Below are 72089 nucleotides of genomic sequence, written 5' to 3'. Positions count from 1 at the left end.
CTTTTGGGGATCTTGTCACCTGAAGACAGTGTGAGGTGACGACTTTTGGTTCTAACCTTGGTGTAGCCTTGTGTCCACTGTTCTGCAAAGACATAAGGAGCTGCCACAACTCCGTAGGCTGATGGGCACAGCTTCTTCTTTTCTTTGTTAAATTAGTTAACTTGCTCTCTTCTCTGCCCCATCAGAGAATCTTCTATCGTTTGTCCTTTGGGGTGGATTTATTCCCTTATTCCTAGCCTGGGGATACTTAATGTCCAGGGACACAGTGTTATGGTTAGCTGGATGGAAAAGCATTTGGAAGGTCAGAATAAGTAGAGAGAGAGGCAAGAGACAAGGGTGGAGAAACACAGTCACAGAGAAGGAGGGAGAAAGTGGGGGAACATTAGATTTATCTGACATATATTCTCAATAATGAAGCAAAGAGATCAATGGACTTGTGAATAATGAAGCACAGATTTCCCAGTGAAAAACACCAAAAGTTTTTACAAAAATCGACCTCTCAAGACATACAAAATACACACTATACTCTTAATAACAATCATTACAACCAGAAGTCAATGACAATACTCATTAATCAAACAAATTATTTCTATTATTAGCATCATAAGTGAATTCTCCTTTGCAAAACTGTTATCCAGGAATAGAGATAAGATTTTCAAATTTTCAGGGGCGCCTGGGTGGCTCAGTCATTAAGCGTCTGCCTTCGGCTCAGGTCATGATCCCAGGGTCCTGGGGTCGAGCCCCGCATCGGGCTCCCTGCTCCACGGGAAGCCTGCTTCTCCCTCTCCCACTCCCCCTGCTTGTGTTCCCTCTCTCGCTGTGTCTCTCTCTGTCAAATAAATGAATAAAATCTTCAAAAAAAAAAAGATTTTCAAAAATTCAGTATTTCTAATCATACCTTTCTTCCCTGATCACTCTCACTCTGAGAAACCAAAGGGCAAAGCATCTGCAAGTTAAGAATATAATTTGAGTCTTGTTTCCAAGAGGAGGGTGATAAAAAGAAACATTGTGTCCTTAGAAGCCTGGACTGTGAATTTGTGGATTAGATTAAATATCCTGTGAACTGGGGAATAATGTGGCTGCTGAGATGAAGTGACAGTGGACGTTGTAACAGCCTTTACCTTCCAGTAAATTCTCCAACATGGCGGATGCTGCTGAGGACACATTTCTACTCAACAACATCGATTATGCGTAGAACGTCACAGCCTCCAGGCATTTTTGTCTTATTTGGTAAGAATTTTTAACTCTGGCATTCATATTCAATAAGTTGCCCAGTTGACCTGTAAAGAGACCGTATTTGCCATTTAACTGGAGCATAAACAGGAATTAGAAAAATGAAAAGTAATAGAAATATTTGATGGAGAGGTAGAAAATAGCATATGGAAAATGATGACATATACCCATATGTCTGGGGTAATAGCATTCTCTTGGGTTTGTGTAAATTTGCACATGGATGTCCACACGCACGTTTAGAATTACGCTGTGTCATCAGGTAGAAAACACGTGATTGTATGACACTTCTCTAGTGGGCAACTGAGATAGGCATTTTTCCTTTCCTTTTTTTCCCATCCATTCATTCATTCACTCATCCATTCATTCACTCATCCAGTCATTCACTCATTCATTCATTATTCCAGATACATGTTGATAGCACCATCCAAATATGAACTAGGAAACATGACTGATTATTCAAGGTTATAACTGAAATGAGAAATGGGGCATCCTTGAGCATCAAGGATGATTACTTCTCTTTGATTATGAACTATGTGTAGGTGAAGATGATCTACACACTATTTGGTTTTATGATATAATGATAATCATCGCAAAGCTAAAATTAAACTGGGTTGAAACTATAATACCTTCAATCAGAGCAAAAGTATATTATGGGATAAGTTCTGACTTTGAGAAGGCACACTAATGATATGTTATGGACAACAAAGTGTTTTTCAGGGTAGGCAAATTGCGCCAAATCCTCCATGCAAACAGACAGTGATTGGTGCCTTTTGGTGACAGTGCTTATTTTTCAGTCAGTTAAATGTTGAAGTAGAAACATCTCACACACCTGGAAAGTGAAATTGTTTCTTCCACTTATGAAAATTGACTTTGGGATCTAAACTTTTATAATGAAATTACAGTAAATGTTTAAACGAAGACATTTTAGAAAAATTCAGACGATTATGGGGCTCACTGTTGTAAAACTAATTTAACCTCCCATTTAGGGTCTCATGTTAAAAACATAACTTGAATAGATTTTGGCTGTGAAATGACAGAAATAGAACAACAAACACTCATTCTTTAGAGTGGCAAATTAGTATTAACCAAGTTAACTTTTCATATGTCTGAAATGGATCATAATAACTGTTAAAGAATTACTTCTAGGTGCTGCACAAGATAATGATCACAGATCGTTATGAGTATCTGCCTCTTGCACAAGTTTATGAGAATAACTTCAAGTTTACGTGAATAACCTTATGTGGTTCTTCCCGGTTTTCCTCCTAATATTTCTAAGTATTATCAGGGTGCTCAGATCTAACTGACAGATAAATTACAGTCTTGAACACTCCAAAAACACATACTATTAGAACGAAATATAACAGGGAGTACAAGAGCTTTTTTTGGGGGGGGGGCTAACCTAATGTAATCTTCATGTTTTCTGGAATCTACACACAGTGACCAGAACACAAGGTTTGGATGAACTTAAATTTCTGTCTTCACTCCAAACATGTTTATGAACCAGTTCCTCATCCTCCATAACCATTTCTTTATTTGCACAATGGGTATAAAAAGAGTGTCCATGCCTTAGGTAACCAAGACAGTTTGTGACAAAATGAAAGTGCTCAATACACAAGAATCGGTGTTGTTATTCTGGGGCAGTTTACTCTCTCACGTTTTAATTATTTTGGGAAGTCAGAAAAGCTTAAGCACTCCTGGAAAGGAGGGCTTCATTTATGTGGTGTCTGTCCTCCCAAAGTTGGGTGCACCCTGTTAAATCCATTTGTAAAAATACAGAGATATAAATGATAAACTCAAATATTGAGAGCTGGGGGGTACATAAATTAAAGCAGAGTATAGAGGAGAGAGGAGACCAAGAAGAAAAACTTTCTATCAGGATTTTACAAGTTTATAGGAAATTATGAGTAAGGGTAGTACCCAGTCCGAGAAATGCATTGTACTGACTTATCCAAAAATATACCAGTGTAGTTGTTATCCAAATAACTTGGAAACATGAGTTGGGGGGGATGTTTGCTGAGGGACAACTGAATGCCCTTTCAGACTTGTCACCAAAATATTTGCATTAGTCCACATATAAACTCTATGAAGCAAATATAACTTCCGCCATTTTACAGGCAAGAGCCCAGGACAAGAGAGCTGCTTAGCAGGTGTCAGACTGCCCTCAAGAGAAGAAGCAGAAGGACAACCTGATCTATGACTGACAGCAAAGGACACACCTTCTTTTTTGTGATAGTGGGGATGGAACTCAAGCCCCTCGATGGAATGTACGACTGACTTGTCATCTCATTTCTTCCCTTACACAGTTTTATCACCTGCCTCTCTCCCAGCAATCATTGCACGGTATCGCCTGGCTGAGCATCTACGCCGGCAAAAGCACGAGCATTACCTCTTGTGATGCTGGTAGGAGGTAGGTCTCTGCGGAGGTGATTGTGCTATGAGGGTGGAGCCCCAGGACGAAATTAGTGCCCTTCTGAGAAAAGACATTAGAGTTTGCTCCCTTTCTCTGCTCTCCCTAACCTGGGAAGATAGACTGAGAGGACAGCTGTCTATGAACCAGGAGGAACGCTCACACTAGAACCATGCCGGCACCCTGATATTGGACATCAAGCCTCCAGAACTGTGAGAAACAAATGCTTGTTGTTTAAGCCACCCAGTCCATGGGATTCTTTTAGAGTAGCCTGAACTAAGACACTATTGCATGACCGCAAATGCTACCTCTGTGTGGGCATCAAATACCGTCTCCATATTGGTGACTTCTAAACGTAAATCTTCAGTCTTGACCTCTTCTGTGAGTGCTGGACTACAGCATCAAGCTGTCCCTTGATGTCTTCCCACTGTGATGTCTTATGGCCGTAGGCATCAGTCGCATGAGATCAGAAGGAAACAACCATACAGAGAAGATTGATTATGTCACCTTACATGTGATAAAGTCATGCCCAGTAGGATGATTTGGGAAGCAAATCCACATAACTTGAGGATTCAGTTTGGTGGTGGGGACGTTGAGAATATGGGCTGAAGTAGCTCAGGAGCAGAGGTAAATATAAGCTAGTGAGAACTTGGGCATATTTGAAAAGCCTACAGCTCTCAGGACATCACAAAACCTAAAGGTTCAGAGCAACACCCTCAGTCATTAAGGAAGGGGTGCATTATGTTTGCTATTTTATTTAAGCAATTAACCTGGCAATGATTTTGGCACTGGTAATGCAAAAAGGTATGTTTTCACTATAATTAAAATGATCTTCGTATATAAAAATCAAGATAATATAAGTATTCCTGCTTTCGACCAACTTCTACTTAGCAACAAGTTTATTAATCATGCTTATTAGAAATTGAGTCATATTATCTCCTCTATCAGCTAGAATGGACAGGTATCTTTTTAAATCCGATGCTTACTAAATCCTCTTTTTGGAGGGTCTGAGTTTCTCTACCATTCCTCTCTCATTCCTTTTGGCTTTCCTATGATATTGTGACATAAAAGTGACAAATAAATGTAGTTTTTCTTACCCCCCTGAACCAAACCTAAGTAAATATTTAGTAGAAAGTTTATAGTAAAATATTTGGGTGTAACTTTGATAGGATCAGTTAATGCACATTTCTTTGGGAAGTATATGGAGAGTATAAACATATTAAATTGAGCCCTCAAATGTTCTCCAAGCACTTAGATGTAGCGGTAGCCTAGAAGAGCATAAAACTGTAACACCTCACTTTTGAATGCATGCACTAGTCACCATGAAATCTATAAAATAGTCACATGCTGCATATGCATAAGCTCCTGCCCCTTCCACACCAATCAGAAACACAGTAGGTGCCCGAGGGTATTACAAGCCTTGGGATACCAGATATCCATTCTAGCAAAGAAGAGGAATTTAGACTCAGTTAGTGGAATACGGACCCACAGGACTTCAAAACAATGACATTACACAAAGCGACATGCTGGGGAATGACTTTCTCGTTAGAAAGTGTCTCTAGTCTGACAGATGAGCCACTGTGACTCACCCAGTCAACTGGACTTCATGGATGGCCCAGGGCTGGTGGCTGAATGTGAAAGAATCAAAATGGGCTGAAAGACAAATGGGCTGTTCCTTCTCTCCCTCTGGATGTTCATGTACCTGGACTGTCCTTCAGTGCAGACCTGTCACCAGAACAAGGACTACCATCCCCTTGATCACAATGCCTGAGGCATTTTACACTTGGAGGGAAGGAGACTTGTGTCCAACCCGGGGATTTCAGGCATGACAGAATTCTATAAATCAGATTGTGAAGCGACATTCATTTTACTGGATTTGATTAATAAAATAGGATTTTTATTGGAAGTATAAGCAGAGCAGAGAACTGACACATTTATCCATTTTTTCCTATTGAAGATTGATATTTTTATGCCACTAACACAACCATACGTAGTGATGCTCCAAACAGCTTCAGAAAAAACATTTTATCTTAAAAATAGTTAACATTATCTCGAGTATGCTGGATAATTTTTATGGAATACAGACCATGTAAAGAAATGAGCATTCATCAGGAAAAGTTTCTAACTTCGGTGAATTGCCATTGGGACAGCAGTTACATTGGATGTCTGAAAAAACATTTATCAAAACAGTAATGTTCAAATAGCAACTCTACAGTCTTTAACAATGGAAGAGCAGCTTTCTAACTCCTAGAACATTAACATAAAATATCTTCAAAATATATGTTATTGTCATATATATATTTTGTTTGTTTTATTTTTGTTTTTGAGAGAGTGAGAACCAGTGAGCACCCATGCACGGTGCGGGGGGTGGTGGAGGGGAAGAGGCAGAGGGAGAGAGAGAATCTCAAGCAGGCTCCACTCTCAACAGGGAGCCTGACTCAGGGCTCGACTCATGACCCTGAGATCCTGACCTGAGCCAAAATCAAGAGTCCAACACTCAACCGACAAGCCACCCCTTGTCATATTTGTTTTAACATCATTAATGACTTGCTTAAAATGTGACACAGAAATTCAGTAGAAAATTCAGAAATCCCTTAATCTTAACTTCTGATTCTTTGTTGTTTTGCGACAGGTGCTATGATCTCTAAATATGGAACATTTCTAAGAAAATATCCTTTTAAAAGTACTTTTGTCTTTTTAATTTTATAAACAAGTTTACTAATAGGAAACTGGCTGCAACTAGTATATTAAACAAAGAGATATTTTTTATATGTAAATTTTAAGCTGGTGACTTACAGAGACTCAGGCCAGGAAATTAGAAGAATGGGGAAGTATTCTGGGTTTAAGAACAAACTCGCATAGACCATATGTATCTAGTGACCATGCCATGTACGTGATTACTTTATGCTGTTTGTGTTTATCACCATGTTTACTAAGTTCTTAACTGGAAGAATTAAATGATAGCTTACCAATTTAAGTAGAGAAAACATTTTATATTTAGAAGGATTTAAGAATAGCTCATACATCAGTGGAGAAAATATGGAATAAGACCAGGAACCATGGGAAGATCTAATGTATAAATAAGAGATATATTCAGATTTCAAAAGAATTCCATAAGCTCTCTCCAAAAATTAAGAATAGATCTACCATATGATCCAGCAATCCCATTTCTGGGTATATATCTGAAGGAAATGAAATACTACCTTGGAAAAATATCTGTACTCCCGTACTCATTGCAACATTATTTATAAAACCAAGACATGGAAATAACCTAAGTGAATGGATAAAGAAAATGTGGTATGTATATGTACATATATAGAGGTGTGTGTATGTGTGTGTGTGTGTGTGTGTGTGTGTAAACGGAAGTAATATTCAGCCATAAAAAAGAAGGAAATCTTGCCATTTGCAACAACATAGATAGGTCTTAAGGGCATTATGCTAAGCAAAATAAGCCAGATGGAGAAAAACAAATACTGTATGATCTCAGTTTATGTGGAATCTAAAAAAGCAAAATTCATAGAAACAGAGACTAGAATGATAAATATACCAGGGTGGGGGTTGGAGAAATGAGGAGATGTTGGTCAAAGGGTACAAACTTCCAGTTGTAAGATGAATAGGTTCTGGGGATCTAATGTTCAGCATGGTGTCTACAGTAAACAATTCTGTATACTTGAAAGTTGTTAAGAAAGTAGATCTCAAATGGTCTCACGGCATGCAAAAATGGTAATTATGTAACGTGATAGAGGTCTTAACCAACCCTATTATGGTAATCACTTTGCAGTATGTATGTGTATCAAATCATCACATTGTATACTTTAAACTTATACAATGTTATATATCAAATATGTATCAATAAAGCTGAAGAAAAAAAAAAAAAAGAGTGCTCCACACTTTCCCAGCTACTAAGTCAAATTTTTGAAATGAACACTTGAAAAATCTGTTCCCTCTCAGTGTTTGGCATTGTTTATCTATCTTACCTATCAACTGCTTCAGGGAGAGAGAGAATGAAAGAGAGAATAAGAGAGGAGACACCATCAAAAGGTGAAGGACATCACACAGGAACAAAAATAATTATCTTTTTCAGTGAAGATTTTTTCAGAACCTTTTTCAGAAAAGATTTCTTTTTCAGTGAAGAAAAAATTCTTATGCAATTATCACTAAAAGATCTTTTAAATGCCCACACAGATAAAATAATGACCTTTTCTTTGGATCATTTAATATGGATAATATCAGAGTTGAAATTTCATCTTTTCGTTGGGCCCTCACCCTTCAGATAGACCCTCTAAGGAGATATGAGCCACTTTGATATTTGTGTTACACAACTGAGAAGATAAAGCTGCAACAGAACACCAAAAAGCCAAATAACATGTAATTCACATGTGGATTTTTATATACATTTTCATAACAACAAATGTATTTACGTTGGTATACAAAATTTCCTTTTTGCTTCTTTTTGTTTGTTTGTTTTTGTTTCGAGCTATATCCTTTCCTGAAAAGACTTAAGGAACCTCTGTCATATTGTGAAATTGGCCAGAATTCTTCACATCTCTCTGTATCTGTGAACTGTCCACTGTAACTTTCCATACCCTTCTTCAGGAGGTGGACTACTCTACTCTTTAAATCTGCTCTGGTCTTACGGCATACTTTGGCGAATGGAATTTGGTAGAATGAAGGTGATTCAGTTCCAAACCCAGTCCTCAAGAGACCTTGTACACTCTACTCGTTCTCTTGGAATACGCCACTTCCATGTGAACAGCCTCTGACTGTTGGATGATAAGAACACATGCCCCAGTCACCCCTTATTGGCCAACCAACAGCCAGCTATCAAGTGTACAAATGAGATCACTTGGCCCAGCCAGTACTTAGCCAGCTCTGTAGCTCAAGACAGATGTGTGTGAGCCAGTCCAGCAAAGAGCAACAGAACCCCCAGAATGAGCCAAGTCTACATTGCTCACTCACAGAATCATGAGCCAAATCAATGATTGTTCTTGTTTTAAGTGGTTCTTACTATATATATGAATGTGTGTGTGTGTGTGTGTGTGTGTGTGTGGTTTGTAACACACAGGCAGCCAATCGATTCATCAGTTTACAAAGATACATGCAGTGCAATGAGATGAAATACTGTAAAAATAAGTAATAAAAATGAATGTTGAAGAAAAGCTTGGGTCAGTTTTTAATGAGGGGAGATTATCAGAATTACTTTAAAATGTGACCCAATATACAGTAACCAAGATTTCTCATCACCTGAATCACATACAAACACATCCTGCCTCTTATTCCTAGGTTTGCCTTTTGTGGTTGTACCGGTACAATGAATCTGAAATTATTCTGTGTACGTTGTAGAATTGAGCAATTGAGTAAATGGGATAGTGTTATTACAAGTCAGATTTCTCACTGTGGAAATAGAAAGGAAAAAATAGTTAAGTATAGAGTGGAAAAAACAGATAAGATCTCAACCAGATGGTCAAAATTCAGATTACCAGTGTGCGTGTGGACACTGCTTTGTGGGCATATCATCATGTCTGATCCAGCTGGTCATGCCTAAACTGAAGCAGGTCACAAGGACTTATCAAACAAACTGAAATGAGAAAAATTTTATATAATACCTGGCCTGCATTCCAAATATCAGCCAAGAGACAATAACAATCTGAAAAAGTAAAGGAGTCAAAAGAGAGATGACAAAAGCAATTTATAATTGTAGACTAGATCTGTACCAGAGAAAAACAGAATATTAAAAATGATATTTTGGGGACAAATGAAGGAATTAAAACATGGAATATAAATTTGATGAAATTAAGTCAATATGACCTTTTTTGAAGTTGATAACTCTACTGTGGTTATGGATGAGAACATTTGGTTCTTATAAAACACACACTGAAGTAGTCAGAGGGAAGGACATGATCTTAAAAATATATTTTCAAATGGTTCATAAAAGTAAAACACACATAGTAGTATAAATAAATTAATAAAAGATGAGGCAACACGAAAAATGAATGAGGGATAGCCTTTATAGATCTGTTCCAATTATCCATCACTACTGATGCACTAAGACTTCATAATAAAAATTAAACAAACTTTATATAGTAAGATGTGTATATTGTGCATAACTGAAGTTAATAAAAGAAAATGTTATCACTCACATAAAATTAACAAATTTCAGTCATTTGAACAGCTATGCTCAGCTTCTTAGGGAATACATTAATATTCTTAGTAACATTTTTTAATACACAGCAATATATAGATCTCTTTAACTTCTTTCTATTCTACATACTCTCTACAGCTCATAGCTTTGCATTTAACAGGTTCGAAAAATATTTTTGCTAAAGGTACAGCATTTTACTTTTTACCTGCTGTGGTAAAATACTTTCCAGTGATAATTAAATTTTACCTGGTTTAGCAAAGGAGTAAACAGTGACCAAATCACTGAGGCAGAAACCATCAACCCCCAACATTGCTGAGTTAATTTGCAAGGGATTATCTCAGAAGGCTTGCCATTATTTGACCTTAATTCTGCAAAATGTCTATATTTAGGAAGACACTTTTATCCCTTGGAACATTAAGTTGTTGAGAATTTTAAAGTTTTAATCTAATAAAAAATGAAGTCGAGGCCCTTTAAAAATCATGTCTGTCACAGGATATTAAATGCTCTAATTTAAAAGTTTTAAGGGATGACACTTTGATGAATAGTTTCCTCTAATCCTTGGGCTCCTTTGCTCTGTAAAATGTATGCTTGGAGAGAACATGTGTGAGGATGAGCCCGAAGCTCCGCAGACATATTTAATCCAGCAGGTGAACAGGGCCATGAGGCTTTTGCTGTGGTACAAGGAGAATCTCAACTAAGAGATATGAGTGAAGCAGTTATAAATACTTCTTTAGATCAGGGGACTCCACTGTAGGGGGTGCATGTAGTCTGGGTCCTCATGTCCACACTTTATATAGATCTGGTAGTATGAGGGCATACATCACAAAAGGGCCGGTTTCTAAGTCTTAGTTTTAATATTGTAAAAATAACAATCCCTTCTGTTTTGGATACTAGCTGCACTAGCAAGAAAAGATTCTGAAATTCTAAAATATGTAACAAAGTACATTCAACAAAATAATTGAGCTCATGAATTGTAGGACTTTCTTTAATCAGTGTTGACCTCTGGTGACTGGCTGGGGCATCTTCATGCCTGGGAGGCACTGATAAAGTGTTTTGACCAAGAGAAGAGGAACCTATTTGCTCCTCACCAAAGATATTTTAGAAAAAGGCAAATCTGGTGTTGTAGTTTAGGTGAAAGATTTTTGGATGTTGCTGAGTCCACAAACTTTGAGAAAGATTCATTCAACACGCTTTCATTAGGTGCTCACAATGCATCAGGCGCCATAACATGTTAACAGCAAGTGGTAGAGTCCCATACCTCAAATCATTTCAAGTCTATTAAAACGCATAAACTATTATTTATGCCTTGATGGGAAATGTACACAAATTGGGAGAAGGAAAGGCAAAGACTTATCTCTTCTCACAGTTGAGTGAAATTATAAATTCTCTGTAACATTAGCCTTTGATATACTACCTAATGCTAAATTTATAGTCATCTCTATATGATGCTCGGAATTCGCCAAGGAAGAGCCATTAGTTTATTTTCTCTTATTAAGCTAAAAAGAACTCTCTGCCACCACATTTCCCCTCTCACTTATGGAAGAATTTTCTTATAGATAAAACCACTCCTTCAATTTTGTTCATCTTCATTTATTGCCTATATCCATGTAAGAGACTCTAGTAAATAATCACTTTACAAGTAGATATACTTTATGCCATATATTCTGGTAAGAGAGTGAATTGAATCTTCGGGAAGGACAATTTAGCAACACATGTCAAAAGTTTCATTAATGGTAAGACTTTTTACTCAACAATTGTTCTTCCAGGATTTTATGTCAAAGACATAATTGGAACCAAAATGGTAGATAATTCGTGCTCGAGAGGACAAAATCCTAGAGAAAAAAGTGCTGAGGGATGAGCTGGCACTTATTGTATGCCCCCTTAAGCATTTGCAAAATTTTCACACTGCACAGGTGCAGTGCATGAGGAACTAGGTAGACAGAAGCCAAACATGAGGGTGTAGCTTTTGGTAGATTTCCAACGTACAGGAGGGAGATCGGAATTGGAGCTGAGCACCTGAGATGGGTTCGGCACTCTAGCAAATTTCAGAATTTCAACCCAAGTTTGAGTCAGCTCAGACCTACTGGAATGAAATGATTTGTTCCACTCCAGCTGTCTACTGCAGGATAGGCTGAAACTTCCCCAGGACCAGAGGACATCTAGAGCTTCCAAACTGGGAGCTGAGCCAAAAGGTCTGACTTACACGTACTTAGGATCCCAGAAGAGAAGGAGAAACTGAGACAGAAGTGTGATCATCAACCCAAACCCAAATCAATAAGGAAATCACTCTACAGATTTAAGAAGTTGAGTGAATAGAAGCAGCAGCTTAAATACAAAATGAGCACACCTAGACCATGTAGATGCCTGATTTTAACTGATGTGTCCATGTTTGTTTGTTTTTTTTAAAGATTTTATTTATTTATTTGACAGAGAGAGACAGAGAGAGGGAACACAAGCAGGGGGAGTGGGAGAGGGAGAAGCAGGCTTCCCGCTGAGCAGGGAGCCCGATGTGGGGCTCAATCCCTAGACCCCGGGACCATGACCTGAGCTGAAGGCAGACACTTAATGACTGAGCCACCCAGGCACCCATGTTCATCGTTGTTTCTAGTTTAGTTTAGGTAAATTGCTATGCCTTATTCATTTAGGATTGATGCAAATGTGTGCTCTTATATTTGTGTTTGGTGTGCAGTTCGATTCATGTAGTAGCTGAGGATAGATACTTTCTGTTTTCTGCTTATGTGCAACTCTGCAGCCCAGCAGCTTTCCATTCTGTGTCTAAAGGTCTTCAAAAAAGAGATGCAGGCTGGATAGATTTTAGTGTGGCATTCTTGTTTCCTTTAAATCCTTGGCCTAGTGAGAGGGTTGGGGTTTTTTTGTTTGTTTTTTACTGTGTGTTGAATGCAAGAATGGGCATGGAGTTCTAGGAAATGTTTTTCAATGCACCCTGAACTCTCGCCTGGCACTAACAACTACATGAATTGATACGACAATGAACACATCAGTTAAAATCAGCCATCTACATATACTATGTAAGAGTGACTCTATTTGTTACCTATGTGTGGATCACGGTTTATATACCAAATATTATATTAAATTCTGGAGAGGTAAATAGGAATATACAATAGTCCCTCAAAAGAAAATAACACAATAGCCTTGTTTGGGAGATAGATGCTAAACCAAATAATCACAGCAGGATACCCGGGGCGGGGTGGGGGGGGGGGGGTTGTTGAGCATGCAGTGAAAACACAGAGGGGCCTGTAAGCAATCCAGGAGGAGAATGTTAAAAATGGCTTGAAGAAAACATGCCATTTCATTTCTGCTATTTCTTGTGAAATGAGAGATATCTTTCAGCGTCCTTGTACTGAAATGACAATGAGTCTCCTTTGAACAATCACCCAAAGGAACGCAAACTTGAATTGACAGCACTGGAAAGATGAGCTGATCTCGTGGATTTCCTTAGTGCCATTTCATCCTCTGAAGGGCTTGCCTTTTTCCAGAGAGTAGTTACAGAGCACAGAAGTGTAATTAATGTCAAGTTTCTTCGTTCAATATGACAAGTGCCAAAGACAATGTTGGGTAAGAAGTCAGGGAATACGGCAAGTTATTGTCCAGCACTTAAAATCTATTTTCTCCTCCCTCCACACGAGAGTATATTGGTCTTGTCAGAAGACTGTTGGCTTTTGGTGAGGAGAAATATCTAAAGCATAGACACAACAAGCAGTAGTTTCCATGTAATATTAGGTTATATGAAGGCTCTGAGAACGTCATGAATTAAAGAATACAATCTATTTTATAAACTCTTTGGATAATTTTCAGAACTTCAAGCTTTACATACGAATTTGTGTCCTCATACTAACAAACATAATATATAGTTGGATAAACTTGTTTCAGAGTAATTTAAGACCCCTATGGCATGTTGGCTGTTTCTGGACTCATAGATTATGAAGAATGGAGGTGTTCGGGTGAGCCATGCAGGTGTTTGCCCTAGAGGTGTGTGTCAAGTCATTAGGGGGTAGAGGTTTGGATCAGCCTGGATGTGGGGCTTATCACAACAACTCAGACCAATACAGAAGAGTCCATGAGACTGTGAGCCATCAGCTGAAGACCCTGTTTAGATGTGAAAGTTGTGTCTCCCATGCGGCAGATATCAAGTCAATACTTGGTAACTGACTGACTGAATGATGCAATTCAGATTTAGAGCACTTGAAAAACTCATCTGGTGAAACAGAATTTGCCTATAGGCCAGACAATCCAAGAGCAGAATTCTTTGGATTTGACAGCTTCACTAAGATACATTTTCAAAGCGCTAAAATCTCAAACTAGATAGAGAAAACAACTCCCAGATTGTTTTCTCAGTTAATTTATGAAGAAAATATTGAGAAGAGTTATAGATTTTGAATGCCTCAAGGAAGCCACAGGCAGCTCAAAATCTTCAGAGAACCCAAGACTTACATAATAAACGAGACACAAACTTAATGTCATGCTATTTTCACTATAATGCATGAAAAACCATTTTGGACATGGGTTTCATGAGTTTCGAAGTGTTAATTTAACTTTCCTCTTGGTACAAAATACTCAATGGGATGGATAATGTAAGTGAGTAATTGTTTTGGGTGATTTAGTCACTTTATTTTAATAGCAGATTTAATACATTAATAATGTATTTGTGGCAGAAGCATGAGGGGAGAAACATGCTTGCAAATCACGAGTAATTTACACTGTTGCTGCTGAGAACATTATTACCTCCACTACAAAAATATCCATTTTAAGTGCTTCATATTTTACTAAGATGCTGAAGTGTATCATAAGTCTTTATTGGGAAATCAATGGCCATTAAAGAAAATTAATTTCTATGAGTTGTTGGCACTTAATAGTCCAATCACTATAAACTTTATAACCCGCATATAGTAGGTATAAATATTTTAATAAATCTTAGGAATAAATATGCAACTTTAGGACTAAATCAAGTTGCTAGGGTTGCAGATATGTTACACTATTCATGGTCCAAAAGTATTATAAATCATTGGTGATTTACTTTCTTATTGTTGAATATAATCAACTGTTTGTTAACAAAGGAGTGTGCAAGTCATACTCATTGATGCTATAGATTATCCTTAGTTCTTTACCGTTTTTGGCAGCACTGACATTTGAGTGCTGATGTTTCTAAAAGAAACGATGTGGGGGGGAGGGTTTAAAAATACCAAAGGAATGATTTGTTAAATCACTATATTCTATACAGGTTTACAAACCAAAATCTGGAAAACTATCTGCCTCTAATAAAGTGAAGTTATTTTTCAGGAACGTTAACATTCTTCAAATCTATCTTTAATTACTCTTTTAAGAACCTTAGGAAATAAAATCTGTTTTCCACACTATGTTCATTTTCACCATAAATATTTGTCTTTGTCTCATTCACTGTGGTGTCCACATGAAGGAATATGCTGACGGCGGTGTTCCTTCTGCGGGGAATGTTGATGTGAGGGCAGGAGGGCTGCTCTTCTAGCTGCCATCCTGGTATGTGAGACATTCTGACTGCTGGAGGCTTCAGCCAGAGGTGAAGGTAGAGATGGAAGATTCAAGTAGGTTGGAGCCCTGTCAACTTTGTGGACCTGTTCTCAAAGCCCTGGACAGCTGACTTCCATGGCCCTTTAGTGTGAGGGAGGGAGGCCTCATGAGCCCAGACCTCTGAAGTAAGGCTTTGTTACTAGGAGCTGAAACAAAATCCTGTTGTAGAAAGGTCAGAACACCATATATAGAATTTATATAAACTGTGATCATAACTGAGAAGAATTAAAGATATTTTTAGCTAGGGAAAAGAGACAACTTGGAAGCTAACCAAATAAGTCTTTGTAAGTCACTAGCAAATGTGGATGCAAGTCACTGAAATCAAAGTAAAATATTACCTTGTTGAACATAAAACGTCATGACAAGAAAATTTTAAATAAGTATTCCTAAAAATCATCTCTACTTTGAATTTACAGAGTGTAATGATTGTATAATGCATTTGGTAGTTAGATGGTTTCCCTACATTATTTCGGAAAACTATAAAGTATCTGTTCAAAAAGGCATCACTCATTTATTAGTGAGAACTTGAAATAACTCCTGCATGAGAAAAATACACAGTGAGAGACTTCTGCATTAATAATCCCTTGAAAACACCAACTTTATTAGAGAATGATGTTATGGATGTTTATTTTCTTACCCAAATATATAGTCTAATTACCACTCTTGTAAAGACCTTCCAGCTCTGAACAGCATTCGAGTGTGGGAGGGTGGTTGTATCTACATGTGCCTTGAAAAACAAATGAATAAGGCAAATGGTGTTTTTATATCGTCTCAGATTTCAAAACTATGTAGACTGAAGAAGGTTTTTCCTTCAAGTCCTATAGAGACAAATTATTTACGTCCATTCTTTTTTTTTTTTAAGATTTTTATTTATTTATTTTTAATTTTGGTTTTTTATAGAGAGATTGAGAGTGTGAGCTTGGGGCAAAGGCAGAGGGAGAGGGAGAGAGAGAGAATCTTAAGCAAGCTCCACATTCATCGTGCAGCCAGATGCGGGGCTCTTTATCACGATCCTGAGATCATGACCTGAGCTGTTATCAAGAGTCGGACACTTAACCGACTGAGACATCCAGGTGCCCCAAGATTTTTATTTTTAAGGAATCTCTACACCCAATGTGGGGCTTGAACTCACAACCCCGAGATCAAGAGTCACATGCTCCACTGACTGAGCCAGCTAGGTGCCCCTATTTATGTCCATTCTTAAGCCTCTCTCATTTTGCCACTAAGGCAATGCAGGGTGTGGCGGGGGGAGGGATTTAAAAGAAAGAGAAAACTTTTATGACAGTACACAGAGCATGAAACGTCATGAGGGAGTGTCATGTAACAACCCACAATCCCACTTGAGTATGGAAAGCTAAAGTACAAAATGCCAGCAATGAGACAGTAATTGAAAAATCCATAATCCAAACATTTATTCCAATTTCAGTCATTTTTGTATTTTTATCGCATTTTTATTGAAGTAGCAAACTGCCCAAAAACAATAGAATTTTTAAAAAGCTGGTTAACAAAATGAGGGAAGGACAAAATTTAAGAAAATTTTTTGAAAGGAAACATCTTCATCTGAACATAAAACCTGGGTCAGTCATCAGGGCAGTAAGAAATTTAGATTTTTTTTTTTCTTCTTGACTGATCCACATCAACTATTTGCTGGATTCAGTTTTAAATAATTCTCAAATAATATAGCTAATTTAAGGAGAAAGTACTGAAAAATTTACAATTCCAAAAATGCATGAAATGTATTGGACATTTCAATTTATTTGTTGATAAGGAAAACAAACAGAAAATAATGGTCTAATTTACCGATGTGTTTGGGTTTCATTTTAAACATCTTCATGGTAGTTCAGTAAATACATTATTTGTATTCAGTGAATACATTGTTTTGCTTATTACAATGGCAAGATTGATCTCTGAAGAGATGATTTTGAAAATAGAACTAAATTTTAGTTATCTTGGCAAATAATATAGAATAGGAATCCCTTTAGATAAGAGCCATTTGGGAGAAGTTATTTCAAATATCTCTAATAGGTAAAACTTGTCTCACAAAAATAACACATTCTAGAGCTGGAATAATGATCTAATTGGGTATTACAGGAAAACAGTTAACTTTTGAAAAAACAAACAAACCCAACCCTGTCATTTAATGCAGGTGTTGGGAGAGAAAAACCACATTACTGGCTGTTTTAAAAGTGAACAACATTTTGGGAAGATAGTCCCCGCTAACACTAGTCATGGGCTTGCATGAGGATGTTGAAGGAATCAGGTGTGCTCAGTCAGAACAAGGACAGAGTGCTCTCCAGAAGAGATGGTTATCATCCAAATTATTAAAAATCAAGACATAATGCCCTACATCTCTTCCTGGCTCCTTACATTTCTGTGTTCTCTCTCTTTCCATCTCTTACCCCCTCACCCCATCCCCACATTGTCCTCCTGTCTTTTGGCTTTACCAGTGGTATACTAATAAAAATGACTTTCAATCCAAAGTCATCATGGGTCCCTTCTTTGTATAAATAATGTAAATTCTGCCATACATAAGTACATGACTTTGTTACTAACTAAAAGCCGTCAAATTAATGTGTAAAATGCAAGTATTTGAAATATAAGGAGGGGCGCCTGGGTGGCTCAGTTGGTTGGGCGGCTGCCTTCGGCTCAGGTCATGATCCTGGAGTCCCGGGATCGAGTCCCGCATCGGGCTCCCTGCTCAGCGGGGAGTCTGCTTCTCCCTCTGATCCTCCCCCTCTCATGCTCTCTGTCTCCCATTCTCTCTCTCAGATAAATAAATAAAAAATCTTAAAAAAAAAAAAAAAGAAATACAAGGAAACAAAAGTAGTATTTTTAAAAGTTCATTCTTATGACTATCAATAAAAATTTTAACTTTAGAATTTGCGTGTTGTCTGACAATGGTTGGCATTATTAGAATAATTCACAGCATTTGAAATCTCCATTGTTCCTGTGAGTTGAACTCTTACACTGACAGGTACTAACACTGCTCAGTATTTTTTAACATAATATCCTTAAAGAGTTTTACATTCAATTTATTTCATGAAAAAAATTGTTCCTATGTAAATACACTAAAGAACTGAAAAAACATACATCAGAAAATAAAATGCATGCATGATAAGGAGGTATTAAACACTGAATAGCTCATCCATTTGCATATTAGCTTTTTTTCAATTTCGGTTTGTAATGATTTCACGCAGACCAGAGATTATACTGGTACTGATTCTGCTAAAATACTTAAAATCTGAGTTGCACATTCTATCTAGATTTTTCTGTTGACTTTCAATCATTTGAATTGATTGTTTTGAAGTAAGAAACTTTACTAGTTTGCTTTATTGCCATAGGAAATATAGAACTATAATAGATGCTAAGCTATTATTTCATTAATCAAAAAATCTACCAAAGAACAGAAAGTTGGCATACTATTCTTTGTATAACAGAGTGAAGCATAACTGTCAGTGAGGTTTTAAATACCATAAAAAATGTAGAGGGGCGCCTGGGTGGCTCAGTCTTTAAGCGTCTGCCTTCAGCTCAGGTCATGATCCCAGGGTCCTGGGATCGAGCCCCGCATCGGGCTCCCTGCTCCGCGGGAAGCCTGCTTCTCCCTCTCCCACTCCCCATGCTTGTGTTCCTTCTCTCACTGTCTCTTTCTCTGTCAAATAAATAAATAAAATATTTTAAAAATGTAGATAAAAAGTAGACCAACAATTTAGGGTACAAAAACATCAATTTTCATGTATTCATCAAGACAACATTATTGTTTTCTGTATGATTTTACATGATTGCATAAAGCAAGCTATTTCCTTGGTGGAGAAATGTCAATTTCCCCTGTTTGATTAATAGGTGTAATGATCTATTGTAACATTCCTTTTAATAATATCTATAGTTATTAATATGTAATTTAGTTCCCAAAATGATTAGTCATCTATGAGATAAAATTACAAGACTTACTTATTACTGCATACCTTACATAACAATTTATTTCTCCATAGTTAATTGGAGAAAAAGCATAGATATCTCATATAACAAGGACTTTACCTTCCCTATCATCATGGAGGCCTAGTGCTAAATGAACACACATGCCAGTGACAGAAAATGTTATCAGTTAGACATTTGATTAAAATAACATGAATTCCACTCAATTATATATTTTTATTTACTTAATATGTCACACTCATTTTAAGATGCAGAATTTTTTTTTAATTTTTTTATTGTTATGTTAATCCCCATACATTACATCATTAGTTTTAGATATAGTGTTCCATGATTCATTGTTTGTGCATAACACCCAGTGCTCCATGCAGAACGTGCCCTCCTCAATACCCATCACCAGGCTAACCCATCCTCCCACCCCCCTCCCCTCTAGAACCCTCAGTTTGTTTTTCAGAGTCCATCGTCTCTCATGGTTCTTCTCCCCCTCCGATTTCCCCCCCTTCATTCTTCCCCTCCTGCTACATTCTTCTTCTTCTTTTTTTCTTTCTTAACATATATTGCATTATTTGTTTCAGAGGTACAGATCTGAGATTCAACAGTCTTGCACAATTCACAGCGCTTACCAGAGCACATACCCTCCCCAGTGTCCATCACCCAGTCACCCCATCCCTCCCACCCCACCCTCCACTCCAGCAACCCTCAGTTTGTTTCCTGAGATTAAGAATTCCTCATATCAGTGAGGTCATATGATACATGTCTTTCTCTGTTTGACTTATTTCGCTCAGCATCATACCCTCCAGTTCCATCCACGTCGTTGCAAATGGCAAGATCTCATTCCTTTTGATGGCTGCATAATATTCCATTGTATATATATACCACCTCTTCTTTATCCATTCATCTGTCGATGGACATAAGATGCAGAATTTTTTCCATGACCCAAAGAACACTGCTGTAATAAAAATGCGAGAGCTGATTAGGACCAATACCAGTCATGCCAAAGATGCACCTCAGTACCTGTAAGTCCGCACAGAGGGCGTCCAGTCCACCTGCTGCACCACTGAGAAGGTCGAACGGCGCGCTCGCTCTCAAGCTCTATACGCAACACACATCTCATGTTCCTTTTTGAGGAATTCTACTCCATTTCTGTTCTTATCTTTCATTCTCGGTCTCTTTACAAAAACAAAGTGGTAAGTGTGCAGTGCTTCCCAATTTCCTATCAGCTAAGATAGTCCCTGACATGACCATTCACAAACCCTACCTGTGCCGCTTCTGTTGGGCGTTGTGATTGGCATGACACAGTTACATGCCTGAAAACCCCACGTATGAAAAGTTGCTTTGCACAAATTAAAAGACCACTCTGAACCTTGAACTATACAAGAATGTGCTTTTTATTATCTTGTGGTTTAATGCACTTTTAAATACAATTTACCTAAAATTTTTAGATGCTGCATTTACAAGGTGAGACCTTTGTGCTAAGCTTATTTTACAATAAGAAAACTGTCTGAAAATATATGATCTGTAAAATATCTCTGTGAGAGCTATAATTATTGCCTAGCGTAGTGTGGTGTTTCTGTTAATTGTTCTCAAATTTTAAAAATTTTAAATTGTTTAACAAATTGCAGATAACCTCTGAAGAAGCTATAATTCAGGCAGCTACCAGTGGTTAAATCTATTTAGGTAATAACTAAATAGCTGATTTTTAGAGCCCTGTATAGAGACAGAGAAGTAAACACGCTACATAAATAATTCACTTCATTTGTTCATTCGGAGACTGTTCAATGAGATTTATTTAGATGAATGAAATGTATAACATGCTCCTAGTTTAAGTGATTCCTCAAATCACCTTCCAGACTGAACTTCATAGAAGGCGCTTCAGAAAACATAAATGTGTTCATTTTCTTGTTGCTTACTACAAGTTTCCCATAGAAATTCAAGTAACCGCTAATTTTTTTCACAATAATGAGTGCAAGCCAAGACTCTATTTTTTGCCAAAATGAGGTTATAAAATGCACGTATTTGCAAAATGTCACATAAGCTTGCTACATGTGATTGAGTAAAACTCAAAAAGGTCTCCACTATGTTCATATAAAAATTGCTTTCCCAGAAAACTTCAGAAAACTCATTACATTTTAGTAGATGTAGGTTTTCTGCAAATTCTCAACAATGTGACCATTCACTTCAGAACAAGGACCAGTGTGACCATCAGGAGAGCAAAGTTAATATATTCGTTCAAGGCTCTCATACAATAAAATTAGGGGTCATTTTGCCACTAATATTTGTATCCTTAGAAAAACTCTAGCATGCATCTAAGGTATTGAAATTAATCAATAAATAAGAAAATCTAAGGGGTCAACAATATAATTTATGTTGATAAAGTATGATTTCATGTTATACCCCACACCCAGCATTAATTTTTTTTCAACTGTAAAGGTTAATTGAATCTTTTCTGTAAATAATTTATTTGTGAAACCGACTTTTCATCCATATTAATGTTCCTCTTTCCATCATACCGGTAGCCACTGAGAGGCAGCTCTTCCTACAGCCTGGTGAGCCATGATGTGACCTGTCCCTGTCAATGGAAAGCGAATGTGGAGGGGACAGGAAGTATCATCTCCATCCTCCCAACTACAAGACCCCACACCCACCGGGTTTGCTCACATCCCTTTGCACTGTTAGGTGAGTATGCATCCTTCTCTGCTATCTGCCACCCGTTTATGTGTTGCTCAAGTAGAGAATGCCCTTCTTTGTCTCAGTCCAGGTTAGAGTTTGCCATCGGAAGAATACCTGCTTGATTTGGGAGGTGGGTAAAGGAGAAGCCATTATCCCCAGAGCTGACTACAGGCAGACTCGGGCAGATGGAGGGTTCACTATGACTCCCTGGGGAGCTCCTAGGGAGCCCCCTCCTCACTGCCACCGACTGCGACAGCTGACAGGAGCTGCTCAGAGATTCCTGAGAACTTCTTCAGCTTCCAGGTGAGTCTGTGAAACACCCACTTTAGTGCATCAGGTTGACTGGGATACCGATGGCAGCTTCCCTGAGCATGCTCAGCAGCTTTCCTGAGCCCCGGAAATCACATAAGATGTTATTTCCTTTATCAAACCTCTTCTACCCAAAATGCTTAGCATAGTCTCTGTTCTCCCGATTGATCCCTAAAATGCATGAACACATTTCAGAGGTGAGCTGCTAATATTTTAGGTGTATTGGTTATCCCCTGGAGCATTAATCTAATTAAAAGACAACACAATGTTTTTAGAAAATTTCAAAGAAGTTTTAGAAGTAAAATAAAAATGTTCACCCTCATAATATTCTGCACATCTGCTTTATTTTAATTGTGTCCTTTTTCAATACTCCACATTAGCTGATACATATTTGAATTTGAATAATTCTCTAAGCTATGTACTTAAACAACTTCTCCTAATTTAAATGATTCATATTAAGCCGGAATCTATAATTCACACACACGTAGTTTAAATTCTTAGCACACACGAGCCCACTTACCATTCTTATGTTACCATCTCTTATTTTTGAATGTTTATAAGACAAAGCACTATACTATGTCTTAATACTTAGGGGAAATCTCTCTATTGAAAAATCTTAATTATTTTAAGAGAATTATCTATAAGTTCACATAACACTTCTTTGAAGTAGAGAAGAACTCAGAAAGGGCCTCAGAGGAGGGCACCAGGGGAGTCAGGTTCATGTCCGGCACCTACTCAGCCAGATGAAAACCACATCATATCATTTGGCTTTGCCTAGAGACATCCCTGAATAAAGCCAACTCAGATTTAGGACTCTGGGGACAATAGAATCAGGTGGAAAGTTAGAAGCCACCATCTTTGTAGAAGTTCAAGGAAATGAGAGGCCATTGGGAGCTGAGATTTCAAAGAAAGACTGCAGGAAGGAAGGGAGGCATAAAATTGAAGCATGAAAGTGTTAAGGATGCCCAGAAAAGACAGGAGCAAAACCTAGTGTGTATGCTGGGGGGAGGGGGGGTTAGAGCTTGACGATAGCCAACAACGTAGAAGTATAAGTAAGTTCTCTGCATGCACTGCCTCATGTTATCTTCTCACCAGCCTCAGGAGACCAGAACTGTCATCGCCTTCAGAATTTGGTTAACTACTTTGTCCAGGGCCACACTAAGAGTGACTGGGCCCGACCCTACATATGTAAAAAAAAAGTAGCCCATGATCATCATATCAATAATTTTCAAGGTTGGGCAAAGGTGGGAGAGTGGTGGTGAAGAGGACCACATGAGACACTGCTGGGAGAGCCTGGCATGATGAGACAGAAGCCCCACATCAACCCCGATGAGCCCAGAGGGCAGAGAGTTGGAAGAAGAATGACCCAAACTGGATGATAAACAATAAGATCCCATCACAATTTGATGAGCTGCCCATTCTTAATGCCATCCTAATTGATTGCATGTTTCATTCGTACACAGGGTGAGAGCTTGGGAGCACACATAACAGTGCCAGTCATGGAAATGTTGAGAAGATAAAGCAAAAGAAGGGAGTGCACAAGATGCATGACTGGGACAGGCAATTGACTATTAGTGAGGTGGTAAAATTGGGATAATATGCTTGGTTGACTACCTTCCTCTCAGCTCATTCAAGAGAATTAATAATATCAAGATGAGCCGAGTAGCCCATTAAGTCTGTTTTTTTACTAGAAAATTCCTCTCAGCAGTGAAACAGAATCACCAGTGAGAAGTGTTTGTAACCATTATACTGCTTACCTAGTTTATTTATTTACCCCAGCTGACTATCTTGGGGTAGAGCTCCAAATTAATAGGGCATTCTAAGTACAATCTTTCTAGCAAAGTCAGAAGTGTAAGAGTGATATTATGCATTTAGCCTCATTCCAAGTTTGGTTAGGAATTAATGCTCCCAGTTTCTTGTAGGCAATTGCTCCCTAGATCAAGATGAACTTGCTAAGGGTAAGTCACATAATTTGATTTCACTCAGTGGGTTCATGTGTCTCCAGTTCTATTGACTGGAATTCAGTCTTACAATGTAAAAAAGGGGGGCATTCGGTACTTCATTTTCCGTCCTGCTTTGCACAGCACCCCATATTTATTTGCTTTCCAAGATCATACCTAATAGGAAAGTGACCTTTCTGAGTCTGCAGAGTTGAAATGTAGACCTGCTGACACAAGAGGCTTGGCAGGAATAGTCAGAAGAGTTCATTTCATTGGGCAGGGTCAGCATTGTTCTGGGCCCTTAGGACTGCCTCTGGATGATGAGGCTCATTTCCTGCCTGATTCTGCCTCATCATCAGAGCAGTCAGAAAGACCCCCTGGCTCAGGGGCAGGTCAAGATGGAAAGGTGTGCAGGGAGCAGCTCAGCCTCCCTGGACCCACCCAGCCCCAGAAAATGCATCATCTACATTTCCAGTTCCGAGGAGATGGTAACTATGATGTTATTGTGCTGTCGAGTGACCTCTGTGGGTCTACACCTCTCACATCTTCTTCAGTTGCCATGAAGAGAAGGGGGGGAGATTCAGGAAATGAAGCTCTCTCTGACCGTCTGCATCCTGCACTTCTCATTCCTGTCTAGAACATTCACTCACTATAGGAGGTATAGCAGGATGAAGACGAATTCCTGGTTCCCTGACGTGGGCACCCTTTCTAGGATCAAGTTGCTTAAAAATTCTACAGTATAATCAGGAAGCTCAAACAAATCCTTACGGATGGAGTCAACATTCATAGGTCCATCATCAGTTCTGAAAATTCCCAGTAACCTGGGTCCTTTGATGTCAGGAGGCCCAGTCTATGCTTGGTTTGGTTTCTGCTATAGAATTGAAGGCTTTCATTTTATTAGAATTGAAGGCAGGGACGTGAACAAATAAAATGTCGAATAAAGTTCCTAAAAATTATCCAAAGCAAAAATGAAACTCTACATTTTGGCAACTTTGAAAACAGAGTTTGAATGAACTATTCACTCTTTTTCATAGAAAAGTAGTGAAATCAGAATGCTGATAGCTTATCAGAACATTTACCTTGCTGCCTCAGCCCCTTTTATCTAGGGTATGATGTTCATATGTCTCTTATCTTTTCAGAGTTGCTTTTAATATGTTATAGAAGAATATCTGATAAGAAAAGTTTAAATTTAGAAGGTAGCACCACAAAGGCTACAATGAACCTTACGTATTTTAACCTTGCCGAGAGTCTCCAAGCAGTATCCCATTTGTGAGCCACAATTCAAAAGTTTAAAATTACTCATTGAATTCCTTTTTAATCATTTGTTATAGTAGCTGTAAGAGAGTCAGCTATGGGAAATGGCGGTGTACTGCAACATTGTTAATATCTCTAGGGGACTTAGCTAAAGGTATCCATACTTAGATATAATTAATTATCTGAATTACCTAAATGTAAAGAAAATTTCATTTTCATCATTTGAGGATGAAAAAAAAACACTAAGAGAAATAGAGTGAAATTGGGTCCAAATTTTACTTTTAAAAGCTGATTAATTTTGGTCATCTTTAATTCAATCACAGAGCTAGCACTGACATTCACTGCATGGACAAGGTTTTATTTGTAGCAATCCTCTGTGTGTGTGGGGGGGCAGTGAACCTGATATAACTTACTTTTTTACTTCAATAATGAGTAAAAAATAGCTAAATTATAAAGTATTTTCAAATATTAGTCTTTAGTAATCTGTCACTTCTGCAGATAATTTACCCATATATAGAACAGTTTAAAATAGGTACAAGTAAAAGAGATTAATTTGAATCAATTTGAATCTTTCCTAAGTCCCTATTAAGTTACTATTGGTAGTGGATGCTGATTCTCATTTAAAAGGATACAGGTATGTAAAATAGTCCAATATAGTCTTTTGGCATATGCCATCCTTTGTAGGAGAATTATGAAAAATATCAAAGATACCATACTATTAAATGATTAAGATAATTCCAAGATGTTCATGCATCAATTCAAATAAACTTGAAGGGAAAGAATAAGTGGTTTAAATGTCTCTGATTGTTTACTAGTTCATGACTGTACTGATCAAACACAAAACAAGCAAACAATAAAAGAATAGAAATCTAGGCAAAGGAGCATCGTTTTTTTTCCCCTTAAAGCAAGCCTTAGAAATGGCCACTACCAGTTAGAGGAAAGAGAGGATTTAGGTTGCAGAAAAGTCCTAACAGGAAGAGAATTATGAATACTTTAAAAAAAATAATAGGGATATAAAAACAGGTGAGAACTGATAGTATTTATAATGTACTTCTGCACATATTAACTTTCTATGTAAGATGATATTTCTACATATAGTGAAAGATAAGTATAAAAGAAATAAATGAGTGATAAATTCTTTAATTACATATGTCTGTCTGATGTTGTTTAAGACAATTATTACATATGTCTAAATGTAAACATCATATCACACTTTGGCATATAATTGAACTGCTATGTAAAATGTCAGCTTTGACACACAGTTAAAGGCAATTGTGAAATTTTGAACTCACAGGGCCATCAGACTTGGGGAAAACTTCATAGCCCTTGCAGAAATTAATGAACAATGGCTTCTGCTTTTATTATATCCTTGATATATCAACTTATTAGTCTTTCCAGTCTCAGATCCAACTGTGCCTTGGACAAATTGGACTTGTTGATGAGAGATCATGCTGGACCTTTCTACTTCTTTGCATTGGTTATCCACCCAAGAGCACAGAGAGACACTACTCTTATTTCTTATCTACTGACTCTATCTGGCTCAGTGTCATCTCAGAAAAGATTTGGTAAACAAATGAGGCTTCTTATGGAGAATAACTGTATTTTCTCCAATTCCTATTAAAGCCTAGTGATTCCTCCAGGGCAGTCATTAATAACACTATTTTTTTAAGAAGCTTTCAGAAATAATCTTGATAGAGATCTTATCTGCTTTTGTTCTATCACATTTTGGCTACAGACTACATTAAGTTATTACCCACATATCATCAAATTTTGTGCTATTGCCTTAGATCAGGGGTAGGCAAACTATGGCCCATGGACCAAATTTAGCCACACCCCTGGGTTTATACATTGCCTAAAAGTGCTTTCATGCTGCTACAACAGAGGAGCTGCAATAGACACTGTATGTGACTCCCAAAGTCTAAAATATTTACTATATGGGTCTTTTCAGAAAAGGTTCGATAAACCCTGCCTTAGACTAAAATTGAATTATAACATTGCTATCTATTACTACCACCACCACTGTCATTTCAAAGTGAGGACAAGGGAGAGTTCTTATTCTTCTTTGTATCTTTCATAATGATTTGCACATGTTGGAAGATCAATAGGTATTTCTAATTTCCTACCGTACACATGTACATATAAGTTAGTTGATCACCAGTCATGAGCTACAGGGGTATTGGCTTCATGGTATATGGCGGGGAAATCACGACAGACAATCAGGAGTGAAACGATATAACTAGAGTTAGTAAGAGAGAGTGAATGAAGGTAAAAACACAGTAAAACAGAATATGTCAATATTTTAAAGTCTTTGATTCAGTTTTTCCAGGCCAAAATACTTTCAAGAGTTCTGAATTTTCACTTAGACTTTTTGGAATAAACATCTGATTTTTTGGATGCATTTAACAATAGCATATGAGTCAATGTCAGAAAAATAATTTGAGATTTTAACTAATTCTCTGAAAATCGTCTTTTTTACCCTTTTTACAATCACATTTATTACCCAACTTCTTTAGATTCACAATATGTTTGAAATTTGTGCTGTTAGCTTATTTTTCTTTAATAATCTTAATATAGTTTCCACTGGATAAGATTAAATGTGATTTAATGGGGCAAGGTCAACAAAATTGTGTATTGGGATTTGGAGGAATTTAATCATTTTTAAAACTTTGAAGATAGTAGAGAAGAAAATTAGAACCCAAAGAATGGCATTTTGCTTTAAAAGTAAAAAGTAGGGTAGTTCTATTTTTAATTTTTTGAGGAACTAGGTATTTACCCAAAGAATACAAAAATACTAATTCACCCCCCCAATGTTTATAGTATCATTATCTACAATAGCCAAACTATGGAAATAGCCCAAGTGTCCATGGACTGATGAATGGATAAAGAAGATGTGAGATATATATACAATGGAATATTACTTGGCCATCAGAAAGAATGGAATCTTGGCATTTGCAACAACGTGGATGGAGCTAGAGAATATTATGCTAAGCAAAATAAGTCAGCTAGAAAAAGACAGACACCATATGATTTCACTCAGAGGTGTAGGCGGAATTTAAGAAACAAAAGTGATGAACATAATGTGGAGAAAAGAGAGAGGCAAGCCATAAAACAGACTCTTAACTATAGAGAACACACTGAGGGTTGCTGGAGGGCAGGGGGGTGGGGGGATGAGTTAAATGGATAATGGGGATTAAGGTGGGTACTTGTGATGAGCACTGGGTGTTGTATGGAAGTGTTGAATCATTAATTGTACACACGAAACTAATATTACACTGTACATTAGCTAACTGAATTTAAATAAAACTTTTAAAAAAAGAATAAAAAGATTCAGATTGGATTTTTTTTAAAGATTTTGTTTATTTATTTGAGAAAGATAGAGAGAGAGAGCATGAGTGGGGGGGAGGGGCAGAGCGAGACGGGGAAGCAGACTCCCAGCTGAGCAGGGAGCCCGACATGGGGCTCAATCCCAGGGCCCTGAGATCATGACCTGAGCTGAAGGCAGACGTTAAGCATCTGAGCCACCCAGGTGCCCCTGCTTGGATTGGACTTTTAAGAATTCAACCTCTCACTGATTACCAGTGATATATTTAGTAAAATAATGCATAAAGTTAGAAGAAAAAGGAATTTAAAAAGATATATTTGTTAATTATAAATAAGTTGGAGATAGTTATGATAAAATTCTATAGCATTTAATGTCAAATAAATGGATATATTAAAATGTAATATTAATTGATACACTGCATAAAACAAGATTATTGTATTAAAAAAATAAAAGTAAAAAGTAATTTCCCAGAAAAAAAAAGATAAAGGATAAGACTTTTAAAAACATATATGTAATTTGTTTTTTGAGGGATGAGGGATGCTCTTTTTAGGGAGAAAGTCATTTTGCCATAAAATGGAGTACTTGACATGATATTTTAAAATTTGCAGGGGATGCCTGGGTGGCTCAGTTGGTTGGGCATCTGCCTTCGGCTCAGGTTATGGGTCCTGGGGTCGAGCCCTGCATCGGGCTCCCTGCTCCACGGAGAACCTGCTTCTCCACCTCCCTCTGCTGCTCCCCCTGATTGTGCGCTCTCTCTCTATCTCAAATAGATAAAGAAAATCTTAAAAAAAAGACTTCAAAAAAAATAAAATAAATAAAATTTGCAAAGATCTCTCTTTTCCTCTCATGTGCATCCCATTCCACCGAGAAGAGTTTATTGCCTGGGTCTGGAAGAAGAGTTCTTCTCGAGCTGCAGCTCATAGAAAAGTTTTACATCATTTAGCCATTCATCATAGCCTCAGTGTTGAGTTTTCTGCCTCTAATTGATTCTGACCAATTCATCATTTTACTAAACGACCACTGCAATTTGTTTCACTTTAGTTACCATACCCATGGCTGTAATACTTTGGGAAAAGTAATTTATTATATGTATATTAGAAAACACACAAGAAAGTCTGAGAAAGACATTCAAGTCTGAAGAAAGAGGGGCCAATTGCAAAGGTCTTAGGTAGACTGTCTTAGCTCTCCTGGGGAAGCAAGAGTAATGTAGGTACAGGCCCAAATAAATCAGCTGTTCAGTCCTTGCCATATATATGTTAATTTCCCCTTCCTTCTATGAAAACTTAAAATTTACTTTGAAAATCCTGAAATGAATATAGGCTATCAAAGGATACCACATGTTCTGACTGCATTTGGACATTTCTTTCAGCAATTCCTTTTTATTTCTCATTACTGAGTTTTTTTCTCTACCTGAATAAAAACCATATGTCATTTTGTTTTTGTTTAACAAAGCAAAATTTCTAATTACCAACTGCACAGGAAGGCAGTTTCATTCCATATTTCCAATCTCCTTGTATTGCTTATGTAGACAGATGTCTACTCATACCTTCTTCTGGTTTTAATTTTAATTTTAATTTTACAGTGTTAATAAGAATCTGAGCTTATTTTGATGTACTTCTTAAATACTGCCAGAGTCAATTGACAAAATCTTGTGAGTGTTATTCATATATGAGGGCAACAGTGGTTTTCTTTCAAGATCTTGAAATAATGGAATATTCCATTTTGCTAAAAAGTAGAAGTAGCATGTAAGGTATGTTAGATCTGTGCTAGGTTTCAGTAGGAAAGAATGGATGACCCAAGTAAACCCTGTCTCTGCATAAGGCACTGATCTCGTCACTTTCATAGATTGAAAGCTATATCATCATTAAATTGGCCACCTTCTATTAAAATCTATCTTCGGCTCGGGTCATGATCCCAGAGTCCTGGGATCGAGTCCCACATTGGGCTCCCTCCTCGGCGGGAAGCCTGCTCTCCCTCTCCCACTCCCGCTGCTTGTGTTCCTGCTCTTGCTATCTCTGTCTCTGTCAAATAAATAAATAAAATCTTTAAAAAAAAAAATCTACCTGGCTCCGTGTGTCTGCTGTCTGAGATGTTCAGATAAAAACTATGGCTGTTCTTCTTGTTATTGGTGAGCCCAGGCTATTTTGCCTCTGCATCTTTGGGGTAGAGCAATGGAGTGCTGGTTACAGACACCTTCCTTCTGCTGAGTCACTTTGATCAACAGGAACATCAGCAACAAAGATCTATGTGGTAGAGAGAAAGAGAAACCCCAGGAACATTGCATACCCCATGTGAGGAGTTGGGTTTCTGGCACCTCTGGTGAGACCATCTTTTGGGGATAATGAGCAGGAAACCTAGAGGACACATCAGAGTCACTCTAACTCAGTACCTCATACTGTTCTGCTCCAAGCCCTTCAGCGCCCATGAAGCTGCTGGAGCCTTTTGCTTTTTCAAAAGAAAAATGACCCCCACATCTCACTGACCCACCTGAATAGGGACTGATGTGCCTTTCCATGGGGGAAATGAAGCATGGGGAGTGAATGTTTTCTCCAGTTTTAGGTACTTGCTTTACCATGCCAGGAAGTGATGAAAGGCTCACCTCATTAATTTTGGGCTTCCTGCTAGAATCAGCTACACCCACACCTGAAAGCTTGGTTCTCTTTCTCCAGGCTCAGCTGAACTACTAATACCATGCTTGCATCCTATTCTCTTCCCCCTTGCTTTTCTTTCCTCTAGCTTCTTGCAGCATCTTTTAAGTTCATTACATTTATAATGTGTTTATCTTTTATCCATCTATGGACACTTGTTTCCACATCTGAACCTGGAGGACATTCAGCTAAGTGCAATAAGCCAGACACAGAAAGACAAATACTGCACAATTCTACTTATAGGTGGAATATAAAGAAGTTTAATTTATAAAAGCCGAGATAAAATGATGGTTGCCAAGGGCTAAGGGTGGGGAGAATGGGGAGATGTTGGCCAAATGGTACAAAAGTTTGGTTTTGAGGGATGAATAAATTATAGAGATTATATGTACTGCACAGTGACTGTAGTTCATCTGTATTGTATACTTGAAATTTGCTAAGAGATTAGATCTTCAGTGTTCTCACCACAATATATATATTTATACCACATGTGTTTTTTATAGCTTAATTCGATTGGTGCCCTTTGAGGTGAGGGGAGCCTGGCTATCATACATGGTAGAGGTACCACTGGATCAAGGAAATTTCTCACTGTAACAGAGAAAGGAAGCAAATGAAAACAAAAAGTACTTCACTTTATTTAAAACAGGGATGAGGGGAACATCCAGCCAAGACCAAGTTTACCAATCAAAGAGAATGGTAAAATCCCAGCTCTAGGGGAATACAGCACATAGAATTCATGGCTTCATTTCCCATGATTCTTTACTCTTTCAAAGTTAATTTTTTAAATTTTCTTTATTTTTTCTTTTTCTATTTTTTTTGTATATGTATAGGTTTTTCTTTCTTTAAAATTTTGGGATACAGTTTCTTCTAACAGACCAAAATATACCCTAAATCTAGTGTGTGACTTTGACCTAGTCTCCTGCCTGATCACATTCTCTTTCTCTTTTTTTTAATTGTTTTCATTCTTTTTTCAACCAACTTCTTATCAATTCCTTTTAAAAATCTTCTTTAATTTTCATCTTTACAGTCATATTCCTTCCCTTTACTGTATTTACTCTTATTTTTGTATATATATATAAGTTTTTCTTTCTTTAAAATTTTGGGAGGCAATTTCTTCTAATAGACCAAAATACACCCAAAATCTAGTGTGTGGCTCTGTTCTATTCACCAGCCTGATCATATTCTTTTTTTTTTTTTTTTCCTTTCTTTTCCCCCCAGTTTTGGGTGTCTTCTGATTTGTTTAGTGTATATTTTTCTGGGGTCGTTTTACCCTTTTAGCATTTTGTTCTCTCATTCATCTATTCTTCTCTGGACAAAATGACAAGACGGAAAAACTCACCTCAAAAAAAGAACAAGATGCAGTACTGACTGCTAGGGAACTAAACAATACGGACATTAATAAGATGTCAGAACTAGATTTCAGAATGATGATTATAAAGATACTAGCTGGGCTTGAAAAAAGCATAGAAGATACTAGAGAATCCCTTTCTGGAGAAATAAAAGAACTAAAATCTAACAAAATCAAAATAAAAAAGGCTATTAATGAGGTGCAATAAAAAATGGAGGCTCTAACTGCTAGGATAAGTGAGGCAGAAGAGAGAATTAGTGATATAGAAGACCAAATGATGGAGAGTAAAGAAGCTGAGTAAAAGAGAGATAAACAACTACAGGATCATGAGGGGAGAATTCGAGAGGTAAGTGATACCATAAAGCAAAACAACATTGGAATAATTGGGATCCCAGAAGAAGAAGAGAGACAGGGGCAGAAGGTATATGGGAGCAAATTATAGAAGAGAACTTCCCTAATTTGGGGAAGGAAACAAGCATCAAAATCCAGGAAGCACGGAGAACCCCCTCAAAATCAATAAAAATAGGTCAACACCCTGACATCTAACAGTAAAACTCACAAGTCTCAGAGACAAAGTGAAAATCCTGAAAGCAACTTGGGACAAGAGGTCTGTAACCTGCAACTGTAGAAACATTAGATTGGCAGCAGACCTATCCACAGAGATCTGGCAGCCTAGAAAGGACTGGCATGATATATTCAGAGCACTAAACGAGAAAAATATGCAGCCAGGAATACTATATCAGCTAGGCTGTCATTGAAAACAGAAGGAGAGATTAAAAAGCTTCCTGGACAAAGAAAAACTAAAAGAATTTGTGAGCACCAAACCAGCCCTACAAGAAATATTGGAAGGGGTCCTCTAAGCAAAGAAAGAGCCTAAAAGTAACATAGACTGGAAAGGAATAGAGACAATATACAGTAAAAGTCACCTTACAGGCAATACAATGGCACTAAATTCATATCTTTCAATAGTTAACCTGAATGTAAATGGGCTAAATGCCTCAATCAAAAGATGCGGGGTATCAGATTGGATAAAAAAACAAGACCCATCAATATGCTGTCTGTAAGAGACTCATTTTAGACCCAAAGACACCTCCAGATTTAAAGTGAGGGGGTGGAAAACCATTTACCATGCTAATGGACATCAAAAGAAAGCCGGGGTGGTAATCCTTATCTCAGAAAAATTAGATTTTTAACCAAAGACTATAATAAGAGATGAGGAAGGACACTATATCCTACTTAAAGGATCTATCCAACAAGAAGACCTAACAATTGTAAATATCTATGCCCCTAACATGGGAGCAGCCAATTATATAAGCCAATTAATAACAAAATCAAAGAAACACATTGACAATAATACAATAATAGTAGGGGACTTTAACACCCCCCTCACTGAAATGGACAGATCATCTAAGCAAAAGATCAACAAGGAAATAAAGGCTTTAAATGACACACTGGACCAGATGGACTTCCCAGATACATTCAGAACATTCCATCCCAAAGCAACAGAATACACATTCTTCTCTAGTGCACATGGAACATTCTCCAGAATAGATCACATACTGGGTCACAAATCAGGTCTCAACCAGTACCAAAAGATTGGGATCATTCCCTGCATATTTTCAGACCTCAATGCTTTGAAACTAGAACTTAACCACAAGAGGAAAGTTGGAAAGAACTCAAATACATGGAGGCTAAAGAGCATCCTACTAAAGAATGAATGGGTCAACCAGGAAATTAAAGAAGAATTAAAAAAATTCATGGAAACCAATGAAAATGAAAACACAACTGTTCAAAATCTTTGGGATGCAGCAAAGGTGGTCCTAAGAGGAAAGTATATAGCAATACAAGCCTTTCTCAAGAAACAAGAAAGGTCTCAAGTACACAACCTAACCCTACACCTAAAGGAGCTGGAAGAAGAACAGCAAAGTCTAAACCCAGCAGGAGAAGAAAAATAATAAAGATCAGAGTAGAAATCAATGAAATAGAAACCAAAAGAACAGCTGAATAGATTAACAAAACTAGGAGCTGGTTCTTTGAAAGAATTAATAAGATTGATAAACCCCTGGCCAGACTTATCAAAAAGAAAAGAGAAGGTACCCAAATAAATAAAAATCATGAATGAAAGAGGAGAGATCACAACCAACACAAAAGAAATACAATTATAAGAACATATGAGAAACTACATGCCAGCAAATTAGATAATCTGGAAGAAATGGATGCATTCCTAGAGATGTATAAACTACCAAAACTGAGCCAGGAAGAAATAGAAAACCTGAACAGACCCATATCCATTAAGGAAATTGAAGCAGTAATAAAAAATCTCCCAACAAATAAGAGCCCAGGGCCAGATGGCTTCCCAGGGGAATTTTACCAAATATTTAAAGAAGAATTAATACCTATTCTTCTGAAACTGTTCCAAAAAAATAGAAATGGAAGGAAAACTTCCAAATTCATTTTATGAGGCCAGCATTATCTTGATCCCCAAACCAGACAAAGACCCCATCAAAAAGGAGAACTATAGACCAATATCCCTGATGAACATAAATGCAAAAATTCTCACCAAAATACTAGCCAATAGGATCCAACAGTACACTAAAAGGATCATTCACCATGACCAACTGGGATTTATTCCTGGGCTGCAAGGTTGGTTCAACATCCACAAATCAATCAATGTTATACAATACATTAATAAAAGAAAGAACAAGAACCATACGATCCTCTCAATAGATGCAGAAAAAACATTTGACAAAGTACAGCATCCTTTCTTGATTAAAACTCTTCACAGTGTAAGGATAGAGGGTACATACCTCAATATCATAAAAGCCATCTATGAAAAACCAACACTGAATATAATTCTCAATGGGGTAAAACTGAGAGCTTTCCCCCTAAGGTCAGGAACACGGCAGGGATGTCCACTATCACCACTGCTGTTCAACATAGTACTAGAAGTCCCAGTCTCAGCAATCAGACAACAAAAAGAAATAAAAGGCATCCGAATCGGCAAAGAAGAAGTCAAACTCTTACTCTTTGCAGATGATATGACACTTTATGTGGAAAACCCAAAAGACTCCACCCCAAAACTGCTAGAACTCATACAGAAATTCAGTAAAGTGGTAGGATATAAAATCAATGCACAGAAATCAGTCACATTTCTATACACCAACAATGAGACAGAAGAAAGAGAAATTAAGTTGATCCCATTTACAATTGCACCCAAAACCATAAGATACCTAGGAATAAATCTAACCAAAGAGGTAAAGAATCTGTACTCAGAAAACTATAGAATACTCATGAAAGAAATTGAGGAAGACACAAAGAATTGGAAAAACATTCCATGCTCATGTATTGGAAGAACAAATATTGTGAAAATGTCAATGCTACCTAGAGCAATCTACACATTCAATGAAATTCTTACCAAAATACCATCAACTTACTTCAAAGAAATGGAACAAATAATCCTAAAATTTGTATGGAACCAGAAAAGACCCCAAATAGCCAGAGGAATGTTGAAAAAGAAAAACAAAGCTGGTGGCATCACGATTCTGGACTTCAAACTCTATTACAAAGCTGTCATCATCAAGGCAGTATGGTACTGGCACAAAAACAGACACATAGATCAGTGGAACAGAATAGAGAACCCAGAAATGGACCCTCAACACTATGGTCAACTAATCTTTGACAAAGCAGGAAAGAATGTCCAATGGAAAAAAGACAGTCTCTTCAACAAATGGTGTTGGGAAAATTGGACAGCCACATGCAGAAGAATGAAACTGGACCATTTCCTTACAGCACACACAAAAATAGACTCAAAATGGATGAAAGACCTAAATGTGAGACAGGAATCCATCAAAATCCTTGAGGAGAACACAGGCAGCAACCTCTTCGACCTCAGCCGCAGCAATTTCTTCCTAGAAACATCACCAGAGGCAAAGGGAAGCAAGGGCAAAAATGAACTATTGGGACTCCATCAAGATAAAAAGCTTTTGCACAGCAAAAGAAACAGTCAACAAAACCAAAAGACAACCGACAGAATGGGAGAAGATATTTGCAAATGACTTATCAGATAAAGGGCTAGTATCCAAAATCTATAAAGAACTTATCAAACTGAACACCCAAAGAACAAATAATACAATCAAGAAATGGGCAGAAGACACAAACAGACGTTTCTGCAAAGAAGACATCCAAATGGCCGACAGACACATGAAAAAGGGCTCAACATCACTCGGCATCAGGGAAATATACAAATCAAAGCCTAAATGAGATACCACCTCACACCAGTCAGAATGGCTAAAATTAACAAGTCAGGAAACGACAGATGTTGGCAAGGATGCGGAGAAAGGGGAACCCTCCTACGCTCTTGGTGGGAATGCAAACTGGTGCAGCCACTCTGGAAAACAGTATGGAGGTTCCTCAAAAAGTTGAAAATAGAGCTACCCTATTACCCAGCAATTACACTACTGGGTATTTACCCCAAAGATACAAATGTAGTGATCCGAAGCGGCACATGCATCCCAATGTTTATAGCAGTAATATCCACAATAGTCAAACTATGGAAAGAGCCTAGATGTCCATCAACAGATGAATGGATAAAGAAGATGTGGTATACACACACACACACACACACACACACACACACACACACACACACTGAAATATTATGCAGCCATCAAAAAAATGAAATCTTGCCATTTGCAACCATGTATATGGAACTAGAGGGTATTATGCTAAGCGAAATAAGTCAGTCAGAGAAAGACAAGTATCATACAATCTCACTGATATGAGGAATTTGAGAAACCAGACAGGGGATCATAGGGAAGGGAGGGAAAAATGAAACAAGATGAAACCAGAGAGGGAGACAAACCATAAGAGACTCTTAATCTCAGGAAACAAACTGAGGGTTACTGGAGTGGAGGGGGGTGGGAGAGATGGGGTGGCTGGGTGATGGACACTGGGGAGGGTATGTGCTATGGTGAGCACTGTGAATTGTGTAAGACTGATGAATCACAGACCTGTGCCCCTGAAACAAAAAATACGTTATATGTTAATAAAAAAAATAAAATAAAACAGGAATGGGGGGAGCCTGGGTAGCTCAGTTAGTTAAGCATCTAACTCTTGATTTCAGCTCAGTTATGATCTCAGTGTCCTAATACTGAGCCCCAACTTGGCTCCATGCTCAGCGTGGAGTCTGCTTGAGATTCTCTCTTTCACTCTCCCTCTGCCCCTCCCCCAGCTCACGTGCTCTCTCTCTCTCTCTCAGATAAATACATAAAATCTTTAAAAAGTAATAAATAAAATAGGGATGGGAATCCCCATTATTTTTGGGGTTACAAAAACCAGAGAAGGAATTATCTAGGAAAAAAGTGGTAGATGAGAGAAAAGACAAAAGATAAAGGGGCAAATGAGGGCTACAAGATCATAACTGATTAAAACTTCCCAGCTTCTAGAATAAAACAGGAGAAAATTGACTTTATCTCAGAAGAAGCAAGGATTTCTTAGATGTGGTACTATAAGCGTGATCCATAAAATAATACTGGTAAATGGACTTCATTAAATTAAGAGAAAATATTTGCAAATTATTTATATGATAATGAATTCATAGCCAGCATATATAAAGCACTGTTAAAATTCAATAATTAAAAAAATAGTCACGTTAGAAAGTGAGTAAAAGATTTGAAAAAAATTCACCAAAGAAGATATGAGAATAACTAATAAGCACATGAAAATATGTTCACCATCATTAGTCACTTGGGAAATGCAAATTAAAATCACAGTGAGATACCACTAGGTCCACATTAGAGAGGTGGTAATAAAAAAGATGGAATATACCAAGTGCTAACAAGGTCTTATAAAAACTAGATCTATCATTGATTGCTGGTAGGAGTGTAAAATGGCGCTCTGGAAAACAGTTTGGCAGCTTTTCAAAAGATTATACATACATTTATCAGATGACCCTACAATCCCATCCCAGGTATTACTCAAAAGAAATGAAAACCTATGTTCCCACAATGTTTTGTAGGTGAAAGTTGATAGTGGCATTATTCATAATAGCCAAAAACATGTCCATGCATCAGTGAATGGAGAAACAATATGAGGTATACTCATATATGGAAATACTGCTCATTAATAAATCAGAATAAACTGATATGTGCAACAACATGGAGGAGCCTCGAGAAAATTTTGCTAAGGGAAAGAAATCAGACACAAAGGCTATTTACTGTCTGATTCCATTAATATGAAATTTCTAAAAACAGCACAATTATGGAGACTGTCACCAGATTCATGGTTATCTGGGGCGGAGGTTAGCAGTAGCGATTAACTGAAAAACGGACACAAGAAATCTTCTAAAACTGAGTTGTGCTAGACTGCGTGACTCTCTGAGTTCTCTAAAAATAATTGAATGATACATTTTCAATGGGTAGAATTTTTGCATGTAAATTACAACTCAAGAAAGTGGTTTAAAACCATAGCTCAGACAGTGTAATTCAGGAGAATTAATTGCATGATAGCGGGATCTGTCTTCATCGTTTTCGGGTCTTCAAAGCACTGTCATCATAGGGAAATGGGCGACATTGGTGTTACCATTAAGCTTGTGCTCAAACTACTTCATTTATCCATTGATTCACTCAACTGGTATTTTTGAGTTTGTGTGTGTGTGTGTGTGTGTGTGTGCCAGACACTGTGTTCGGTGCCAGGAATGTGACAGTGGATGATAGATATGTTCATTTGTTCATTCATTCGTTCATTCATTCACTCACTTACTTGTTTGTAAATCCCAAATAATGCAAATATTCCTCTTCCTGTTACTTTGTATTTCCCTCCCATATATATGTGGGGAATTATGAATGACAAAAAAACGGCATCCTGAGAGAAGTAGGTATTAAAAACATGTCCCCTGGGGATTTGGGTAGCATTTCTAGGTGTGGCTGGCACTCAGCTCTCCTGTAGAGTGCACCCCAGTGCTGTGCAGACAAATGAGAGAGTTGGGAAATGGACTTTTCACCCCAAGTTGTCCTTGGCCCAGCCCAGGCTATGCCCCAGGACCACTGAGTGGTACAGGGGTGGAGCACGTGGGAGGTCACCGGGGCTTGCAGAGGGTGAGAACCGCCACCGTTCACCAAGAACTGTCAATCCGGGTGTCATCATAGAGCAGAATTCTGCTCCCCTGAGACCAGGGTCACCCTTCCAGGAGGTGTGGGGATAGGCTGGATGGTTTCTGGTAGTTTTCTGAGGACTAGGGAATTCTGGAGTGTGACTATCAATCCAGAACTGAGTTAAACGAACTTTAGATTTTTATTAACAATTGACCCTCAGATGACAATGATAGTTTTTATACTTCAGCCCGAGAAAAGCATGCGCCATCCTAACCAGGAAGTCCAATTCTGACTGGGCACTGTTCAGTGATCCCCACCATACAGGACTGGCAAGAAGGGATGCATTCACACACACAGTAAAATCCATAAAAGAGCAAATCCTCATGCAAAGAAACACTCCAGCAGTCTCTGTCCTCCTTTTAGCCCCTGGGGTCAGAGGTGGTTGGGCTCATGCTCTTGATTGCAAGGAACCTGTGAAGGAGGTGAATGCCCCCAATCCTGTGACTTTTCTCAGGTCAGAATAAGTTCCGTGTGTGCTGTGTGTTTTATTGTCTTTTCTTTTGAGCTTTTTGTGAGGCTATATATGAGCAGAAAAATTTCTTTTTCTTCTCATCAGACAAAAATACAATCTGCATTTTTACATGATTGAATTTGCTGGGCTTCACTAATTACTGATGGCAGATGCCTTTACTCGATCCCTAGGGTAGGGATATGATCTTGTAAATCAGACTATTCTTAATGAGTTTAAGAATGATAAAGTAAGTCATTCATTTCATTTGAATATTATAATTAGTGGGTGGGTGTAAACTCCATGTCTCTGAACTGCCATCCTGTAAATACTTCATAACAAAGACATTTATTCAGTTAAGAAGTTTCTGCACTAACATAATAATGTTGGGTTGATGCCTTGGGGCAATGATCATTTTCTCCCCAGAACAATAAACCAAGTCCTGACTATGACTTTTGCTTATATTTACTAAGGACATGGAGCCATTTTCCAAATGCTTAAATTTTTTTAATGCTTTTAGAAAGCATTAAACTGCCTTTATTAATATATTTATGAAGGCCATTAAAATATCCATCTCCACGACGTAGTGTGCAATATAGCCGATTGAGAAGGTATTAAATGTACTTCCTTCAGTCAGGAATTTGCTCATTATATGAGCAAACATTTATTGAACACTGACTTTGCACAGTGACTAGCTCTGAGTATTTTTACACCACGTGCATTGTATTGTTTAGCTAGTCTTAACAGCAACCTCATCAAGAGACACCATCATTATCTCTGTCTTCTAGATGAAGATCCAATGTTCAGAGAAGTGAAATCACGGGCCCAAGGGCATATAATGAAGTTGTATTACAACAGACATGAATCCATTGTCTTAACCATTCCTAGAAACCAGTTCTCAGTAATTATGAATTTTTGTCTGCCCAGTTTTTAAACCTCATTTCTAACTCTCAAATTCAGGAAAGTTTTATTGTCCAGAACTAGCCCCAATTCCACATGTTGAATGGTGCATGGGTTTTGAATTTTAGAGTTTTTCAAGATTTCTGTAAAATAAGTTTTCAATAGCTCTTACTTACTTTTAACCTTGATTCTGAGGATATTGCATCTCCGGGGGCATTTCATGGCTGGTCACACACCCATCCCCATATTCCCATCACAGCGTCTCCATGTGTTGCACTGACTGATTCCAGGACCCTGTAGTTCAGTGAAAGCTACTGACTTTAGAAAAGAGCCCATCTGTTCCTCAGAAGATTCCCATTTAAAGCAGATAGCGTACTTTAATTCATACTCAGTGTGCTCTAAATTGCTGGTTTTCATTTTAATTATCTTCCAACATTTCTGGGTATATATGCTTCATGCTGAAGCAAATTTGGGTGATTGCAAATGATTTTTTTAAATCTGTGTGACAGATTGTTAAAGTCTGGGCATATGGAAAGCTGTAAACAAAACTCAAACCATATAAGTAAAGGCTCCACGGGCTTCCTTCAGCTAAATGTAAATTTTCTTCAAATGACCCTATGACTCATTATAGGCATATGTGTGGAAACTCTAGTGTAATAAATGTATAAACCTAGATGTTGTGGTTCTCAAAACTATAACCAGAAAACATCTGACCATAGACAAATGGCAAATTATTCAGAGTTACCAATGTTATGCCTTACCATTGGGATTTCCCATAGGGAGTGTAGGAGCAGTACATTTGCCAGATTTTTAATTTAAATTAAAAAGAAATTAAATTTCTTTCCATTGTACTCACTTCTGAAAAGGCAAATCTCATGTATTTAATGATTACAAATCCTTTCCTTTGCTGTAATTTTGTCTTCCAGCTAGGACAGATGAGGATGCCACCAGCTCTAAATTCCATGGTATGGGAAAGTCCAAAGCTTCCTAAATTCCCCCAAACTCTCAGGCACCCCCATTGTGATGGCCAACACTGACTGTGTTCTTGCATTTTGGCCATCTCTGAGCCTCACCATGGTGACTCAAACTTGAAACTTAAAACTCTTCTGAACTGAGCAAAAAGATGTTATTTGAACAGAGAGCATTAGTATAAAACAGACTTTAATGTAGATGTGATGGGTCACTTATAGGAAAAATTTATGCCATATAGCCACAGAAAACACCAGTTCAATCTTAGACATATGAACTCTGCAAGGTATCATTTTGGCCACCCTGCTGCCGGGGAATCTCTCGGTCCCCACTCTCAGGAGAGTGCTCCCCAGTATCCTAACTCCACTACCTGCCCTCATGGCTTCCTCCAGGAACTTCAAATGCTTGTCTTTCTTTCATCCTTTAAATCACCAATTTGTTTATATGAACTCAAGGTCTTCAACAGAAAACAAAAAACAAAAAACAAAAAACAAAACCCTTTTTAAATATGCTCAACTTCAAGGACAATTGAGATAATAGATTTTTGTTCACTTTCTGATTACCTTCAGATGTTTAATCAACAAGATGACACAATAATTTATACATCCATGCATCCAATTACAAAGCCATAGAAAGGAGAGAGACACATCCACAATTATAGTCAAAGACTTCAACATCCATCCCCCCAAAATTGATAGACCAGGTAGACAGGACATCAACAAGGACAGAGAATACATAAAGCAAAACTCTCAACAAACTTGATCTGATTGACATTTCTAGAACATTACATACAACGTTAGAATACACAGTCTTAGTGAACACAGAATACTTACCAATATAAATCATGTTGTGAGCCAATATCAAGTGTCAACAAATTTGTAAGGATTGCAATGATACACACCATGCTTTATGACTCAAATGAAATTAAATTGTAAAATACTAATAGAAAGGTATCTGGAAAGCATACCCAAACATTTGGAAACTAGCACATTTCTGAATAACCCATTGGGAAAAAAGGAAATCAAAAGGGAAATTAAAAATTATTTTGTACTGAAAGAAAATGAAAACAGAATATACAGAATTTGTGAGATACAACTAAAGCAGTATATATAGGGAATTTTATATTAATAAACTCTTTATTGAAAAAGACAAAAGCCTAAATGCACTTTTACCTTAAGAAAGTGGAAAAATATCAAATCAAAGAAATCAAACTTAAGTAAGCAGAAAAAAATAATAAAGATAAAAGCAGAAGTGATGAAATAGATAACAGAAAAACAAAAGAAATTCTCTATGAAATAAAAATCTGATCCTTTAAGAATATCAATAAAATTAATAAACTTCTAGCTAGACAGTTTAAGGGGAAAAGAGAAGATGAAAATTAATCAAAATACTCATTCAAAAAAGGGATATCACAACAAAATCTTTAAATATTAAAAGAATAATAAGGAAATAATATGATTAATTTTGTGACAATAAATTTGTTAGCTTAGGGGCACCTGGGTGGCTCAGTCAGTTAAGCATCTGCCTTTGGCTCAGGTCATGATCCCAGGCTCTCTGCTCAGTGGGGAGTCTGCATCTCCCTCCCTCTGTCCCTCCCCCTAGCTCATGTTCTCTTGCAAATAAATAAATAAAAGCTTTAAAAAAAATCTGTTAGCTTAGATAAAATTGAACAATTACTTAAAATAAATAACCAAACATATTCAAGAAGGAATAAAAAACTGAATGGAACTTTATCTATCAGGGGAGTTGAATCGGTAGTTAAAATCCTTCCCATAAAGTAAACCCCAGGTCCAGATGGCTTCAGTGAAAATTCTATGAAGCCTCTAATGAAGATATAATACTAAATCTATGCAAACTATTCTAGAAAATTGAAAAGGAAGGAACACTTCTCAACTCATTCTATAATGCCGAATACTCTGATACCAAAACCAGAAAAAGAAATCACATGAAAAGAAAACTATCGACCAATATCCCTTATAAATAAACTGAGGCAATATTCTAAAAATTTTAATAAGTTAAATATATATACATATAACTATGTTTGTGTATAATATATATTAATTAGAAGCTTCTAAAATATCTAATTAATCCCTGACATTCTACAGATAAAGAAGCTGAACTTCAAAGAGCTGAGTGAACTGCGGATTGTAATGGCCCGTTAGGTGAAAAGCCAATGGCTCTTCCAATGGTGCCGCTTCCTAATGGCAGATGAGCTTTGTCTATCCTGCCCCCTATAGACAGATTGGTTGCCTTGGCACACACAAGTCATAGTCCTTACTTCTCAAATAACAGCCACTAGACTTGTTCCAATGTTTTTCTATCTTGCCTTTATCAGACCATGTGAGTCACTGGGACTCCTGAATTTCTGCTATTACCTCATCATTTTACATGAGTTCATTTCTTGACAGTTTTCTACATCTTATCTTTTTTTTATTCCTCGTATACTGTGGGGGTATGTAGGGGGTATAGATAAATGCTGATAACTACAGTTTTACTTCCACGAAGTACCTGTAGTTAGGAATTTTAGTATGGGCTAGACCATGGGCTAGATCTTCAGTAAACTCCTGTCACTCATGCAGAATAACATTAAGAAATAAAATGTAATAATAATAAAGTTCACCAGAAGAAAAAGCTACTAAACTTACTTGCTTTATGCTTGAAAAATAATGACTATCTAGATAAAAAATAATTTTTCAGATACTAATGACCAAATGCTATTTGGTACAAGTGGGTACTAATTTCTTTTTATTTATTTTTTATTAAAAAAATTTTTTAAAAGATTTTATTTATTTATTTGACAGAGAGCACAAGCAGGGAATGCGGTAGGCAGAGGGAGAGAAGCACGCTTCCTGCTGAGGAGGGAGCCCAATGTGGGGCTCTATTCCAAGACCCCAAGATCATGACCTGAGTCCAAGGCAGACCTTAACCAACTGAGCCACCCAGACACCCCGAGGTGGGGGGTAATTTCTATGGCACAATGCAAATTGGTTAAATTGAATATTTCCAAATTAGAGTCTCATAAATGTTTATAGTCTCAAGTGTGTTTTCATGATTTGGCTTTTATGTTGGGGTTAGAGCTTTTAATCAACTAACACAATAATTTTACACATAGCAAAAAGACAGTTAAAAGATGTTTTGTACCTCATATATTCCATAATATTTTTGAGATGAGAAAAATCCATTTGGAAAATAAATACTGCAGGAAGTCATACGTGCAGTGGAAATAGCTTTGAAAGGTCACTGATTATTGTACTTCTTCACTCTCCACAGACATTCTTGGAATGTTAAACTAACCCATTAACTTTACTTGTCAAAGCAATTGAATGTAAGTGAATATATTGCATTTATATTTTATTTTTATTCATAGATTTGTGGGCACATACACAGAATATACATTATGTAGCTATAAAATGGATGATCTAAAATGAATGATCTTTATATATGCCTCGACAAAAAAGTACCAGCAAATGTTACTGCATTAAGAAGATTTATCTATTTGCATCATGTCAAAGAGGTATGAGACATTGTCAAGAAGGTAAGACTGTATTCTTGGAATAGAGGGCTTTGAATTCATTAAAAGTGTGAAAATATCTTTTTGCTTCTTTTAGTAGGAGAAAAGAAAGAGGCCATCTGATAGACATCACTTCTGGAAGGCCTCCTGGTGAGCTACGGAGGATGTCGTTCCTACATATTTGTAATTCTTTTGTCTTCTATCGAAAGAGCAGGAGATGGAATTGTTTTCCAATCCTTTCACTAGAATTCCTATTCCTTAGTATCCTAGTGCAAATCCTTCAATTTGGAAAACTTTCTCTAGATTACCCTTTATTTCCTTTCATTTTGTCAATACTTTAAGATTCATTTTTTTGGCAAATTAAGTTTACTATTCTATTTAGCATTTAATAATATTTACTCTCATTTCTTATTACAATGAAAGGGATGCTCTTTTTTTGTCTCTAAACCAACCCTTCTTTGTGAGCTCAGTAGGAATGTCATTTTCCCTTAGTTAGGGACCTGGATCTCTTTTCTACCTTTACTAAGTCCCATATTGTCAATCTGTCTCCAGAATCCTTCAGTAAAGAATGTAAGCATGCTCAAGCATGTACCATCTTAAAAATGAGCAAAATGAAAAATCAACACCTTCTTTTGGTTTCATGTTTGCTTGAAATTGTGGTTTTAATGCTCAACTTCATAGCTAAAATCTTGACTTAGCTATGCTCATTGTCTTTATTTTTTCTATCTTATTAATCCCATGGTTTTCTTGAAATTCCATTTAAGGGTGCCTCACCAAGGCTAATACCAGCCTTATCAAAATGGCCTGCAGTCTCTCTCATTCCTCATCATTGTAAACATCCAACAGCACTTGATGCTCATTGCTAAACACTTGCCTGTCTGGATAATGAGTGAAAGATAAACTTAGAAAGACGGAGGATCCAGGATTTGCTTACAAAATTTGTCTCAGATGATCCTTAAGGGCTTGATCTCATCTCAATTATTATCTAAAAAGGAAAAGGAAAAGACAATTATTTAAAAAATGTAAACAAAAGTTATATTTTATTGGAATTAAACATGTTCAAAGAACAGAAAAAAATTAGTAACTTCTCACTTAGCTTCTAAAATAGAAGTTATTTGGATGTTCACATATGTACTTTAATACTCCATTATTGATTAGAAATTGATTTAAGTTAAGATATGGGAGAAAGAGTGGGCAAAAGGGACCTGTGGTGTCAATGGATCCATTAGGTTTTTTTATTTAAGTATCTTTATTTATTTATTTGAGGGAGAGAGAAAGCGGGAGGAGGAGCAGTGGGAGAGGGACAAGCAGACTCCGAGCTAACCTTGGAGACCGATGTGGGGCTTGATCTCACGACTCTGAGATCATGAAGACCTCAGCTGAAATCAAGAGTCTGATGCTCAACCGACTGAGCCACCCAGGTGCCCCTGGATTAATTAGGTTCTTAAGAATGTATTTTAAAGGATTTTGGTTACTATGACTACAAAACAAATGAACACTTACTAGCATACAGCTATCATCTTTTATGCTCACAGACTCTGTGGATCAGGAATTTGGACGGGACGGAGAGGCTAGGGTCATCTCTGCTAAATTTGCATTAATTATGGCGGCCTTGAATCCTGAGGCTGGAAGGAGCTGTGGAGGGTTGATGCTCAGACAATCAGTTGGGTACTGCTGAACCTGGGGCATCTATCCCATGTGTCTTCCTCATGAGGCCTCTCAGGCATGGCGGCTTCAAGGCAGGCAGAGTGCTTCCCTGTAGGCTTAGGCACATATCTGAAGAGGGAGAGAGTACCATGCAAAAGCAGTGCCATTTTTTCTACCTAGCCTCAGAAAAAATGCAGTTTTATTTTTTGCCTCATTTTTTTCATTACCAGTGTCCACAATCAAGGGAAGAGAAATTAGACTCTGCCATTTGTGGGAGGAGCTTCAGAGACTCTACAGCCATGTGTAAAGTTATCACAATAAAAGAGCCACTGACATTGACAGCAGCCTTCCCAGGAGGAAGAACAGCAAGCAGGGTGACCAGCAATGAAACACCAGATGTTACATGTTCAAACCATTGTTGATCAGGAAGACCAAACTGGATATTAAGGATATGCTCCATAAGAATCTCGTGATGGGGCTCTCGGCTCCTCCCCGTTCGACAGACAGCCGCATCTTCTGGTGTAGTGCCAGCCGCGTCCCTGAGACACAATGGTGAAGGTCGGAGTAAACAGATTTGGCTGTATTGGGCACCTGGTCACCAGGGCTGCTTTTAACTCTGGCAAAGTGGATATTGTCGCCATCAATGACCACTTCATTGACCTCAACTATATGGTCTACATATTCCAGTATGATTCCACCCCTGGCAAATTCCACGGCACAGTCAAGGCTGAGAATGGGAAACTTGTCATCAATGGAAAGTCCATCTTCCAGGAGCGAGATCCCACCAATATCAAATGGGGTGATGCTGGTGCTGAGTATGTTGTGGAGTCCACTGGGGTCTTCATCACCATGGAGAAGGCTGGGGCTCACTTGAAGGGTGGGGCCAAGAGGGTCATCATCTCTGCTCCTTCTGCCAATGCCCCTATGTTTGTGATGGGTGTGAACCATGAGAAGTATGACAACACCCTCAAGATTGTCAGCAATGCCTCCGGCACCACCAACTGCTTGGCTTCTCTGGCCAAGGTCATCCATGACAACTTCGGCATCGTGGAGGGACTCATGACCACCGTCCATGCCATCACAGCCACCCAGAAGACCGTGGACGGCCCCTCTGGGAAGCTGTGGCATGATGGCTGAGAGACTGCCCAGAACATCATCCCTGCTTCCACTGGCGCTGCCAAGGCTGTGGGCAAGGTCATCCTTGAGTTGAATGGGAAGCTTACTGGCATGGCCTTCCATGTCCCCACCCCCAACGTGTCCATCATGGATCTGACCTGCAGCCTGGAGAAAGCTGCTAAATACGACGACATCAAGAAGGTGGTGAAGCAGGCATCAGAGGGCCCCCTCAAAGGCATCTTGCGGTACACTGAGGACCCGGTTGTGTCCTGTGACTTTAACAGTGACACCCACTCCTCCACCTTCGATGCCGGAGCTGGCATTGCTCTCAATGACCACTTTGTCAAGCTCATTTCCTGGTATGAAAATGAATTTGGCTACAGCAACCAGGTGGTGGACCTTATGGTCCACATGGCCTCCAAGGAGTAAGAGCCCCCTGGACCACCAGCCCCAGCGAGAACAAGAGGAAGAGAGAGACCCTCAGCTACTGGGGAGTCCCAACTTATCCCCCAAAACACTGAGAATCTCCTGACCTCCACTGTTTCTATCCCAGACCCCCTGAAAAAGGGGAGGAGCTTGGGGAGCCCTACCTTGTCATGCACCATCAATAAAGTACACTGTACCCAGCCAAAAAAAAAAAAAGAATCTCGTGATGGGGGGCACCTGGGTGGCTCAGTTGGTTAAGCGACTGCTTGGGCTCAGGTCATGATCCTGGAGTTCCAGGATTGAGTCCCGCATCAAGCTCCCTGCTCAGTGACCGCCCCCCATGCTCTCTCTCTCTCTCATTCTCTCTCTCTCAAATAAATAAATAAAATCTTAAAAAAAAAAAAAAGAATCTCGTGATAGTGATGGTAATGGGAGTGGGGCAGTGACCTAGCATTTCCAGGTCTCCTCTCTTTCTGTAGTTCAATACTGACACATCAGTTCTGGATAGAATTTTTTTAGATACAATTAATGGTTGCAATAAAAAATTTCATAATTTTCTGAATAGTCACTGAATATATTGGTAAGTACCAAAGTATTTAATTCTAACAAAGCAAGAAGTTTTCTCCTATGCTTTTGTTAAATGTCAGAAAAATACATTTTTACTTCACTTATGAGCATGGATAGAGACTAAAGCACTAATTAAAGGAACTTAGTGATAGCTTTGAATTTAGCATGCTTCCCTCTGAGCTGTCATCATAGAAAGGTCATTTTTTTCTGATACCAAAAAAACTCCCAAATTCCAATGAAAAATTAAAAATGAAAACTATTAATTCATGTAAGGAAAAAGAATATCCATGGTTTATCCAATGTTCATAGATTTTAATGACACAACGACCTGGAAAAATTGTCATGGAAACCATAACCACAACCACAGAACAACAACAACCAAGACTAACACCATCAAAAAAAAAGGTAATATGTCATTCATGTCTATAAGTAATGGTTTTCTTAACTATAAGAATAAACACTACCAAGACATAGGTAATACAAATATAAAGCTAGCCAATTCATAGCTGTTAATATTATGAATATTGACTTGATATACCTACAGTAGGAGAGAATCCAATGTTCAAATAATGCATAAAAATTAAACTATTTCAAATAATGTTGGTGAAAAATGATGAAACAAATATACATATATAAGAAATTAATTATATATTGAATTAATTCCAACAAGCTTGTTTCTTCTTACGTGTTTTTTTTTTGGGGGGGAAACAAAAGGTCCCATAATGGCAGGCAAGCAGAATACAATCAGTTCTAGAAAATAAAGTCATATAAGTATCTAAACATCCAGGAAAGTAAAAAATAATATTTATGACTTTAATTGAAAATATGATGGTACTTCACGCAATTTTAGTTTTTTATGAATGCTGGTCTAAAATGTACATTAGTAGCATGTACTGGGAATTATACATACTTATACATTTCCAGAAAAAAAGTGAGGATTAATGAAGTGAATAAATATTAAAAAAAAAAAATCATGGGAAGCAGCATTGTCAGAGCTGTGTTTCAAGAATATAGGAGCACATTGGTTTATTTCCTGCAAAAGATTTGCTCAAATAAATGCTTCATATTATTCCGTAAATGGATTTAGTAAACTTCTTTTCCAAGTGATAGGAGATGCCACTATCTGGATTCATCAGGCAATTGCAAACGTGTAGAGCCAAATCTTGCTTAGCTGGTTCATGGGTGGTTGTTGTTAGGACTTACATCGTGTAGGCTCTTACTGTCTCTTAATGCCCCTTCGTGAATCCAGTTCTCCCTCTTTTATTTAAATATTGAAATGCAATGTGTTTCTATAAATCCATAGCCTCTGACTATGGCAAATTATAAAACATCTAGACTTAGAGTTTCTCGTTTGGAAAAGGAGTGGTCATACTTCTTGACTAATAACTTCCTTTTCAGTTCTGAGACTGCAGATAAATCCATAAATAGATTTCTAAGTAAATTCAAGAATAGAAAAATCCATAAGGGGTTTCCATGGGAAGACATACATGTTGAAATTTTATTTATGGATTAAAAAAGGAAAATATCACAATCTCTGCTTAAGGGCAAAAATGGGAACTGAGCCTTTTAATAACACACATTAGACTCTGAACACCCCTTGCTAAAATTGTCCTCCCTGGAGAATGTTCTACCAGCCATTTGGCCTAGAAACTGCTGTGCCAAAGAACTCAGGTGGTGATCCAGTTAATACCTCGTTCTGCCCACTGGTTTCATTCATGCCTTTAATCCTTCCAAAGTTCTGTACCTTTGAAAATTTGGTGATAGAGCTTTTAACTTGTATATATTTCTAGTTTCACAGCTTTATCAAGGGAAAATGTCCATACTACTGATTATCAGGGAAATGCAACTCAAAATCACAAAGAGATAACATCTCACACCTGTATTTTGTGCTAGTCTCAGCCTATTGACAAGTCCATGTAGTCGATGGACTGTCCCTTATGGTTCTTATGACCGCAAGATGCCCTCAGCAACAACTGACAAGAAACTTTCGGGAAAATAAGTAATGCACCCTAGGTTTTGGGGTATGGAGATACACAGCACATCTCAGATCACACAGGGAGAGGGAGCACAGACCTGGGGCTCTGTTTTCACCAGGGTCAAGGGTAGGGGCCTAGGGTTTTGCAGGCTCACTCTTTATTGGTGAATTTAAAACATAGGAGCAGGAATTAAAGTGCAGGAAGAGAAAAAGCAAGCGGCACAAATGGTCAGTTACCAAATCAACCAAGATCTCTAAAACAAAGGAGCCTCAGAGCGGAGAAGCAACCTGGCTTTTTATCTAGTCCGTAACTGGCAGTGTGTTTAGTCAAGATAGCCTTCTTTGAAGTGGGTGCCCCAGTGATCAGAGCATAAATCAAGCACTTGCATTGCAAAACAGAATACCCAACGGTCAGACAGGGAGCATACTACAACCTGTTAGGAATGGCTATTATAAAAAGAAAATAAAAATGTTGGCGAGAATGTGGAGACACTGGAGCCCTCATACTGTTGGTGGGATTGTAAACTGGTGCAGCCACTATAGAAAACAGTCTCAAGATTCCTTAAAGAACTAAAAAATAGAGCTACTGCATGACCCAGCAATCCTACTTCTGAGTATTTATCTGCAAAGAGGAATTTGAAAAATATAGCACAATTTAGAATGTGATCAATCCCTTTTTTTAAGAATCTATTCTGAAGATAAACTGGCAGAAAATTAAAGATGTATATATAAAGCTGTTTATTGCAGCACTATTCATGATAGCAAAAACTATGAAAAGTAGGCCCATGTGTGGCATAAACAATTGTGTTTTCTCCCAGTGCAGAACTCCAAAGGCATGAAAATGACCGAGAAAACAGCTCTTCATCTTGCGAAGCGATCAAATGTGAAAAGCAAGGTGAACAAAGTGTCTACGGGGTGGTACCAAATATCTAATAGGAAAGTGTGAATATAGTAGATGCATTTTAAGTTTTGTCTCAACCTTATTAATGAAAGGTGAGGACTGAATCATTCTGAAAGCCTTGAAGCATTGTGACTCCATCAGGCAATTCTCATTGGACTTCCAATATAAGCCAAGGTTAAGAAGTGCTTAAAACACGGCTTTTGATGAGTTACCTAATTGGATAATGTGAATTAACTTAATAAGGTAAATTTTACCAGAAAAAAAACTTTTAGAAAACTGATAGCAATTTTTTTAAAATTTTTTATTGTGTTCAGTTAGCCGACATAGAGTACATCATTAGTTTTTGACGTAGTGTTCAATGATTCATTAGTTGCGTATTGCACCTGGTGCTCAATGTCTAACAGACACATGAAAAAATGCTCCACATCACTAGCCATCAGGGAAATACAAATCAAAACCACAATGAGATAACACCTTACACCAGTTAGAATGGCTAAAATTAACAAGACAGGGAAAACAAATGTTGGTGAGGATGTGGAGAAAGGGGACCCCTCTTACACTGTTGGTGGGAATACAAGCTGGTACAAGCCACTCTGGAAAACAGTATGGAGGTTCCTCAAGACATTAAAAATAGAGCTACCCTACGACCCAGTGATTGCACTACTGGGTATTTACCCCAAAGATACTGATGTAGTGAAAAGAAGGGGCACGTGCACCCCCAATGTGCATAGCAGCGATGTCCACAATAGCCAAACTGATAGCAATTTTTGTAGCAGATTTGGAAATGAAATAATATGCATTCTTTCATTGATTCAACCAAATAATATATTTGAGTGAATGTCCCTGTTGATAGAAAATTGTTATTCACAGGAGTAACTACTGGGGATGGAAAGATGTTCACAGAATGAACCCTATCTTCAATGAATAATCAAGAACATTAATACATATATGAACTGTAATAACATAGGATGGCATATGGTATACACAGTAATAAAATATAGATGAAAAGAGATAAGAGCAAGTGAGGTTTTGACTCCACTCAGTCTAAAAGAAACAGTACTGTGTCAGAGTTTTATTTGGGTAATTTGCAAATTCATTCTGAAAAGACGGATGTTCTTTAGACAATGTAGATACCCACATGAATTTTGATCTCTAATAAAGATGTCATGACCAAAAGTAATAAATTTTTCCTGCATAAAAAAAGGTTTTATTACTTTCAGTTAGGCTTAGTTGTCACCCATCTACCTAATTGTAATAGTTTAGTTTAGTTTTTTTTTCTTTTACTTATTACCCCTTACTTTTTAATAAGTCAGTTGTAGGTACAATTCTACTGCTTTATTCAATAACCTAAAGGACGATTTAGTCTCATCAAATATATTTTAGTGATCTGTTTTATCAGATAAATCATATTTTGGCAATCCAATGAATTACATGTATATATTCACTTGATCTACAGAAATTTCCCAAAAGGGGAAGGGAGTTTCATTTGGTAAAAAGTATACAGCATGGTAGAATTCTGTATGTTTCCATATATCCAATATATGTTACATATTTTTAAAATTCTATGCAGTACACTAAAAAGTCAAGCTAAGCAAGGCAAGTTGCTCTCAGTGGACACTCCGTGTACTCAAATTCTTCATGCGTATGGACATGGGAGCTGACAAATGCATGTTGTAGCAGGCTGTTGAACATTTTTCTTAGAATAGATGTTTTTGATATAACACCAATTCATAGCATATAGAAAAATTACAAAATTACAAAATATCACATATTTGCCCCTTTCTGTCTTAATAATATAATCACATATATATGTCACAATGTACATATGTATGTGTATATATATACATACATCACATAGTTGCCATGTTCCATCTTAATTATATAATTACATATATATGTCACCAATGTACATACATATATACGTATGAGTATTGTAATATAATGCTTTATTATAAGTATTATTACATATATACTAATATAAGTATTATTATGTATATGCTAGAACTTATATCCATTTAACTTAAAAGCTATCTCACCACTTTTTGTCTGGAACTAAGATCATTGATGCTGAATTTCTTCTCCAATGCTGTAACTTTGCTATAAATGTGCTGTTAACCTGCTCAAGAGTAGTGTTGCCATAGTATAGCCAATATGTATTGTCTTATAAATAATTCAGAAGCTATTCCAAGTATAAGCCAAGTTCCAGGTAGCTACCTCAGAGGGCTCAACGGCAGAGTCCAGCATATTTGCGCTATATTCATAGGCATGGTTTGATATATGGTGTTTGGGTGTGTTCTGTGTACGTGATACCACACACACTGGGAGATGGAAGCGAATGGTAATAATGTTCAGATGTCGCTGATTGCATTTTCAAGTGGCTCCAACATTATTGCCCTTCCCACATCCTCTTGTCCTAGGTGACCTTGTCACTCTTCGCAGCAAGAGGTCGAGTTATGTCTCTTTCCCTTGAGTCTGAGTGGACTTCTGTCTCCTGGGACCATCAGAGTACAGTGGATGGAATCAATACTGTGAATTCTGAGGCTAGGTCAGAAAAAATCATGGGACCTCTACTTGGTGTCTTTGGGAAGCTCTTTCCTGAGTCCCCACCTCAACATGCTTTTTCTGAGTCCAGTTATTATGTTGGGAGAAGCCCAAGTCTTGGGGAGAGGCTGCATTTGTGTTTGTTTGTTTTTAAATAAACTCTACCCCTAATGTGGGGCTTGAACTCACAACCCTGAGATCAAGAGTCACATGCTTTACTGACTGACCAGACAGGTGCTCCGGAGAGGCATTTGTATACTCAGAGAAACATCCTCAGTTGTGCCAGCCTTCAGGTCATGCTAGTCCAAGGTGTCAGAATTGTGGGTGGAGAAGCCATCTTGGAAGTGAGTTTTCTCCCCAGGTTTTCCATCTCCCAGCCACGAAAGTCTTCTCAGCTGTGCTCTGAGCCTGTAGACATCCAGGACAGAGATTGTCATCTCTACTGTGGACTAACTGAATCTCTGCACCGTGGAGTCCCTGAGAATAACAAAATGATACTTCTGTGCAACAAAATTTGGAGAAGTTTGTTATACAAGAAAGATAATGAAGAGAACAAGTAAACCCAATTGGACCTAATTTTCATTATCATAAATTACTGTGGAGAAATCAGCTAGAAGTACATTATCACACCATTGTAATGCAGACGTGTTTGTTTATTATTTAGTTTTGGTAGACATGAGGGATCACATTAAACTATGTGATTTCAAACAGTACATATCATTTTGTTTTATTTTCATTTGTGTGGTCTTAACTTGAATTTATGAAGATTAAATCTTTGACTTTAGCTTCTTGAGCATCATGCATAGAGTATTGAGGTCTCGGTCATGTTTAGTCTTCACTTCAGATACTCATGCTCAAGGGAATCAGAGGCCCTGAGTTAAAAGTTACAAATCAGGGAACTGAGAGTAACCAAGAAGCAGGGGGACCTTTTTTTCAAAGCAAAAGCTAAGAAACAAACAGGCAGCAACAACAGCAAAACAACAACAACCACCAAAACAAATATGAAACTCTTTTTAAAAAAGTTGAAGTCCATTATGATCTTCAAGTTTGCTCATGATTTAGAAAGTGTATTCTTCAAGTGAAAACTAAAAATAATTTAAAATTGTATACAATAGGACATTGATATAAATGTGCAGACTGTTTTCCTGTTTTAATCGTAATGAGTTTTAATGATAATTAAGTTTTAATTATAGCTTCATTATGTTCATTGTGTCTGGATATAATGTACCAATTAAACATTCAGTCTCAAAATTTAAAATCACTTAGACAAAAATTGAACCAAGTGGCACCTAAACAGTCTCAAACTCCTGTTGGCTTATCCATAATGATCTTGCCAAAAGCATCCTCATTTTACTGCAAAATTATGTCACCCAGTGAAAAACTCTACACACTAAGGCCAAATGATCAGATGTCCAGGAGACTTGGGTAGAAATAATTGCTATCATTATATTCTAAAACCTGTTGATTTGGCAACAGCAACAAGAACAACAAAAATAGAATAAATATTCTCACTCAAGGCAGTAAGGTTGAAAAGAATGATTCATAAGTTGAAAAATAAAAGCGGCATTCCACATAATAGAAAAACATTATTCAGTATTTGGGAAAGAATGATAAATAAGCATATGCTTATTCATTGAAAGTTAGAATAAAAGAGTATTCAAGAGTACTTCTGGCCAAGAAAGCAGCAGTAGGACATTTTGCCAAATGCATCATCTCTGACCAAGAGCTGAGAGGTTGGCTCCAAAGCAGAAATCTGTGGTCAGCATGGGGATGGCACCAACTTAAAGGTTTGGTATTGCAAGTTGACATATAGGCAAAAGAATATTATAGAATGGTTGTAGAGATATTTGATTATCAACAGAACGAAAAGGAAATCTCTCTTCCGGAACACAGAAGCTTTATGACCAGATAACAGTCTGGCTTAACCCCTCTAAGCTATGCTTCTTACCCCTGGAAACAGTAATTCATTTTTTAAAAAATTTTTAAGATTTTATTTATTTATTTGACAGAGAAAGACACAATGAGAGAGGGAACACAAGCAGGGGGAGTGGGAGAGGGAGAAGCAGGCTTCCTGTGGAGCAGGGAGCCCAATGCAGGGCTTGATCCCAAGACCCTGGGATCATGACCTGAGCTGAAGGCAGACGCTTAACGACTGAGACACCCAGGCGCCCCTAGAAACAGTAATTTAAAAACAATATCAAAAGAACCCAGGGACCATCAGATGTAACAACTACTATCATTACAGTATGTGAAAAAAAATTGGTAATAAGAACGGGAGTTATGAGCATCCCTCTGTCTCTAGCTGTGGATTAAAGAGAATCTAGCTATCAACCATGCATCAGTGACAAATCCAAGGTGCATTCTGATAATACCTACCAAGGTTGGTCACAGACACCCTACCTTGTTTTAAGATAACTGAGGAAAATGAGAAAAAACAATTTTCTCAAAAAGGGAAGACCAACAAAAAAATCTCTGAAAACAAACTCTCAGAGAGGACAGACTCTTTCCTAGAACTGTTACCTAAACATGTGCCACTCTGCAAAGTCCAGAAGATTGAAGGGAAAGAAGTAAAACAAGAGATGAAATTAAAAAATACAATCATAAACTAAGAGAGTATAATTATATTCTTTCAACACCATAACATCTTTCAAATTCTTGCCCCTCTCCCCTCTCTTGCTTTGCCCTATGCCTTGTTGACAACTTTCTGCCTGCTCTGCTCTGCAAGGCACCCATGCAATTGATCAGGGCTCGATAAACATGCAAGAACCCCCTGGCTGGTGTTCCCTCTAATTCATGATCATGAACATCCACTGGGCCGTCAGTGCTACCTGCTGATCATACTATACAATCTTTTCCACTTACTTTCCCACATTCCCATGGGACCATTTGATACCTTATGCCCTCTTCTTGAACGTCCCACTTCTCCTTTTCCACACTGACTCGGCAGATGACTGTGACTCTTTATGGATAAAAAAAGAACTTTCACGGACACCCACCAGCAATTGCACCCATCACCCATCATCTGTACCCATATGCTCCAACCTCCTCTAGCAAATATAAACCCTGCAGTTCCTATCTAGCAGATACCTCCACTGGTACATTGTCCCGATCTCCTCCCACCCATGCCAGGACAGAAGCTGATCAATCTCCCCTTTCCCCTCTCTTATACCAAAGTTTCTCTTTCTACTGGACCATTCACATTATTACACAAACACGGTGTTCTCTATCCCATCTTTTTTTTTTTTAACTTTTTATTGTTATGTTAATCACCATACATTACATCATTAGTTTTAGATGTAGTGTTCCATGATTAATTGTTTGTGCATAACACCCAGTGCTCCATGCAGAACGTGCCCTCCCTAATACCCATCACCAGGCTAACCCATCCTCCCACCCCCCTCCCCTCTAGAACCTTCAGTTTGTTTTTCAGAGTCCATTCTCTATCCCATCTTAAAAAATGTTCTCTTTACTCTGCTTCCCCACCAACAATTGCCCCTTTCCTTGCTCCCCATTATAACAAAATTCCTCCAAAGAATTTCCCGTGCATGCTATTTTGGACTCTTATGCTCTTACTGTCTTTTAAACACCCTCTAAGCAAGCTTTGCCTGACCATTCCGACTAGGCTGTTCTCCAAAATCAGCAATAAGCTCTATCTTCTGAAATCCAAGGATCAATTCTCAGTCCTCACACTATTTGGTAGCTTTTGATATAGTTGATCATTCCTTCATCCTTAATGCACTTGGCTTTGAGGACATCACACCCTTAGTTTCCTTGTTCAATATTGATGCTTTCTCCTTTTCTCTTTGATGTTTAATTTGGAGCAGTTCCAGGCTCCAAGACTTTAGTTCTTTTTGCTTTTCTATCAATAGACCCTCCCTAGGTTTCCTCTACTCTCCTGACTTTAAATACTATCTTTTACTAGATCACACCCCCCTCATACTCCCAGACTCGTATTCTGGGTCCCTGTTCAACATCTCCACTGGAACATCTTATATACATTTTAACCTTAATGTGTACAAAACGGAACTCAGTTACACCCCATATCTTACACCCCGTATCTTCTCTGCCTTCCCAACTTCTGTTGGTGGTAACTCCATCTCTCCACTTGCTAAAGAAAGTAAAGTCTGGTACTCATCTTTGACCGCTCTCTTTCTGTAGCACTCCACATCTGATCTGTCAGGATATATTCTTTGGCAGATCTATCTTCAAAATACATTTATGATATGACCACTTTTCAGCACCTTCCCTATCATTCAAGGTCAAGCCACCAATTCAAACATGAATTACTGAAACAGTTCATATGACAATAATAACAGTGTTTGTTTCCAACTGCTAGAATCTACTGTCCACTTAGCAGCCAGAGTGATCCTCCAAGGACTTAAATGACATCATGTAAGTCCTCTGCTCAAAGCCTTCCAAATGTCTTTGAGTATTGCTTAAATCAAAAGCAAAATTCCTGGCTACAAGATACTATTTAGTCTGCTTGTCTTCAGTACTCTCTCACCTAAGTTTTTTCTACTCTTTGAAATCTATACATATATACTCCCTTTAAGAAATGATAGTGATTCTGAATATTACCAAAGAATTATCATATGATGGCTTCACTTTAAATAGATTACCCTTGTAGGTTAGAATATCAAGTAAAGAAAATTAAACCCAATTTACACTCCTTTTTTCTGGATTTTATAGAGTGACTTGCCTATATTTTTTGTAGTCTTTGGAATACATGGCAATCTAAGATATTGACATCAAAATACTCAGGTTGTCCTGGTCAAAACTGTATGGTAGAATTATAAGCTGGCTATACTCCCTTGTTCAGGAAGCTCCAGTTTCTTTAATGGTTATCAGAGGTCTTATACACAGGTAAAAAAAACCCTCTCACTATAAGATTATTTTTTAAGATTTTTTTTTTAAGTAATCTCTACACCCAATGTGGGGCTCGAACTCACAACCCCTAGATCAAGAGTCGCATGCCCCACCAACTGAGCCAAAACTTATAGTTTTGATTTTTTAAAAATATTTTATTCATCATTCTACAGATGTTTGCCATTCAAATCCTTGTTTCCTATTCTATACTTGACATTGTGTGATCTCATACATGTTTCATAAGGCAAATTTTTTTTTTAAAAAAGGTACAATTTGGACCAATAAATTAAAATATACCAGAAATAACCTACAGCATAGACAGCAAATACTTAGTTCTTAGAGGTTTTCAGCCCCTCCCACATCCTCATTTCTAAGTGTTAAGCAATTCCCACTCTGATCCCGAATGGAACAGCAGAATCCTACTCAACCACATTCAAGACACCCCTTAGCCAACCCATTGGATCAAGGGTGTCCTGGAGAAACTAGTTGGTAAGCCTCAGTCCAGTGCTTTAGCTGAAAGGTCCGTGGCATGAGGGTACTTTTCTAACACTAATCACAGACTGCAATTTAACTCAATAATCATAACACAATTACTCCGTATATATTAAAGAAGATTGGGTGGGTCCTATGAATAGTACCATTTTTTGAATATTGTAACATTTCTGAATGTCAACAACATCAGATTTTACTCTATTTTCAAAATGTGAAACCTTCTTTCAGATGCTTACTTTATGAACTCAATGATTTTTTAAGCCCTTCATATTTACCCACATTCACCTACCTTTAACTCAGTGAGGAAAACTCACATGCTGCCTAATCACATACATTAAGTTCAATTTTACGAACTCACACAGTTTTCTTTTGCCAGGAAATTGAATAAAAGTTTCAGTCTTTTAAGTTTACTTAACAAAATTCTAAATTTTTTAATTCTTTTCTTACTTCTATTTTTCATATCTATGTGGCTAAAAATGCCACATTGTCTTTTCTGGTATATTTTTATTTATTGGCCCAAAATTGTACCTTCTTGTTCTTTTAAAATTAGAAATATATTACTTTAAGTTATGAAATGTGTATGAGATCACACAACTGAAAACATCAGTTTATTCATGCCCTTATTTTTTTTATTGCTCTCAATATATTGTAGATTTATTCCAATTCAACCACAGAAATAAATTATTCTATATATTTTGGCATCCTGCTCTGAACAATGAAAAATATAGAAACACTGTAGATGGCTTCATCAGAACCAAATACAAATCATTTACCTTATTTACCTGACTATTGATGATAACCTCACAATGTTTGCCTGGATATATCTGTATCGAAAAAGGAATGAAAACAACATCTTGTCTACATTACACACATTTTGTTTCACAGCTTTATTTTTGCTTTTAATTTATGCTGAAAATCACTGACATGTTTCTTTTTCCTGGCTATTAACGAATGTTTATGATAAAGAGGATGAGCATAACTATTCAGTCTTCAGTAATGACTACGTGCCTAATCCAGGACAGTAACTAGGCTGCTGTGAGTGGCTCGGGATGCAAAAGATGTGGGCCACCTGGTCTACCTAAGAGAAAGGCTATATGTGTGTGTGCTTGTGCATGCAACACACACGTGGGTCTTATAAGAAAGATGCCCTGCTAGCAGTGGATACATGACACACAGAAAATGGTCAATATTTCCTGAGGCTAGTGGGACACTAAGAAGTCTCCATCCAGGAGGAAGCTCTTGGAGCTTTGGGAATTCAGTTGCTGCAGCACAGTAAAGATATTCCTATGAGAGGGACGATTTTTCAGAAGCAATTCAACTGTCTGGAGTATCCAGGAAACAAGGAGCAATTTGACATGACTAATACATATAGGTGGGTCGTAGGGATGAGTTCAGACTCCATGAGCAATAAGGTTAGAGATATGGGGCCTCCTGAGACATGTCAGAAGACTGTCATTCAGGGAGCTTTGGGAGGGCTCAAAGAGGGGCACAACATGATTATATTGGTGCCTTCCAAGGATTATTTTAGAAAAAATCTGAAAAACTGATTATGTGCAAGACTAGAGCCAGATGGTCGCAGATGGAAATTCCTACAACCACACCAGGGAGAACATTAGGACCAAGCTGAGATAATAGGAAGACAGTAGTAAAGAGAGAAATGAGCTACATTTAAGAATGAGAGTCATCTACAGAGTTATTTTGAGGACAGAAAGATAAGACTCAGGGAGGGAAGCAATGATGGTCTCCAAAAATAAAAACATAGGAGGTAAAATAAAGATTTTTTTAAACTCATGTTACTTTCCTATGGCAGCCACTTAAGCTAAACATGATGACAAAAAAAGAGAAAAATAGAATAATATGTAGTTGGTTTTCCTTTCGGTCCTTCCTTATTTGTCAATAGGCCCAAAGCAGAGAATGGTGGTAAAACATACACTCGAGAAGTGAAAACAAAAATAAAAAGCGGGTGACATAGTGTTGTGCAGTGTTTCTACTCTCCTGATAAGAACAAAACATGCATGTGTGCATGAGCTTTATAATGTGAATTGTGTAAGGTTGGTGATTTTACAAACAAATTAAATGCTATTATATTTATATTTAGCGCTGGTATTACCTAATATGAAAATGAATGGTAAGATTCTTACTAACAATTTATAATTTTCATAGCTTAGAATGACATTAAATACAAAAAACGGGGATGCCTGGGTGACTCAGTTGGTTAAGCGTCTGCCTTTTGGCTCAGGTTGTGAGGTCCTGGGATCTAGCTCAGGTGTCAGGATCCCCACACAGCAGAGACTCTGCTTCTCCCTCTCTCTTTGCCCCTCCCTCTCCCTTGTGCACATGCTCTCTCTCTCTCAAATGAAAAAAATAAAATCTTTTAAAAAATTTTAAAAATAAATACAAAAAGCACCATAAAGACACTGAAGAAAAAAGCCTACATTTTAATACTTGACATATTTTTTCTCTGCTTTTTGAACAAGAAGCCTGCATTTTTATCTTGTACTTGGTCCTACCAATGACATAACCAGCCAAATATATTTTTTATACCCTTTCTCTGAAATGCCAGATTTCAGATAGTAGATAGGTATTGCATATAATGCATATCTTGAATTTCACTATTGCACATTCTTTATTCTAATACATAATTTCTGAAAGCACTCAATATTTTTTTAAATTAGACTGGTACCTTATAATTGATATATTATTTGTAGTATATTATTTCTCCCAACAAAGCGTTGATTAAATTAATGGCAGATCTTAAAACCAGTCTTACACACAAGAAGATCCACAATATTGCCTAAATTATCTCCCTCAATTAGACAAAGCTGTTGAGACCATGATAAATATGTGATTTCTCTGTGCATCAGGTATAAAGCTCCTAACCAGCTCATTCCCAATCTTCCCCCATCCCACCATAGCACTGATCTGATAAGCAGAATTAAAGAAGAATCAGAGAGAAATAAAATCCTGTTCCAATTAACTGGAGCACTGCTTTGAGATGGAGGAAGAAAGCAGTATGTACTATGGAAAGGGGCAGCCGCAACCTGGAAGGCCATGTGGGACTCATAGGGAGTGTTTCCCATTCATTTCAGGTAATGTGTTAAGGCCAAATTTCCCTTTAAACCTCTTTTCCCTAATGACCAACATAAGCAATTCAAAGCTGGGATATAAGGTGGCCAAGTCTTGTTTCAGGAGTCATTTAATATCCTATCTGTTATTGGTTACACCATCATTGCTAAGAAAAACACACAAGTCATGGAATTATTTGGCCTTATGCCCATCCCTGTACCCAGTCATGAATTCTTGTGGTTAAAGAGGGATTACTTTGTTCAAAGGTAAAAACAGGCTGCTGAGAATGAGCAGAGAATATAGCTAAATATTAAAAATAATCCAGAAGAAACCATACAACAGCAACCAGACAGAAAATCATCCAATGCCCACTCATGGTTTTGAAGTCTGATAACCTGTGAGTTTCTCGGTCACAAACAGTAAAAATAATAATAAAAAAAAGGTTGTGTATGAAAAGCACATGCAAAGAACTAATTCTGGCTAATGTGATACAAGCAGCAATGACCCATGTTTCTTCTGAGCCTAAACATTTAAGACCTACTGAGTGACACTCTGTCTTCCTTCAAAGCCATAGGTTGAGGTAAGTAGCTTTACAAGATGGAGAATGCCTGGATCATTGGGTCAACAAATGCCCTGGGGTGTTGTTCTGACCAGTGGTGAGACTTTATCGTGCTAAGCCCTGAGGTTCTGGATTCATTATCACAGCAAAGTCTGTTCAAATTTGTCCTTGGCCCCTCCCCCCTCAGGGAGTGCCCACTTGCCACTTCCTGTCATCCCTTCTGATACCCTGACTCTCCCACCCTCTGGTGAGTCACAAGAGACCCGGTTTGGGTTTTTGAGAAGACAGTGTCCCTCTGGTTCCTTAGTTCCCTTCCACAAAGTCTCAGATGGTATCACTACAGAAATGTGAACACTATTTCCCATTTGACCAGTATGTGTATTCTTCCTAAGAATAAGCCCTTCACTCAAAATTGCGCCTATTAATGTAAGAGAATGCAAAGGAGTGGCTAATAAGAGCCTTCTTTTAGTAAAAGAGAGAATGGGGCCAGTGACTTTCATCCCACCCCCCAAACCAGCCTTGCCATTCAGTTGACTGCAGGGATACTTGTATTTTGGGAACAAACACAGAGATTTGGATTGGTTAAGGCAACCAGACGGTAGGAAAAAGTATGAGAGTGAATATGCCCTGTTCAACTACGAGAGACTCTGGAGGAATAATGTGCCTTTGACTGACATTAATTAATATGCTTTAGGAGACTTGTATATATTGTATCACTTTGCTTAATTTAAGAAAAAAAATCCAGGATCATATATATAACATATACCATATATATTATGTCATATATGTTATACATAGAAACATCTTGCCTCCTTGATTCAACTACTTAAATATGAGTAGATTTTTGTTTTGAATATCAAAAACTTCTAACATGGGGAATGAAAAATTACCTTATATTCAATTTTATGGGAAGATGAAATCCTACTGTTTCCTGTCAATTAGAAGCAATTATTATGGGGTGTAGAGCCATGAACTGACTCTCTCAGGTGACTAGGGTTGACAGAAAAAGGCTCCTTATTCATATGCAAAATTTCACAATAATGATGCTGACATTTCATGCAAAAAAATGCATAAAAAATCCAGAATGCAAAAAGAACTGGAATGAGCAATTTTCCTAATAATTAGGCAACAACAAATGCGTCACCTCATCTATTAATTATTTACAATTAGTTTTCCCATACATTATCATTAAATACTCTCACTTCTTTCAAACTTGGCCAACTAACGTATCAAAACAAAAGTTCACACACATTGCAGGAGAAAAATAAAGATGAGAATGAGCCAATTTCTAGAAAATAAAAATAATTTACTGGACAATATGGTGTCTCTGAAGGCTCAGAAGGAATGTGTGGATTCTGTTGTTCCATTCATCATAGGCTACCGTGTTTTATGGAAGGGTCTTTAGCATCAATTGAAGAAATGTTCTTCTCTCAAGAGAAATCAGTGAACTCAAACTAATGAAGAGTAGGACTTAGCCAGCTGGCTGCCATCTGAAGGGATGCCAGCATGCTAGTATGACAGGTGGTGCTCCCGGTGACTGAAATGCCAAATGTAGACATGCTGGATGCTTCCCAGCTAATGGACCCTCATGTGGATGTACCAACACAAACATAGAAAATGAACCATCCAGAAGACCCTCAAATTCCCTGGGCTGATTTAATACCACAGCTTTGTGACAAATGATGAAGGCATACATTTGAGAGAGAAAGAATTTTTGCAAATTCTTCCAGAAAAAGAAAATGGCTTGAAAAACAAAATATATAATCTAATGGTATTTAATTATATGGGATGACTGCTTTATGACCTGTGATAAATGAAGAATTAGATACAGTTTTGTCAATTCTAAAGTGAAAATTCCCTGTAAATTCTCGTCATAGAAGAAATCACAGATTATTCAAAATTATTTTTTTTCAAAAGTATTGTATACATTGTGTTTATAAAATAATCTGTAAAGCTCTTCAACTACTTTTCCTTGGAAACACTCTTTCCCTGGATAATTTCCCGAGAGGATGAATACAATATTTATAATCTCCCTTAAGTAAGTACTGAAAATACTCAAATAGTAGTTTCTAATTATAAAATTGTTTGATTTCTTTTTTGTTAAGATTTTATTTATTTGACAGAGAGAGAGAGAGAGAGACAGCGAAAGCAGGAACACAAGCAGGGGACGTGGGAGAGGGAGAAGCAGGCTTCCTGCGGAGCAGGGAGCCCGATGTGGGGCTCAATCCCAGGACCCTGGGATCATGACCTGAGCCGAAGGCAGATACTTAATGACTGAGCCACCCAGGTGCCCCAAATTGTTTGATTTCTATTTATAACTCATTTTACTGTTTCCTTAAATATTATAAGAATTTTTTTTTTGCTATTATAATACTGAAATCAGTAACTAAATATCAGAAAATCCCAATGACATTACCTAGCTCTGGAACAATCTTTTAAATAACTTTATTTGCAGGGGCGCCTGTGTGGCTCAGGCAGTTGAGCATCTGACTCTTGGTTTGGGCTCAGGTCATGATCTCAGGGTCTTGAAATCTAGCCTTGCGTTGGGCTCTCACTCAGTGTGGAGTCTGCTTGAGATTCTCTCCCTCTGCCCCTCCCCCACTCTCTAAAATAAATAAATCTTTTAAAAATAACTATTTGCAATAGTTTAAGACTCCTACAAGTTTGCAAAAAGAGTACAGAGAGGTCCTGCATACCCTTATTCTACCACAGCATCTCTTATGTAACCATAGTGCATTGTCAAAACCATAATGATGAGGTGGGTATTATGCAATTAAAACCTGTGCAGACCTTACTGAGGTTTTACCAGTTTTTTTTTTTTAACACGCCCTTGGGGTTTTTTTGGGGGGGTATGGGGTGGGAAAGGAGTGGGAAGGATATATAGCTCTAAGATTTTAGCACATGCATTTGTGCTAAATGCATTATTTGAGTAATGGTCACCAAAATGAAGTAGAGAGACCTAGTGCATCACCTCAAAGAAACTTCCTTGAATTATCCCTTAACAACCACAAGTTTCCTACAGCTCTAACCCTTGGAAGCCACTGCCCCGTCATCCATCTCTGTAATTTTGTCACTTTAAAAGTGATACATCAACAGAATCACACAGTGTATGAACCAGTGATAGTGGTTTTTCCCCCCTCTTGGCCCAACTCCCTTGATATTCATCCAAGTCGCTGCATCAGTATTTATGTGGTTTGGCATTCCTATTTGCCCAAAAAGTTGACATCTGTTTTCAAACCCTCATAAAATTACAGCTAGAAGGAACCAGGTCTTGATTCCATAGAAGGGAATTATATACACAGGCTGATATGGATTTATGGAAATCAGTCCCTGCTTGGAGAGCAAACAGAGAGAGAGGAAATGGTTGAGAATCATGCAGCACTCTTCAGTCAGGTCAAAGGTCTGGTCTTTATCCTTAGGTAGGTGGAAACAGTTTAAGCAGACAAACATTATTATCAGGTTTGCATGTTAGGATCTCTGATACTCTGTGGAGAATAGTTTGGAGGGAATCAGGGAAATCAGGGATGAGAGATAAGTTACCACTGACAGGTAGCTTGCATCCTCCCTGACAGAGCTCACTGTGATAATGAGCATCCAGCATCCTTCTGGTCTTGGAAGACTGTGTGGTTAGTGACGTTTGCCATGTGTTCATATATTTACCATCTGTTTGTCATTCCTGAACAAGGAAAACCCATCCTCTCTGATCGCCATGGTTTCAGTGGAGTTCTTGTCAATCAATGTCGATAAGATGAAGGAATAAATATGTGAAGATCTCATGTCCTTGAGTTCTTGAGGACATGAAGAATATGAAATTCTTTAGTTATGCGTTATGGCAATTAGGAACAATTTCTTTTTTTTTTTTAAAGATTTTATTTATTTTTGCGAGAGAGAGAGAGACAGAGAGCGCTCGCGCGAGAGTGCATGAGCTGGGGGGAGGAGCAGAGGGAGAAGCAAACTCCCCGCTGAGCAGGGAGCCTGATGAGGGACGATCCCAGGATTCCAGGACCATGACCTGAGCCAAAGGCAGACACTTAACTGAGCCACCCAGGGACCCAGAACAATTTCTGTTAAACAGCAGGAAAAGCTTATATGAAGAGAAGAACACTTTAGGATAAATTTAGTGTCTAAGCTCTTACTATTACACTCATTTGCCACCTGTGTTCTGTTTTGTTTTTAGTTTTCATGTTGGACCCTTTAGAGAATTTGATCAGAACCAATGGCTGTCTTCAGTGGAAAATGCTTACACAAGCATGCTTTGTGTAGAACTGAACTTACACCCCTTGACGTCCATTCATGAACACTCTGCTGTTTTCCATGGACTCAAAGTTGAGAATCTCCATATCATATAGCTGGAACTTTTCTAAGGAGTTTTTTAGGCTGATTTGCTCATTATAAACACCTTGCATTTTTTCTTCTTTCCTCATGAGATACTTTTAATTCTCAAAATCTTTAGAGAATAGGTTTGTACACTGAAAGAAATGGAACAGAGATTGACGAACCCACCTAGATTTTCTCAATGTACAATGCAGAGAGAATGGGGAAGACTACACCCTAAAATCCAAGCAGCAAAAATGATCATGAAGACAGAACGTGATTCTCCACTGTGGGCCCGTTTCATAATAAAAGTCCCACACAGGACGATATCCTCATTTGGGAAGATGCCTAACGCATAGAAATATATTCGTATTTCTAAGTCTACTTTGTAAAGAGTTTTTAATAAAGTTTTACTAAAAATGTACTTTAGTTCTTATAAGTATGTTTAAATTTCATGAAATAAATGCAAATAAAATTTGCATTTTATAACAGTTTTTTTGAGCTAAAATAATGTGTTCATTGTTTAGAAAGAACCAGGGCTTATGGACAGGAGGAGAGAAGTATGAAGAGAATATTATTTAAGACTAAGCTAAATGAATCTCTTTGCTTTAAACATTACACAGTACAGTCATTTTCTCTAGGGTGCAGGAGACAGGAGGATATTGCCTTCTAGGAAATCTTTAATGATGTCCAGAGACACTTTAGGTGGTCACCCTGGGGGTAAAGGGATACTGCTATCATCTACTGTGTAGAAGCCAGGACTGCTGAACCATCTACAATGTGGCCCCCCTACAAAGACATATTTCACACCAAATGCCAAAAGTGCCAAAACCCCAACCTCAGGTGAATAACATATCCCTCTAGCCTCATTTAGGATTCAGATTATCTACACAATCAGCAGTTGTATCACTCTGTTCAAGCTGTCATAACGAAATACCATGGACCAGGTGACTTCAACAACAAGTACTTATGCTCTCACAGTTGTGGGGGCCAGAAGCCCTATATCGGGGTGCCAGCATTTTTGGTTTCTGGTGAGAACTCTTCTCCAGATGGTGACTTCCAGGTGTGACTTCACATGGTAGAGAAGGAGAGCAAGCTGTCTTGTGTCTCTTCCTATGCAGGAGCACTAATCTTACCGTGGGGGCCCTAATCTCATGACCTCATCTAAAGCTAACTACTTCCCAAAAGCCTCATCTCCAGATATCATCATAAAATTAAACATAGGAACTGGAGTAATGGGGGGAGACCATTCAGTCCACAGCAGTGATTAAAAAATATATATTTAAATCAGTAATAGGGGCACCTGGGTGACTCAGGTCAGTTAAGCATCTGCCTTTAGCTCAGGTCATGATCCTAGGGTCCTGGGATCGAGCCCTGTGGTCAGACTCCCTGCTCAGTGGGGAGCGTCCTTCTCCCTCTCCCTCTGCTCCTCCCCCTGCTCATGTTCTCAAGCGCTCTCTTTCTCTCAAATAAAAAGAAAATCTCTAAATCAGTAATAATGATATAGTCAAGCAAATCTAGAATACCTTGAAAATAATAAATTAATAGTGAATACTTAACATGTGCACCTTAGTTGAAGCATAAATATGAGGAATACATAACCCTCAGTAAGACTACATTAGATTTTCAGATCTTGAATAATTAAGACAACAGAAAGGTTGATTTATCTGTGAAGAATGTCTTGCAAGTTTGTTAAAACAAAGATCCTGAAAAATATGGGTTCTCAATCCCAGATTTTCTATATAATCTAAGAGATTTTAAAGTGAACCATAAACTTGAATTTTTTAAATACATTTGTAAATATTTCCTATAGGTACTTTTAGCTGCCAGGCTATGGATGTATAGCAGAGAACTTTTCCGAATCCAGCTTCGAAATTCAACTTCAAGATTTCTATAACTAATTTAGTATAGGATTGATATTCCTTTCTTACTATATGTATGTATCACTATTTGATTTTCCTGTACCACTAACACTAAAATTTTATAAGCCACCGAACAAGTAAATTGAAAAGGGAAAGAGAACTTTCTCTAGAAAGTGATCAAAATAGTAATTGCATTAGGGGAACATATAAATTTTCAAGATGTTTCCTGAAAAATTTCTTCTCTGAATATCTTTCTGTATCAGTCCATACCCTTTTGATTTGGGCTAGCTCAAATGAAACAGAAATGAGTAGCGTGTGGGATAACACGCTATTATTACACAGAGCAGTATGTATCTGCTTCGACAGGAAGCTAATTGCGTCAATTTTGCTTGCCTAACCTCCTAAAAAAATATTACTCTTGCATTGCATTTTTAAAACCACCCTTTACTCTTAACTTTCCCTCAGCTACTGTCCTACTCCCCCGCCCCATGTCCTGAAAAAAAACACATGAAACAGTTGTCTATACTACTTTCAAATCATTACGGCCTGGATTCTTCCCCTCTTCCCAGGCAAGCTGTTCTAATTAAGCCACTCTTGTGTCATTATTTCTCCTGGACTCTTTCCCTGTTACAGACTCAGCTGCTTGGCCTCTTCTTCCCTCTCTTCCATGGACCCTCTGTCACTAGCTTTCCATGGTCTCTCAATTCACAGCCCCTGTCTCTTCATCCTGGGCTTCTCCCTTAGCAATAAATGTTGCTATCCCACAGGCTCTTCAGTCCCTGCACACTCTCGCATCTCAGGAAACCCTCTTGCTTTCATCATCACCTGAACGCAGAGATTTCTCAAACATACCTCATCATGCTAGCATCCTGAAGAGCAGACACATACACACACACGACTAACATCCATCTCCATTCAGACGTAAACTGCTTAGCATTCGGACTCATCATTTCCCCCCATGACTGCTACCAGTACCCACCTACCGATCATAAACCCGGATTTTCCTCCTACCTAACAATAAATGGCACCACTATTTATTTGCTCAGGATAGAGACCAAGACACTCTTTCATCACTGGGCTCTCAGATTCTACCATATCACACAACTTCATCAAGAGCCTTTCTTTTAGAGGCGATGGCAATGATACCCCCAAGTTTCTCAGTGCACAACCTGCACAGCTGTATGGGCTATGCTGGTGCGCTTCTCTCTCATTGTCAAAGCTCAAACAATCACCAAATATGGTTCACTCTACTGCTGGAATATCTCTTGCATCTACCCATTTTCCCCATCCAGTTCCTAGTAGGACCTATAATTCTCTTTTTCCTGGACTATGGATCCAGCTCTGACTTACCTTGTGGCTCCAGTTCTGCCTCTCTAAAATCTGCAGCCACAGGGAATTTATGGATGTAATTATGGTACTTAAGCTCTTCAATTGCCTCTTGTCACTGCCGATTATGTCCAAACCACCTGGCTCTCAAGTTTTCCAGATCTAGACCCTCCTCCCTCCTAGTCACCACTCTTTCCTCCAGGGGTTGAACTTGCTGGCCCCCTTCATTTATCCCAGAGGCACCATGTTCTCTCTCACCTTTGTCCTGGTCCTCCATCTGGAACAGTCTTTCCCACTTGCATCCTTCACCCTTGGTTCAGGTCTCAGCTTAAATATCCCTTTATTAGGGTCCTTTCCTCTGACCCCAGACAGGCTGAGTCAGCTCTGCTTACGTCCCTCAGGTCCCCTGCTTCTCCCATTGTGACAGGATTGAGCGTTACAGTGATTACAGATTTCAATGTTTGTCACCCAGGAACGCAGGAGGTATTGTTCACTAGCATCCAACATGGCGCTTGGCCCAGAGTAGCCACTTAACAAAGCACTGCTGCTGAGTGAATATGTTCTATCATTTCCTTAGAATCTCAAATATAAGTGAAGAACGCAGAAATAAAAACTCGAATGATTTTAGGATGCTGTCATTTCTAAGATATTTTAGAAAACTTAGGGTAGCTTTTCCCAGGAAAATTC

The 72089-nt window shown here is 37.9% G+C and overlaps 1 pseudogene; it reads left to right on the top strand.

The window, feature by feature from the left end:
* Positions 1-47881: 47881 nt before the first annotated feature.
* LOC118543421 (glyceraldehyde-3-phosphate dehydrogenase pseudogene) lies at positions 47882-49000 on the top strand (annotated as a pseudogene).
* The last annotated feature ends 23089 nt before the right edge of the window (positions 49001-72089 follow it).

This window comes from Halichoerus grypus, chromosome 2, assembly GCF_964656455.1.
Source record: "Halichoerus grypus chromosome 2, mHalGry1.hap1.1, whole genome shotgun sequence".
Taxonomy (NCBI): Eukaryota; Metazoa; Chordata; class Mammalia; order Carnivora; family Phocidae; genus Halichoerus; species Halichoerus grypus.
This window is presented reverse-complemented; position numbering and strand designations above follow the sequence as displayed.